Raw genomic sequence first — 72089 nt, forward strand, 5'->3', positions numbered from 1 at the left:
AACAACTTGAAGAGATGAACAAATAGAGAAGCAGTATCTATGCTCTTCCTCATGAAAAAAAGACAGTCCTATCGGAACTGCAGAAAGGTGTCATGAAAAGTTGGTTGTACCTAAGATGTACAGCCAACTTTATACAGCTTTGGCTGCCCGCTTGAAGAGATAGAAGCCTGTTCTCCACCAAACCAGATCACAGATCAGCCGAAAATAGCAAAACCTAAGAGGCTAGCAGGCAGGGCATACATTACACTCAATAACCAAGTGGCTGATAGAGTATTGAGAAACATCAAAGAACGGGCTGTCCCATGGTAACGGTGGAAAATACCTCCCGAAGTAGTTGAGAAGGACAGAATGGTAAGGGCTAAGATAACACATTTTAGCCCTGGAAAAGAAACCCGTTGTGACATCAACGGAACAGAGAGATTGAGAAATTGCAAGAGCTGAGAAGAGAAGGAAAAAACATGGATGGGGAGGGCAACAGTGATTTCAGTGGTAATTGGAACACTTGGGGCTGCAGCCCCCAAAGTGGGAGAATGGCTTCAGAAGATTTAAAAAAAAACAAGAAAAACTGGGATATCTGAGGGTCCTTTCTAAGGACCTCAAGCTGGTTGATGATGATCCTACTTCAATTCTCTTAAGGTTAGTGTACACATGAATAACGTTTTGTACACCTGATGAGAAACCTGAAAGGGTTTGATTTCCTTGCATATAGTAAGTGTATCGTTAAGTGTTTGTAAGGCAAATGTAAGTTCCATGCCTATATGACACTTACGCCACACTAGTAAGGTGGGAGTACATGCGAGAATTCCAGGAACAGAGTTGACACTGATTAAAGGGACTATATCATGTAAAATCAGCTTTTTGAGCTTTTAAGTGTATTATAATGTTCATTCTTCAGCATAAACAACCCCAAAGCAGTGTTTTTGATCCGTTCACGCATGTCTGTTTTCGTGCGCGAGATACAGACATACTGTAGGGACCGGCTCTATGTCGATGTCATGAAATGGGCGGCAAGGAGCAAAACCGGTGCCTCAGAGATCCAGTCGTCTTACTTCCGGGTAGGAAAATAACTTGTTGAAATATCTAAGATTTAATAAAAAGTTCATTTTTTTTGTGTGCCAAATATTATCATATACATGGATATTGTTTATACGGAGCCCGTGCCTTGACATGGAAAAAAATTAATATCTTGTTCCCACAAATTGATATCTTGTTCCCACAAGTTAATATCTGGTTCCCATAAAATAATATTTCGTTCGCAAACTTAATTATTTTGTGGGAACGAGATAGTATATCGTTCCCACAAAATAATTTTCCCTTCCCATGAATTCATTAATTTGTGCGAACGTAATAATTATTTACTTCATAAGTCATTAATGAACACAGATTGCTGGTTCGCCTACCGGACTTAGTTCCTAGCTTTATGAACACAGATGTGAGCAATAGTCAGATTTACAATAGATACCTTTACATTTCTGCCTGTGTGTGTTCAAATCAATTAAATTTTGTCATCTCGATGGGCTTCGTATAGATAATTGAAAAAGTTAAACATAAAATCAAAAGGATCATGAATACAAAGAGTTCAATAGGAAAATACTAAAATGAACTAACAAAAAGACTAAGCTAAACTGGACACCCCTGCCCTTAGACCCCCCCTTCGCGGTAAGGAAAAACTCCTAAAAAAAACGGATTCTGGAAAAAACGAAGAAACCTCAGGGGTGCCCACATGAAGGAGGGATCCTCCCCCAGGACAGACAGGCGATTTACCATAACTCATAGAGAATAATTAACTTATCTAACTCTACAACTGCATATTTATAGTCCAGCAGACGAGCTTCATCCAGCCGGAGTTGGGGGGACAGTTGGGGGCGCGAGTCGAGCCGGAGACAGGATCCACAGCCAGGTGTAGGACCAGGAGCAGAGACGAGGTACACGGTCAGGTACAAGAGTACGGATGAGTCAACTGCAATCTGGAAGCACTCCCACGAGGGGAGTGGGAAAGAGGGACAGTACATGAATCGCACTGCACCAAACGGAGAACTAAATGATAAATAATGATCAAGAATAGAGTGTGTCTCATTACATTGCATGAAAGACATGGAGGATGTTTAGAGATTTATTTGTTTAAAAAAAGCTCTACAAAAGCATCATACTTGTTAGTAGTCACTTTACATCCGTAGGCTAGTAGGCTACATGCTACGTATCCCATCATGCATCACACATACCACATAATGCATCTCAACCAATCACCGTGCCCCTCTAACTGTAGTGAAACAACAGGGCAAACCATTGGCTAATGTAACTGATGGTGCAGTCACTGATGTAAAGTGACTGCTAAAGAGTATGTTAATAAAGACAAGTCCTGAATATTATTATTTCTATTCGACCCTAAACTACAATATTCCATGCTGCCCGAATGCCGGCATGACAAGGAAAAGAGCTCTGCGGCGGAGCTAGGAGCTATGTGCGGTTGGTGAAGCAGGAAGCTTGGGCATCCAAAATCTTTTTTTCTGATTTTCATTGAGACAATAATAGATCGATCATTCTTGTTTTTATTTTCCCCCTCTTGAACGAATGTGGGTCACAGAAACACGGAAGTAGCAACAGAAAGCAGCTTTTGCAGCAGGATGGACGGAGAGCGTACCGGGATGTGAATGAACCCAGATATAAAAATGTGATTACTGATGCTTTTGTGCTTTTTAAAATAAATAAATGTAACCTCTAAACCAGTGTTTTTCAACCTTTTCTGAGCCACGGCACACTTTAACCTTAAAAAAAATCCCGCGGCACACCAGGATCCAAAAATTTAATAAAAAAAATAAAAAAAACGGAGAAACCCATAGTCTGTATTGATCTACAGCCCCTCCACAATCTCACATGCATTTTTTAGATAATTGTTGCAGAAAAAGCTTGAAACTGCAGCTGTTTTTTTCTAAAAGATGCAATAAAAGTTAAGTTAGAAGATGTAAAAACAGTTTGATGTGTGCTCGTTGATTTCAAGACGTTTAACAACAGATCTCCTTGAGCGCTGTCACTCTCACAACCCAATGCATCATGGGAGATGTAGTGCATTAAACGGCCGGCGGAGATCGCGTCTCTGAGCTTCCTTGTTTTGTTCACTTGTTCCACGGTCTGAGATCGGATTCTGTGGAAAGCTGCACCGATAAAGACGAGCTTTAGCTGGTTTTTTTGTTAGAACTGAGCGACTTTACGAGCTAAATCGGGACAAGGAAGTGAAGACTTTAACCACTTCTGATTGGTCAGACTGATGACATGTGATTAAGCTCCCCAAGAATGATTGGTGGAGACAGTTAAAGGGGCGGGACTTTTCCAAAATACAGCCGGAGTTGCAGCTGAATCGCGGTACGTCATTCTTGTCAAAATGTCTTTAATAAAATAAAATAAAAGCAAAGAAAAAGTATTTTACGATCTTTTATATTCCTAACTCCTCAGTGTTTTATCAGGGCCTGTTTGGATGAACAGAGAGCTGAAATCCTGGAGATGGGAAATGTTTAATTTTTCAGTTAATGAGGGCAATTTCCCACGGCACACTTGACCATCTCCCACGGCACACTAGTGTGCCGCGGCACACTGGTTGAAAAACACTGCTCTAAACATCATCCGTGTCTTCCGTGCAATGTGATGAGACACACACAGACGTGAAGGTATCTGCTGTAAATCCAAATATTGCTCACATCCGTGTTTATGAATGCCTTTATGAATGCCTAACGAGTATGTTAATAAAAGACAAGTCCTGAATATTATCATTCCTATTCGACCTTTAACTACAATATACCATAACGCAGCTGGCTGTCCGTCTACCGGCCAGCCAGCTGCCCGAATGCCGGCATGACAGGCAAAAAAGTTCTGCGGCGGAACTAGGAGCTATGTTTGGTGAATCGCTGCGGTATGGCACAGCACAAAGCTTGAGCATTTTCTTTTTCATTTCTTGAATGAATGTGGGTCACAGAGACACGGAAGTTACCGCTGAAAGGGGCTTTTGCGGCAGGACAGAGAGCATTTCCGTGTTTATGAATGACTTATGACATGAATAATTATTTCGTTTGCACAAATTAATTATTTCGAGGGAACAAAATTGTATTTCGTGGGAACGGAATATTAATTTGTGGGAACCGAGATTTATTTTATTTTTTTCATGTCAGGACACGGGCTCCATATATTTACAATAAAAGGCTTAAGAATAGCATTGTATGGGCCATTTAAAGTCTAAAGTGAAGTTTCCAAATTCAACAAATTCAAGTGCCAAGTGTTTTTTGAAGTCCTCAATATATACAGCTGTTTTTTTTTTATTTATAAATTTGAGACCACTTCATGCTACTTCTGCTGACAAGCTGTATGGAGATACTTATTATTTTATGTTCCAGCAGGACTTGCCACCTCCCCATATTGCCACAAGGACCAAGAGCTGGTTTAATGATCATGTTGTCCCTGTGCTTAAATAGAAAATCTAAGGGATGTTGTCAAGAAGATGTGCAACCCAAGACCCATTAACGACATAAAGGCAGCATGGGCTGATTTCCACCATGTCAAAGTGCATTGACAGAGTAAGTCACAGAAAAGGAGGCTCAACCGAGCATTGATGTAGACGAAGTACTAAGTAATATTGGCCATAGTTATCCGAAGCCTGATGTTTAAACCGAGCAGGTTTTTTTGTTTTGTTTTTTAGGTCCCATGAAGCCCATTGATCTCAATATTGTTGTAATATTGGGCTATATAAATAAAATTAAATTTAATATCATATGCTAGTTTTATGAGATACCAAGATTTTGGTTTTCATTAGTTACTGGCTATAATCATTAAAACCACAGCATAAAAAAGGCATAAAATATGTCAGTCGATATGTACTGATTCTGCACAACAACCCAAATTCCCTTTTTGATATGACAAATACTATTGGAACCTTCTCACAAAATTCAACATTTCTAAAAGTTATAGCATACTTTGTCTGCATTTGCTGATTTACTAGTATATTTTTTTATACTTGTAAGAAATATTTCTTAAATAACCGCAAACTTTATAGGGACCAATAAACTTCTGAAGACTAATGGGAAAGAATTAGTTTTATACTAAATAAACAGATGGTTAAAAAGACATGACTCATTGGTTTAGTGAGCCAATTAAAGCTAAATTTTTCAGCTTTAAGGTTCTTACAATCAGAACCAGGGTTGTGTCTGAATTTCCACCCTAACCCTGAATTACTAAAAAAAACTATATAGTGCGACACTATGTAGTGCCGTGAATTTTAACCCTTGTGCTATCTTAGATGACCCCACCCTTACATTGACGTGTTCTCCCTACCATGACAAAGGTGGATAAAGGTGAAAAGATTTCATGTAATCCATGGACACCAGTGAAGATCACAAATCATTGAAGAAAAAAGGTTCAGAGCACTGTCTAGTGGGTCTAGATGACCCAACTCCCAATGTTAAAGTGCCTAGGATAGCACAAGGGTTACAAGCAATTCTGACACCATACTCACTACTTTCTTTTTTTTTAATGGTGGATATGACGTCATAGTTTTCACGAAGTTAAAATTAAATTAAAATGAGCGTTTTCTGACGATTATTTATGAGTCGACGGTCTTCGGAAGATTAAAATGTTAATGGTTTATCAAAATAATAAATTGAAATACATTTTTTACCAAAAAATGTTCCAACGCATTGCATTGTGATCTATATTCGCCGATCGAGTAAGCATCGATGCACACTGGTTTTTCACAGAGATTTCTGGGAAATTTCCAGGGCACTGGATTTGGAAATTGTAGATTTGGACAGGACTACAAAATCTACATCCCCCCAGATCTATTATTCCTGGCCTTTGGCCTTTTCCAAAAAAAAGAACGTTGACAGGACGAACAGGCTGCTCCAAAGCTGACAGTTTGACATACCTGTCAATTAAAAAACTATTTGACAGCATTTCTAATCTTTAACATACAAAAATATGATACGATTGAAATAAAATCCCTCTGAGAATATTTTTGCTGGACATAAAATTTAATCCCAGATATAGAAGAAATTGTATTTAAAAACAGAAGTGTAGTTTTATTTTATGTCAGTTGTCCATGACGACAACTTGAAGTGGAGTCATGGTATCTGGACTTCCTGTCTTCTCCTCCTGAAAGATTTTGCCACTCATCCAAATAGCTTCATCAGTATTTGTTTCATCTGTCTGATTTCTCACACCAAGAAAAGGACACAGGAAGGGTGCCAATACAGAAACAAGAATGCTGTTATTCCGTTTGATGCATATTTCTAAAAAACTAAAGAGGACTTGAAGCCCACAAGCCCATTTCACACCCACCAGCACTCTGAGGGAGATGCTGGTTCACCCCAAAGATTCTACACCTTTCTTTTCTTTTATTTCAGAGGTGTCTGGGCTTTTTCTTTTTTTACATTGTTGTAAATTGTTTCTGACATGCACCGAGTCACCTTAAGGCTGATTTACACTGGTCCATCTGCAGTCTGTCTTTGTTGCGTTGACCCAAAAAGTAGAACATTCATTAATAAGTCGGAATGTTTACATCGCCTCTGTCATGTCTACGTCCCTCCATAAAGCAAGCTATACACAGGAGTTCTATTTCCAATCCGTTGACGTGTCAATGTTGTGGCAAAAAGTCAGAGAAACAAGAAACAGGTCCAGGTTTTGATAAGAAAGACTTCTTTTGTATCTTTAGAATAATAATTATTAAAGTGACATGCCCACGCGATAACACCACCGTCCAATTTCATTATGGACAACAAAAGCTTAATTTTCAGTCATATATGGCATAAAATGCCTTTTACAAGGTCTCAGGAAGGGAAGGGCACGGGGCCTAGTTAATTTCGTTAACTATTCTCAGGTAGGTTTCAAAGTCCACTCCCCCTTGTCTTATTTCCGTGATATTGAGAGAGGCATGTAAAAAAAAAAGGTACACTAGGAAAACATGATTGTTAAAAAAAAAAAAAATTAAAGGAAAAGAAATGTGAATGCTTTTTATCTTAAAATTGCTCTCTGCTTCTAGGCCACTAAATCACAAACAATTTGCACTTTCTTGTCATTTAGCAGGAAACAAAAGCTGCATAATTAGTGCCATTTTTAGGATTTCAAGAGTTTTCAACAACGCAGCTGCAGCTAAATGTCAGGAAAAGAATAGGAAAAACAAAACAGAGCCACAAAGCTCAGCAGCAACATCTGTGTCTGTTTGTCCCAACAGAGAGCCCGGCAACATCAATTCAAATTATCTCCAGGGCTACCACTTACTTCCAACCGGAGAGGAGATAGCTGCTTATCTGCTAGTTAATATGATAATAATAAAGACATATAGCAGATTTAAAAAAAAAAAAAAGTGTTCCTATCGAGATGGGAAGAAGAGGGAGGTGGGGGAGAAAAGGCTGACAGCGAGCAGAGGGACAGTTTCATTTCGTAAAAAGGGCAAGCACAGGGAGACCTCCTGCTGTAATACGTCGGCCGAGCTGAAATGAAAGCCGGCTGCTCTCTTCTCCGGGGCTAAACAGAGCCCTTAATAAAAAAACACAATCACACCCCCAACCTTAAAGTTTAATGCACATTTCGCCCATATTTCTCTTTGCACCTGTTTGGTGGAAGCTCCCTGTCTATTCCCGGCTCCCAGGCTCCGTCGCGTGCCGCAGGAAGCGGGCCTTGATTCAGCCCTAATAAAGCCCAACCGAATATCAAGCACACCATCAAGTCACTATGTTGCCTTAATGAAATCGCCTGCCCCCCCCCCCCCCCCCCCCAACTTTAGTTTTAATTAACTCGCATATTTACAATGCCGAAGCGAGTCGGGGACGCCAGCAAATGACTGCAGGGTTTTCTCCCATCAGATTTCAGAAGAGAAAAGCTCTAAATTAGGAGGGATTCTTTATTTATTTCCAGAGAGAAACTACAAAGAAACAGATGTGCTGATGCACTCGTGTCATTTCTCCTCGTCAGTCAGCGTTCTCTCTATACTTTGATATGAAGCGACTGCGGGGGGGGGGGTGTCACTTTTGAAGATTTCTTAACTTTTAAATTTAACATTCTAAGGCCTTAAATGCTGTCTGATAGTAATAATTTCCCAGCATCACCTGAAAGAGGTACAACATTGCCTGATAAAGGGACATTCATCACTTCAAGGGATGGAAGATAACACAGAGGCACTCAAAGGATACGCATTTCTGTTCTTTTTTTTTTTTTGTTCAAACACATTTCCCTTTATTGGCATGGTGAGGCTGATGACAATTGCACATAAAAAATAAAGTTCACAAAAAAGTCGTACAATAGGTAGAACCACAAAGGCATTGGTAAGGACTTGGCAGAAGGCAACGTGGAGAGGACACAAACAGGTAACAACCCAAAGCGACAACCCCCACCCCCACACATCCAGAAACGCACACATACCAACCAAAACACACACACACACACACACATATATTATTTGCCAATAAACATTTTGTCCTTCCAAAAGGAAACAAGATTACCCAACAAACGTTTAAGCAGTGGCAAAGTACTCAATGGGTCATATTATTAAAAAGTCTGCCACAGCTGAAATTGGAACCAGGAGGTGTTATAATATATTGCTACTCTATGCAATTTACAAAGCTTTTTTTTTTTCTTCGTTTATTACAATGATTAAAGCCACATCTATCAAATGGGACACGACACCATTACCCAAACGCTATACAGACAGCAAAACAAAGGAGAGAGAGGATAAAAAAAAGAATAAAAAAGTAAAACAATGTCTAATACATAGGTAAAAGGTTTTTTTTTTGTTCTGATTATTCCCTGAACCAATTCCTACCTCTTTGCATCATAAAAATTAGCATTTTCTTGTCTCCTTAGTCAAACTCCATGAAAGGAAGTCTGTGATCAGCAAAGCTTTTACACAAAAGACTTTTTCTTCCTGTGATGGAAGCTGGTTCTCTCATTACTTGGCCTGAGCTAGAAACGGGATATTAATTGAACCAGAAACCGCAAGGTTACCTTTTATGTCACGTTGACGGCGCTGTGATATCTGGAGTGTGAGCACTGTGTGTGTGTGTGTGTGTGTGTAGTGGAAGGAGTGGGGTGCGGCATGCGATACATTGTTGAGTAATTTTTTTTTTTTCCGTCTTCTAGGCTAATAGAAAGTCATTTAAGCTCTGCCAGCTCAGATGGCTGAGAGGCAGATATCCAGAACGGTTTAGGCTGTACTGACTGCTGTCCCGTAAAAGCCATGCACTACACAACAAACAGTTTCAACTCGACACATTTTTACACACAGGGTGGAGTAAAGAGTCAGTCACGTTTGCACAGATGTCACAAGGTAATGCGTGCATAACAATCACATGGACTCAGCTACTGTACATCTTAAAGGGGAGAGCGGGGAGGGGGAGTGGGGACATTCAAGTGTTCACCGCACATGACGTGGGGGGGGGAAACCGCCGACATATTGGAATGGAGGAATCCTAACTACCAGCGACTGGGTAATGGGTCAAGTCCAAAACTCACACAATAGGAGCTAAAATGCAACTCTTAAAAATAATTTATTGCTTTTTATATCCTTATTTTTCTGATTTATTTTATGAGCGCCATTATCAATAATCCTTTGTAATTGTGAATAATAATAATGATTTATATATATATATATATATATATTTATATATTTATAAGTATTGTACATCAAATACAAGATCTTTAAAAAATTCTGGAAAAAGAAATTGTAAACATTTGTTTGGCATTCACGTAATCAAGCATGAGCGGAGTGATGGCAACATGTTTACACGACGCAGCAACAAAATTCCTGCAAAAATAATTTTATTGCTTTGTGTCCTGTGTCTATATGTACGGAAGAAAACCCAGTTAGGTGCTGATGATCGGACTGATAGTGGAGACAAACTGCCAACAGGATAAAGAGTCCAAGGGCCAAACTGATTAGCTGAATGTTTTCACTGTTTCGAAAGGCATAGAAAGTAATACTATCCCAACCAAATCATTTACTGTACACCCTGTCTAGTGATTGCAAGTTAAATAACAAATCAAGACATATAACATAAATAACAAAAAAAACAACAACAACTGAATAAAATCTCATGAGGTACACCATAAAAATGGGGACCATAAATATTTAGATTTGAAATAAATACATAAATATGTTTGTACTGATTGAAAATACTTGACAGCAAAATTGTCTTTTACAGGCAATAAATCAAAAAATCCATAGACTAAATCAAACTATATATATATATATATATATATATATTACTGCATATATTCTGATTGTTTGAGTAGAGAACTTAATTACAAGTGTGGGGAAAGATGGAGTAACCTTTGTTTTTTTTTTACAATCATGAAAAACATGTTAAAAATGCATTTTACATTTTTTTTTATGCAAAAACATAACACAAACACTGATTAACAAACTTTAAAAATGGTTGAATTTTCTTTTCTCCAAGAAAATAACGTAAAAAAGACACTTGTTCATATGCTCCCCCAAAACTGAGCAATCAGACATGACGTTTTTTTTTCTTTTCCCCATTTCTACAATCATAGCATGTCTTCTAAACATCATGTAGGTGTACAATATGTTTTACAGTATTGTAACTACTACAGATCAACATTCTGAATTAAGAAATTTTCTCTTCATTTTAAAAAAGGCTGTGTTTTACAGTGCATAGCTGTAACAAATAAAGAACTTTCATATGTACATAAAATAAAAATATTCTTTTTTTTATTATTTGTAAATACACGGCTACATTTCTCCTTAAATGTAGAGAACAATTTTACCTTGAGAATTTTTCCTCCAATGAACAACTCTTCATACTCTTTGCTTGTAATGTAACAACCAGATTCCAAGATTCCAAACAGCGGATTCCAAAGGAATATATATATATATATATATATATATATATATATATATATATATATATATATATATATATATATATATATATATATATAAATTAACAGCAAAGAAAAATAATCTGGCTAAACAAGCTGCTTGTCTTCCCCCACAAAAAAGATTGTGGGTACTGTAGTGCTTGGAAAAAAACAAATAAAAAGTCCTTTTTTTTCTTCTTTCACTGGTGGTTCTACAGCAGTAGAGTGCATCAAACCCCGTGCACCATGTTTTCAGGTTCCACTGGCTCTCCCAGAATGAGATGTCCCTTTGCAGCTCTTGAGCAGCTATGTTCATGTAAACTTCATTTTCAATATATTCATTTATAATGATATAGGTCTATAGACTTATTCTTACATACTCTATGACAGAGCGTAGAACTTCTGGTAGTCTCGTCTCATCATCAAAGGAGCGAGAAACAAGAGTGAGGTATACAGAGTCCCTCTTTGCGACAGACAGCAGACGCCACTCGACTGGTTACTACCTTCGCAGGCTGCACTGAGCCTCCCTCAGCAAACTGTCAAAATCCATGGAGTCATACTTGCTTTTCGTGGAGGCTGGATCAAAGTCATCCGTATGGGAGTCTGGAAAGGACAAGCAGGGTGGTTAGTGTTAAGCAGAACGGTGTTTCCCTGAAAGGGCAGAAAAGCATACGGTTCACCCTGGAATTCCGAGTGAACCGAGTTCACGGAATATCCTGCCCTTGCTATCAGTGCCCGGTCATGTGTAGCTCCGGTGTTAATCGGACAGTTTCTATGCTGTTATTAAGCCACGGCGTTCTCCTGACACACAAAAGTATTTGTCTTTGACTCTACAGTACGTGCAGCAGTATCAAACTTCCCCAAAATCATTAACAGGAAATTGAAAAGTTGACAGAAATTGCAGGTTAATGCACAAGCCGGTATAGCTGTCAGACTTAAAGGGTTAGCCGTTATGCGTGAGTTGGTGTCATGTGAACCAATAACGACATGCTAAAAAAATATGTCAATAAATAACTGCATGCCTGAGCAGCAACCTCTGGAAAACAAAGCAGGCTTTTTGAACCTGTTCTAGAAGATAAAGTTCTATTTTAATGCTTCACTCTATTACTATTACTATTTGTTTTTACATGTATGTAATTACCATAATGGAAAATAAAAACAAAACAATTCACAAACAAGTTTATCCCAAAAGCCTTGGTTAGGGTTTAAAATGTCAAAATTCATGAAATAACCATTTCAAGTAGTTTGCAATAAAACAAGCAAAGGAAGCTTGACATTTGAGGGGCAGCGGCGGGGGCTAGAACATTTTTAACTAGTATAAAGCAGTAGCAAAAAAAAAAAAATTTATAGAAATTCCTAAAAGATAATGCTAACGATGATAATTCTTGAGAGAAATATGCACTTCTAATATGGAGTTCAAAGAACTATAATTAATGATTTGTTAATCTTTGTTGTTTATTTTACTAATATTGACTCAAAAGTTGGGGGCAAGTGGGGAGGAGGTAATCTTTTTGCTGCGTCTTTGCCCCTGTTGAGAGGCCTTCCAGGCTAGCACATCTTGGATATAAAAAAAGAACAGTTGAGTCTCCATGACTCCCCAATTGATCTTGATTTTTTTTTTCTAGTTCACAAACTCTGAGATATTTAGGGGAAACATAGCAAAACTGAAACCCATGCAGCAAAGTTGCATGAATATAATTTGCTGCATGCCAACTTTCCAAATTCAAACCCCATCAGTTTTCTCCACTCTTGATGTCCATCTCGCAAACGCTTCCTGGTCCATCGAGCTTTTGGGCCACCATTTTAACTGTGGGCTTCCATTAAAAAAAATAACTGAACTAACTGACTAAATTCCCTGACTGGTGAGGGATGTTTGAGAGGGACTGACATCCGTCTCTCTTCTTCCTTCTTCTTTTCTGCCCGGTCCAACAAAAAACGGATACAAATACAATCAATATAAAAAATAAAGTTTAGCCTAAATTACAAAAGGGGTTTATCAAAATATACACCTTGTGTGTCAGAAGACTCATAACCGCCTGTTGTAACAGTAAAATGTGTCCAACACAAGAGGCCTTTTCTTTTTTTCTTGGAGTTACCGATATTGTTAATACTAAAAACATGGTTTACCCTTCTAATGATGCTAACGTGTAGTGTGTGGCAAACAACTTCTACAACTATCGTGAATAAAGTTAATGTAGTCTCCCTTACGTACGAACTTATCTCTGATTCTTTTGTCTCGCTTAATGAGCCTCATATTCTTTGTGTTCAAAAATAAACTATTCATTGGCAGTGCACCTCATAATCCAATGCGCCATATAGTGTGGAAAACATGGTAACCCACTAACCATTAATAATATAAAATGAGATTTTAGGCTATGTCCTTAATGCTTAGCCCTTTATGTATAAAGCAACAAGACAATGGCCCTCAAAACACTGTTAAAACTGAATAATACTTGAAAAATGAGGAAGTAATGGCTCGGCTCAGATGTCAACTTGACTATAATGAGCCAAGGTTGTATACATCTCAGCACCATCCTTAAATGACAGTCGAAAAGCCAAACTCTGATTCTTGTTTGCCAGCCTTCCCTGTCCTTCTTGCTTGTTGATTCCTTGAATCACATGTGTTCAGTCAATCAGAACCTTAAATACCCTGAATCAGCTAATCAGCAGCCAGTAAGGCTGGGGTAGCTGAAAAACAAGCAGGGTGGGTGATCGCAAAGAGTAGTCCTGACAGCTGGGAAGTCTCCGTTGTAGCAGCCTAGATGTGCCTGTAGCTTAAAAAAATCCTTTAACTCTCAATGTATAAAATGTATTTACTCAGAACAAAACATGCATATATATTATAGAGGCAATATAAACGTATGAAGTAAAGGGTAAGGAATTCCAGATGCAGTGTTGGTGTAAAAAGAAGTGGTGTGAAACTGCGTTGCAGAGTCTGTCCGTCTTTCATGTGTCCCGTTTTTCTTGATCAACGTGATAATGCATAAAGAGTGTCTTATCTGAGCCAACAGACAGCTTCACAAATGGGGCCCCTACAGGGCCCAGCAGCACACTCCACAACCTTTGAGAAATGGGAATGACCATGGCAGCCAGGAGACGCCAGTTGTGATCTAATGCAATGGCCGAGGGCTGGATTGTGTCTCGTCGCACACCTTGAGGGATGAAAAATACCCAGGTGCTCTGCTTAAAAGTAATGGACAGTGTCTCAGAAAAAAAAGAAAGGATAAAAAGAGGTTTGGACACCACGCTGTTCAAAAACGCTCCTCTCAATCTTTTTATCGTATGCTATCAGTATAGTGGCGACTGAGATAGCCTGTTTCTGACAAAGAGGCAGCTGAAAGACGCCTTACTATTTCATGAGATGGATTAGTCAGTCCGAGTATAATGTCTGTCCTCAAGGCTTTAGGATTAGCAACAGTTTCTCTGTGTCACATACTCTTTAAAAAGGCTAACGGTTTTAAGCACGTACTTAAAAAACGTGTTGCTACAGCTTCATTTATTGGAAAAAAGTGCACTTTGTCTTGCAAGATAACCATTGACCTTCACCAAACTGTACATTTTAAATGTCTGACCTCACATACTACTGATGAAATGCCAACATCAGAGCCTATATTAAGAGCCATCATCCATTATTTGGAGAAGATGATCTTTTGTGGCTGCACAAATACCTGAAATAATGGGGCATTTTATATCGGCTTTAATAATTGCGAAAAAGACAAATGGGAAGAGAATACTTGGTGTCATCTTTATGTCAAATGTGAGCATCACGCCAGAAGAAAAAGCCTTTATGTCACTGATTTGCTTGCATTATTTATCAAATCTATCACTTCCTCCAACCTACCGTATTTTCCGGACTATAAGTCGCTCCGGAGTATAAGTCGCACCAGCCCAAAAATGCATTATTAAGTAGAAAAAAACACAGATAAGTCGCACTGGACTATAAGTCGCATTTTGACTGGAAATTTATTTGACAAAATCTGAGACCAAGAACTAATAACTTGCACAACCTCACATGGCACAATCATAGCAGACTGTTTATCTCATAATTTCACAGTAATTCTCTCTCATACTTATTTATTTATTCCTTTCAAGGAAGCATCATTGGCCAACTAATACTCTGTTTTCATCCTGTATTTGTAGAAACAGTTGTCATTTTTATTGCATTTCTGAATCTATGAAATCATTGGAAAATAGAATATTATGTTTTTAGCCTTCAAGATCTTACTGTAAAAAAAGGTTTGCTGATTCTCTGAGTCACTTAACATACTCTTGACACCTAACTTACCTCATACATCAAATTGACCCAGGAACATCATCTCTGTTCCTCACAAATGAACATAACAGGAGGGTTAACAATGTATTTATTTCAATTTAGTTCTAATATAAGACGCTGCGGAGTATAAGTCACACCCCTTGCCAAACTATGAAAAAAAGGGAGACTTATAGTCCGGAAAATACGGGTAGTTGGATTTTACTTCAGAGTTGTACATGTCTGGCCAATTCAGTAACTAAGAAGTAATAGTCTACTGTAAATCTGCCATAAGGGTCCTTCTATATCTGAATCCTCTGGAAGATTTCCATTAGACTGGTGGAAACACATCAGTGTCAAGTCTGAATAAACCTCATGAGAAAATCCTCTTTACTTGGAGACGTGCCTACCAAGAGGACAAAATGAAAATAAATGGATTTGTATCGTGTGCTTAAATACTCCTTTGCGACAGTGAATACAATTTAAAACATGTCTGTCTTCACTCCAGTGATTTATTACATAGTTTGCATTTGATCACTTTAGACAAACAATACAGTTTAAAAACTGAAAAGGATGAAAGACCTCTGGTGCAATGGAAATGGCTAAAGGTAAATGTTAAAACATGACAAGAAGGCGGGGCATCCTTGCATGTGGTAAGTGTGTCGTCTAGTATTTGTAAGGATAATGTAAGTTGCACGCACTTATAACATACGAGTAATGCTGTCGTTACACCAAACTGTAGTCCGGTAAAGTGTGTATACTGGTGCAAATGCTGCATGCACAAGTAGTCCAGGTGATATGTAATTACCCGAGGGATCCCTGTAGGATGTCCATACGAACTACTCTCTCAGGCCGCACGTAAGGAGTACGCACTTGTACAGTACACAGGGTTTAGAAGGGTGGAAAAAAAACAAAACTGTCCAACACACCTGCGTCTTATCTAATTCACTTTACGTGTTGTTTAAGTGTTCACTACGCCCAGAGACATGCATGCAGCATGCTCATATAAAAATTGTGCATGAACAATATTACTTTACAGGCTATATCCACCATATGGACAGTTGTGACTAAGGGCTTATTGAATAGGCGTTCTAAAAAAATAAAATAAGCTGAGATAAACAGAATTTTAGGATCAAATAAAAACTAATTTTTATCTTCAGGGGTTTGATCTCATTTGAAATTCTGTCTCTTAGGATCATCAATTCTAGTGGAGACTGCCTGGTTGTCAAGTGAATACTTTGGTTGTTGTGGCTTTGTCCTGAGCAAAATGGGTTCAGATAAAGTGGACTTCCTCAAAGGTAAAGTAGACTCACGTTTGATGAATATCTTAGTTGGCCAAATAAACCTTCATTTTTATCATTAAGACTAGAGAAATTTTTGGCTTTTATGTCCTTTTATTTATAACTACTGAGAATTTAGCAAACTAGTAAATCAGTCAGTACTACAAAGTAAAATTTCATCAGAAGGCACAAATACCACCAATCTCTTGTGGATTATGATTTCCACCACTACATCTCAAAGATTCCTGGTGGAACAGTAATGCACATTATCCGCGTTGCAACATCTAAAGATGTTCTGTCCCCATAACTCGATTAATCTTATGTAGCAAAGTGTTAAATATAAATTCCCAACGGTAAATGGCATCTATAAGTACATACAGTGGTGCTAATGCTTTGAAGAGCAGCCTTCCTTCTGGCATCCTACTCTTAATGTAGAAATCATTCATCTGAAGCACAAAACAGAGTCATCTATATTTCTTTTTATCACAAAGTATCATCTCTAACTTTCATTTTTTCCCAACAACAGGCCTCAAGAGAAACCAACACACAGAACAGACGTTCGCAGGAAGCTGGCGGAAAGACCAGCCGGCGCCACACCTACCCAAGTCTGTGTAATGTGATTTGCAGAACTGCTTTTGTCCACCGAAGCACAGCTCGAACTGAGGATCGTTTGGCCTGCGTAAGGTGTGTCCGTTCTCAAGGGCGGCAAAGGCGTCACAAGTATAGCGGTAGGTGATGAAGCCAAAATTGTCCCTGGTCCAGGAGAGAAGAATTAGATTGTCAGCGTAGCTGCGGGACGGCAGTGACTCAACAGAAGGGCTCGTCTTTGACGAAGATCATGCTATTTATATGCAAAAGAGAATCAATGAAAGCGTGTCTTTGGGCGCAGGAGATGCTCCTTGCCCGAAAGTTTTGTTGTTACAGCAGACAGTTTTGCTCCAGTGCAATCTAGACATTAAGAATACCTGATCCCCGCCCCCCCGCCCTATAAATTATCATGCAAAACCACACGCATGCAAAGTCCTCGGGCCTTACCCATCATCCCTCAAGTTCACTGCACATTCTTCAATTTCTCCGAAGACTTCAAAGCGGCGCTTCAACTCGGTCCGGGTGCAGTCGGACCTCAGTCGCCCCACATACACCACCCTCCTCTCCTCCTGTTTATGAGAAGTGACAACAGACCAGAAGCAAAGGTTTTTTTCTTCTCATCACATCTGTGAAACTGATGCTGATTTTAAGGAACTATTTCACTGCCTGTCTGTCTTTTAACTAGGCCGACTTTTTCTTAAATGTCTATTTTTATCTGTTTTTTACTTATTCGCGCATTTATTTATTTGTGAGCTATTTTTGAAAGAAAAAATGTCTGTTTTACGAAAGTGTCCAGTGGCCCTGAAGGGCAAAACACATCAACAGATCACTCAAGGCAAAAACATACCACAAAATTAAAAAGGAAAACATATAATATTGCATTATAGAAATCAAAACAAAAATCCTGAAAATATAACGTAAAAAAAACCCAAAAAATGAAATTCCAAAATATGAATCAAAATATAAAAAAAACATTTCAGGAAACCAAAGCAATTTCCAGAAATCAAAATGAAATGTTAAAAAAGAAAACAAACTGAGAAATTGGAAGAGGTCGGAATTATGGGACATCACTGACTGGATGATGATGTTTATTTGGTATAGAACTATCATCCAACAGAAGATATTTCTTTAAGCTTCTGGCCACACCCACTGTGAAAGTTTGGTGCTCAACTCTTTACCACAGTTCAGGTAAAACATCCTTCTGCTTTACCTCTTCTTCATCTAATCAGTGATGTCCCATAATACGTACCTGTTTTGATTTCAGGAAAGTACCTTTTTTCCTGATTTTTGTTTGTTTTTTTGTTTCAGGAATTGTATTTTAATTATTAAAATGCAATGTTCCTTGTTTGTATTATTCATTTTCCTCTTATAATTGTCATTGTGATCTTTATTATGTTTTTGCATTAAGTGATTTGATGATGTGATTTGCACTTCAGGGCCACCTTCGTTTGTTTTCAAAACATGGTTTTTGAAATCCTTGAATGAAAATAGAATTGTTCTGTAATTGTTGAGCTCTTTTTGAAAAAATAAAAAAATAGCAAAAAAATAAAAAGTCTGTTTTTACTGGAACAGTTTCTGAATACGAACGCCCCGTCACTCTACATTCATAGTGGTTTTCTTCTGTCTCTGTTCAGCTCACCAAGCAGAAGCAGAACCTTTGATCAAATAATGCCCCCTGTAAAGTTTGGAGCTCCTTTTTGAAGAATCCTCCTTATGTGAGTCTTAAAAAAGCAGGATGGGGACTCAGTTTAAAGCCAGAAAACCTTTTCATTTTTACAGGCCCACAACATAGAAACTGCTCTGATGGTTTGTTAAGGACCCACTCTGAAATAAAATTGTGTTTTTTGTGTTTTTAACATGTTCTTTTGGCATTTCTTCTGATAATAGAGGGCATATGTTAATTACTGAGTATTTCTTTATCATTGGGAATCAGAAAAAGGCAAAAATACTGTTGGAAAAAGCTTGTTGTGACGTAGAAGCTACAGACGGCGGGCCACAAGCTCCCTGCTCTGCTGCATTCTGATGCATCCACTTGTAGACGCAGACTGGAGAGAGTGCAAACAGATGGATGACGGGAAGTGGAGGTGGAGGTGGGCTTACTTTTTGAACCAACAACTCAGAGGTGAATTTCTAACAAACTCTTGCCGCTCTGCAGAAACTGTATCCTAAAAAAAACGTTGCAAGTTTTTGGATTTTGGCTAAAAAGTGCAGAATCATATTTAAAACACCGCTGGGAACATTTTACAAGAAGATTCAAAAGATGATTGGAGTAGGACATCATTATGAGTAGAAAAAAACCCAGATTTCCATGAACCGACCTGAGAGTCATGTTAGAATAATTTAGAAGCCACCTGCACCGGGCTGCAGTTATTGCTTTTGAGCATTTTAATTGCATTGGCTAATCATATAATATAGTTGAGTCCTGGGGCCATCGTCTACCTCTACTATTGTTTATTTATTCATTCATTTACTTGCCATTACTAGGGCAAGTCCACTGAGGCCTGTAGCAGCTTTGAATGCTGCTTTGAGAATAGCAGGAGCATGTATGTAAATGAGTTGCCTTGTGTTAAACTCAAAGTTCACCTTTGCTCATTCGGCTTATATTGTAGCTGAGAACAATACAATTTAACTCCGGATTACCGTTGTGCTTTTTCCATTCGCTGTGTTTGTTTGTTTTTTTTGTACTGCTTGAGACTAAATAAATGCATTTGCTGAATAAGAGGTTTTGTTGCTGACAAGTGATAAATAGGTGGTCTTTTCTTGACGGCACCCTGAGGGCTGCTTTTGTGCAAAGAGGGAAGCTATGGACGGGGAGGGGCAGAGCCAGAGGCTTTCATATCCGTGGCCTCCCAAACCTCGTCTGACAGCTCGACTGCTCATAAATGTTTGACTCCTTGGAAGACGCGTGCGTGCCGAGCCACGTTTGCATTGCTGCATCATTTAATGTGGGCTTTATCAACACGTTGTCGCAGCCTCGCCCCGCTGGAAGTCCTCAGAGACAAAGAGAGCGGCGATAAGGGAGAAACGCGATAGTCTGGATTTTGGAATGCACACAGAAGAAGGGGAAGGATCTCAACACAATCAATGGCCATTTCCTTTTTTCTTTTTTAGCTTATCTTCCTCTTGCTCTGCTAGTTTTCTATTTCCCACTATTTTAACGCTTTACCCCGTGGCGTGATTAATAGGAGTCGACAGTGTTTCCAGTCGACAGATATGTTAAAAATACCCAACCCAGAGATAAAGAGGAAGGGCCTGTAGCCTGAATCATTCAGGAACTCACTTTGTGCGTTTCAGCTGAGAGATGCTCTGGCACATTGAAGGGGGCTGCAGGCTGTCTCGTCCTAAATAATCTGTGTGCGTCTGTGGGAGGTTTCTGTGGGTTGTGCCATGGCAGTGATCAAATGTGGTCTTTTATCAGTGTTTGTGCGGGAAGATGAAGTCAAGCATCAAAGAGAAAAAGAAAAAAAAACTAACAGTGATGGTGGTGGGGTGTGACTCACTATGGCTTTTTGCCGTTGCTTTTCTCTCTGCTCAGCCCTTTCAAACTCCCGCTTCTCGTAATCCAGGCGGTACTCCTCCCTCTTCAGCCTCTCATGCTGGTACTCCTCATAGCTGTCATACCTGTGGAGGAGAAGATAAATATCTGGCATCAATCAACGTCCTCCTTTCCCCCCCCTTCCGTCCCTTAAATGCAACACTTCTGTCCGCGCTTATGAAGAACAATTGCTAGTATCCACCAAGGACTTGTTCCCCGATAGCTGAGAAGTTTGTTGCAAAAGCAAAGGAGATGGACGTGTTAATAAGATGTCTTTCCGCCGGTGCTATGATTACGGAGCCTGCAGGAGAGGCCCGCGGGAGCGCCGGCGAACGGGAAGAGCCAGGCAGCTGCATCTGTCAGCACAACTTCACATGTCATTACTTTCTGCTTAGTTAGGGATTCATCAAGAAGGAAAAGTGCTACTTTCTTTCCCCCCCTCACCACCACCGCTCCGGACCAGCACAAGACGTGTCCGTTAAGTTTTCTACTGATGTGCGACTCTCTGGCTTGTCGGGTGTCATTAGGCACGTGGGTGCCAAATCAGCTCGGAGCGCCGAGGCGCTGTCAGTACTTCTCTGCATACCAAATCGTCCCTTCAAACAGTGACTCGTGGAAAAACTACAGACAGTTGAAGATGCCTCACGACGAAGCCAAAGCATCAATTTAGTACGCAGTTTGAATAAGAAGCTGCAGGATTTTGATCCCTCTGTCACTAGTTCCTATAAAACATGATCAATTAAACATGTTTCCTTTGAATGCTTTGCTACAGTCCCCGTGCTGGTGCAGTTGTCTGAGAGGAAACTTCTTTTTTCCGGTTTTTGCTGGTGACAGGGGAAACTTTCTTTCTTTCATCGACTCTCTTTTTGTTTGACTTCACTTCCTACCATCAGAAATCTGGAGAAATTTGCAGGATATTTTACATTGGTTTCATATCTGAAAAGCAAATTTTAACCACATGTATTGAGGAGGATACTAAAGTCTCAATTTGATCATCATTTTGATCTATTTTAAAAGCATTCTCAGTGGTCTTTTATTTACGATTATGCCATTTTTAGCCAAAAAAAAAACCTGTGCTGTTTTCTAGGACATAGTTTCTGCAGAGCTGCATTTATTCATTATAAATTCCCCTCTGAGTTGTGGGCGGGACAGTTGGTACAGAGCCCACATTCACTTCCCATTATCCATTTAAAAAACAACGATGTGTGTGGACCAGCTAGTCTATAAGTGGAATTTGAATAAAAAAAATACTCAAAAACACAGTTTTAATCCCAATTTTCTTTCGCTTTGTCTTCCATCATCAGGAAAATGCTACAAGAACATGTTAAAAACACATTTTTCATCAGAGTGGGTCTTAAATATTTCACTTAAGTCTACTCACCTTGGCCTGCGGCTGAGAGGAGAGCGTGACTGGGGGCGGGGACTCTTGTGGGTTCTGGAGCGAGAAACATTCAAATCTGTGCTGTGACGCGACCTGACAAGAAATAAAATAAAAAAACGGTATTATTTTTTGGATTTGTTTTTTTCTCAAAAACATGTTTAATCTTTATTTTAGAACTAAACTAACATTTTGACACGGTAGGCTTTTACAAAGCAGCTTAATTCCACATCCTAAACAACTATCTGTGTTGCATAAAGAAGTGGTCAATAGTTTAAATCCTCGTGGCCTGGCTGTAGAGGTTGTACAGCTTGTACTCCTTGAGCCTCTGATGCTCAATTATTGAAGTGCTGCTGAAGAAGGAAGACCTGAATAATGGAATGACAGAAGTTTGAGTGAAGCAAAGGAATGCCAGTTCAAAAAAATAAAAAAAAAGGACAGAAAACTGTAGGGTATAAACACAGAATGGTGCCGTTGGAGAAATATTCAGTTAATATTATTTTTTTATTTATTTTCTGCTTCTTGCAAACTGAAAAAGTCCATGTGGTATTTTGAAAAGCTTGTAGATTTCTGCGTTCGATTCAAGGGCTTCAGGCTATTACAGCATCATTTGCTATCAAGTTGCTGCAAAGTAAAGAAAGAGGTTCTGAATAGAGTGATTCTATCAGCTCGCTGGAGTATCGTGACCTTTCAGTAATCATGTAAACACAGTGAATCACTGCAGTGGAGTCCTACACAGTGAGGCACTCAAAGAACCACTACTGACAATTTATTCACATCATGCTCTGCAAATAGTGTTTGTTCTTTTACCAAAACCTCCCCCGAACCCCTCGACAACAGAACTTTCCAGGGCCTCCATCAAAATCAAAGGGGAGCATGGGAAATGTAGTTTTTTTAGTGTTGTGACTAGGTTCCCAAAGCCTTGTGCTCTCAACTGGGAATAAAAAAAGGAGGTGGGTTTGCCGTGTAGAAAAAAAACAAAACAACTGCAGCTTAAAATAATCATCTGACAAAAAATGTGTGAAAATTAGTGATTTTATGCTTCTCTTTGCCAAATGTAATATACATTATGTTGAAATGTTGAAATGAAGAAAATGAAGTTTAACCCTGTAAAGCCCAATACATCCAAGATTTGACAGATATTTTAACATTTTAGGACCAAAGATGTTTTTTTTACCCTTAATTATAATAATTCTCTAGATGAAATATAAATCCTATCAATTATGATATATTAAGTGATTTGGTCATTTTTTTGCTCACAAACACAACATGGGTGTTCAGGAAGAAGGCACCATATTTAGCCATTCTCTCAAAGTCAATCACATATTTTTAACGCATTTTAACTGTATTATAAAGAATTATTTATCAACAAATGTTGCGTTCTTTTGATGCAAAAAATAATAATAATGAAAAGATGAGTTATTCTCACCATAAACTTGAAAATTTGCTACAACTGCCCCTAGTGGGATGAAGGTGAACTACAGGGAAGAAAACATGGTCCAACTTAATATTTTTAAGGAATGTGTGTCAAATATGAAATTAATGGTTATATAGGATTAAGTTTTAGACATGTATAAGCTTTAAAGTCCCATTTAAATCATCTTTTGATCTATTTATAAAGAGTTCTTAGTGGTCTTTTTTTAATTATGATTTTGCTGTGTTTAGCCTAAATCGAAAAACTTGTGTCGTTTTCTAGGACATAGTTTCTTAGTTCATGTGAAAATTGCCTCTGACATGTGGGCAGGACCGATGGTGCAAAACAACCCCACCCCCTCTTCCCCTCCCCGTTCCTAACAGCTCAGAGCAGGGAGCTTGTAACCTGCCCAGCATTTGTTCTTTTTCAAAAATAAAGTTTTATTTGAATTGGAGATTTCATTTATCTGCTCTTGATTCACAACAATTTGAATCAACACAAATTTTAAGCTTAATTTTCTTTATCATGAGATAAAAATGCCGGTAGAAGATGTTAAAAGCAACAAAAACATGATTTTCATCGGAGTACGTCTTTAGGGAACTTAAAATTCCATTGCGTTTGAACTGCATGTTTATAAAGTAGCTTAAGTGTGTGTGGTCTTGTGCTTTGTTTGTCATCTGAAAGTCAGGAGTCCACTGTATTTGAGTTATCCATCAGCTTAATCACATTCTAAGTGCTGTTTACCTGTGATTAAAGACATGTAAACATCACTCTGTGGGTTTAGTTTTAGAATAAGCCTAATGCTAGGAAAACTGAATTTGACATGTCAGTGGACGGTTCTCACAAACACAACAGCTTAAAAATGCAACACAAACACACAAAGGCAGACAGAGAGAGAATTTACCAGGAGGGGGGGCGTCTATCAGGGGAGCTGGACAGGGAGCGCCGGCGATACCGTGATGACGAGCTGCGGGAGCCGGAGTGGGAACGGGAGCGGGAGCGGGATCCGCTGGTGGTCCAGCAGAAAGGTCTATTGGGTGACAGGAGAAGGGAGGAAGGCGGGGAGAGGGAGCCTCGGGAGGGGGAGCAGCTGGATGGTGGGGAACAGGAGGGAGAGCTGGGAGAGCAGTCAAAGAGTAGGTCCAGAGGGGTTCCCTCCCAAGGGTAGACAAAGCGACTGTCACGGCCCTCGCCCAGCTCTATCTCATCATGGAAAGGCAGAAACCCTGTGTGCAGGTAGCTGGAGCCAAGCAGCTTCTGGGAGTAATAGTCATTTTCTCCCGCCACAGCAGGCTGAGGGGCTGTAGCCTTGTTCCGTTTGCAGTTCGCCTCTTTTTCCTGGCCACCCTGGCTGTGGACGGCTTGTGGGTGGTGGCCAAAGTGCTTGTTGAGCTCTGCTCTGATTTCCTGGTCGCACAGGGGCTTCCGGCTCGTGGCACAGAGTTGTGGTTGGTCCCTCATGGAGGCGGCCCCGAATGCGGGGATAGGACTGGCTTGTGTGAGGGTTTGCTCCCCCGAGCCCCTGCAATGACCTGCTTCTGCTTCCAGAGACACTGGAGTCTGCTCCTTAGTCAAAGGGCCAGGTGAAGCTGAAGATGGAGAAAAAGATGGTGGTGAAAAGGGTGCTGGCATGGCCGAGTCCTTACATTCCAGACGCCCGTTCTCTACTTTGCCAGAACTGGGCATTGAGGCATCAGAAGCACGTGGGGTAAATGTCATTTCCACTGTGGTCACAGTGGCTGTGCCCCCTGCCGCCTTGGAACGAGCTGATGCCTGGCAATAATCATGGTCACTGTGGCCGCGGGGACAGGCCCGCTTGTTGTTGCCAGGGCTGCGGTGCTCCTCAAGGCCGCCCCCTACTGCATATGGAGCAATAGTGTAAGGGAGGGCGGTGGACGCTTTGCTCAGCTGCGCGTAAAGCTCAGTCTGTTCGGGACCCTTCCTGGCGGGGCCCCCAGCTGAGGCACCCGGGGCCAGGGCCACAACGCAGGCGCCTAACTCACTCAACCTGCTTCTTTTGCATGTCAAGGCCGAGGAGGAACATGAGGACAACTTGGTTTTGAGAGATGCTTTGAAAGGATTCTCTTGACTGGCTTTGTGTGGGGGCGTGGTTGGTGGTGTCAGACCTGCACGGGGGAGGGAGAGGCAGAGGTTGTGTGGAAGCAATAAAATGAAAATAGAATCATAATGCAACCTTCCCCCTTGTATTCTCCATCTCCCATCTAGCCTTATTCATCTATAACCTCCCAGGTCAGTTTATGGACAGTGGACACAGATTCATGCATGATTAAAATATTCCCTTTTCGCTGGGCCTAATCCTATTTTATTGCAATCTTGACAGATTAATGTAATGCTTGGTGTAACTTAATACAGCAGTTCTTTAATACAGATGGCTTGCCATTCCCCTATTCTCTGACCTTGAAAAGATCAATTTTGAGAAGAAAAAAACAACAACAACACACAAGGATGGAAAAGGAAAAAAAAAGAAGTCAAGGTAATGTATCAGATGGAAAAAGGAAAATTAAGTGAATGTACTGTCTGCTTCTGTCTGGGACACAACCTCGTTATGGAGAGTTTTTCATAATTGAAAGAACAATTCTGAACCAAACACAGTTTTTCCAGAAGCTTCTGTAATGTTAATTGCATCTGAAAGTCCCACTCTGATCATGTTTTTTTTAAAAGCATCCTCAGTGCTATTTTAATCGTCATTATAATGATTTGATCCAAAAAAATCAATGTCGTTTTCTACGACATAGTTTCTGCAGATCAGCAGGAGTTCATTCGAAATTCACCTCTGATTTGTGGAAATGTTGGTACAGAGTGAGCCTGCCCTCATTTCGCCACATCCCTTTGTTTACACTGTCTCCCGCTAGCCCAAGAATCAGGCAACTCCAAACCTTGAGGGCCGCATCATACCCTGCTCTGGCATGTTCTAACTGACTGGACACACCTGAACCAGGTAGTCAGTCATGACTGGGGCTTGGATGTCTGGAAATCTTGCAGAAACACCAGCCCCCGAGGCCTGGAGTCGCCCATCCCTGAGCTAACCCTCTCACATCGCCAAGCTAACATTAGAGGTGCAACAAAAATGGTAAGCAATATCTGAGCTATCCAGCCTTACAGTTTGGAGCCAAATGCCAGCTTGGACGAGGACAACTAAGTTGCACATGGATCCTCAAGTGGATTCATCAAAATGGAGTGGAGCAGGGAGCTTGTGGCTTGATGACTGTAGCTTCTATGTCACTGCTACAGGCGTTTTTTCAATGATTTGAATAAAGAAATGCACTTTGAAGTGTAATTTTCTTCGAGGTGCATCTTGAAGGACGCCATGGTTTATGTTCAGTTTTGCAGACCTGGTGAGGCTACCATAGCAGGACGGATGCTGTGCAGGCAGGGAGAGGATTTGTTGTCGGTTTGACATTCTCGTCAGATGGCATCCCTACTGCTTTTGCCCTACATCCCTCCATCTCTTCCCCAGATTCCTACAGATTTATAACCAGACAGATGGCAGTTATATGGGAAGTCCTGAGATGAGCCCATTTTATAGCATTGTTAACGCGCTCACACAAACAGCCGCCGCCATTACTCTCATTCCCCCTTCCCCTCCCTCTTTTTGGGTCTCATTTTTTAGTTGAGTCTAGAGTTCTTGCCTTCCCCCCCCTCTCTTCCTTTTGTCTGCTGTCTTCCCCCGGATCAATCTCCATTTCCCTCTTTCTGTCACTCTTCATCTTTCCCCGTTTCCTTGCCTTACACAGAACAAATGTGCCCACACAAAGAGGCACACTTGTCACTAACAGTCTCTCACTGGAGTCAAACTCAGGCACTTTGAAACACCTACGCTTTCCCATCTTCTTTGCCATCCTTATAAAGCACATCACTCTTCCCTTGCCAGTGAATTGCACCAAATGACAGCTATTAGTATCAAATCCAGTGTTAGAATATGCTCTGGAGAGACGACTTGGCAAAGAGAGTGCAAGAGCCTGGCACATAAATTGTGTAACTTTCTGAAATGACTTGCTGTGTTTGGGATGCACGAGCCAATGGGTTATCATCATATTATCTATTATAGATGTGTAAGTAGGACTTCAAGCCCCCTTTTTTCCTCTGTCTCATTGCTCTCAGAGCTCGCGTCGTATAAAACATTCTGTCAAGTTGGGGAAAAAAAAGAGACAGGAGAAAGGGACAGCGGATGGGAGACAATGCCGGGAAAAAAAACTTCTGTTTCAGCAATGAAACGCCATCTGTCCAAAACAATTTGCGTGTGGGATCATAAACTAGCAGCCATTAGCAATAAGGGTGAAATAAATCAGAGTTGGATAAATATGTGCCTCTCAGTTGCAGGTGATGGATGTTGTGCTCACACAAACACCAATCATGGGAGAAAACAATGGAATACCAAAGTGAAAGAGAAGGGTTTTAAAGCTGTTCTTTTTTTTTTTCTCATGCAGCTACGTTGCTGGGACACCATGGAGCGAATAACAAGTCTTGGCTTAAAGAGTTGATCCGGCGGTAAGCTATGCAAATAGCAACACTCAGACCACCTCAGTGTCATGAGATACAGTAATTAAAGACAACACAGCAGCGCAGGATAAATCTATTAGTTTGGCAGAGATTAGGCCTGAACAGATACAGTACAGCCCATGGGGTTGTCGGTGCCATCTGAAGAGGATATTTCTTTATAGAAACTAGGGTGTCAAAATGCTCATAGACAAAGGTGTGCACACTTGGAAAAAAACTGAAAAAGAAAATATGAACACATTTTGTTATGTCTGTTTTAGATACGACTTTAAGTTACTGTCAAAAAAATACATCACAGGGTCATGAAACATCGATTCAACACAGTTCACGTGTGTACTGACTACCACTAAAGGGAATGTCACTGATGCATGTTTTATGAATAACCTTAGTAGGGGAAAGCGAGGTAAGTAGTGCCAATTTCTACTTAAAACGCCTCTAAAGTGAGGGAACTACTATACAGCCCCCAGGTAAATTTTGTGTATATAGTTTAGGATCTTGTGGATCCCTGGAGATAATCACTTTAAATCTCAAATAAACTTTAGGAGAAATATAGCTCTAGCAAAAGAAATAATAGTGTTTTGCCCCTGGCATGGGGCAATACACTGGAAATACACTGTGTGAAATTGTGCCATAGATGTTTAAGAGATCTTCTATATCTCACAAGGGATAATGCTGAAAATGTATTTAATCAATTGCTTTCTTGTTTATTTAGAGTTTCAAAAACATCACAGACCACATTTTTTGGTAATGCTGTATGAAAATATGAACTTTTGTTCCCCTATGATTGTATAAGTAAGTGTGGTGGGTGGTTTAAATAAAGATAGTTTACAACATTAAAGGCCAAAGTACTTCAACAATGGCAGGGCCATGTGAACATGTACTTAGAACAAAATAAAACATTTGCAATTCATCTGGATCGGAATCTCTTCACAGATTGCTGCAAGGGAAAGTCAGCTTATAGCTGCTAGCTGTACCACCAAGTTTGTGAGGTATAGGTAGCTTTTTGAGCACATCCTCTAGGCATGACTCCATTATTTTTCTCAAAATGTGAAAATGGGCTTTCCATTAACAGACCTCTTGAAGGTTTTCTTCAACATTCTCCAGTTGTGCCAGTGGGACCAACTCACCTCAACCCCACCATTTTGAAAAAAATGCCCCCCCCCCCCCCCCCACTGTTTTAACCTAGCATCATGCTCACTGCATAAACTTGTGATGTGGCTTACTAAACCACTAAGTTTTTATAATTGTTTAAACATAGCAATGAAAAAACCTCGGCCATAGAATTCTTACTGTTTAAATGTTTTTTGTGCTTTCCTCTCAAACCATCTGTCTCCCTTTCCTTGGTGGAAGAGTGAAATAGGTGCCTCTTCAAGTCACATTCTATGTCTGTGTTTTTTTTTTAACCCTTGTGATATCCTATGGGGTCCAAATGACCCGATCCTTACATTGACATGCTATCCACATCCTTGTGGATATGCCTATCTATTATCCAAAAAGGTGGATAAATGTGAAGAGGATTTCATGTAATCCATGGACACCAGTGAAGATCACAAATCATTGAAGAAAAAAGGTTCTAGTGGGTCTAGATGACCCAACTCCTAATGTTAAAGTGCCTAGGTAAGCTTAAGGGTTAAATAAGAGGGGTGGCACTAATTGCTCCACACTTTCTTATCTTTATTTTTTGGCATTACTTTATTAATTTCTTGTGGGGATCCATATTTTTGGAAGAGATTTCATAATTCTTTTATCATCAACCTTTTTTGACAAATAGGGACCTTTTCTTTTTTAACACCTAATGAGTGTGGTGGCATGTTTGCTACTCCTGTTTGCAAGAGGACAGACATGCCTGCAGACATCAATGTCCAGAACCAGAAATCCTCACCTGGAACCAGAAGCCCACCAATTTCACTCAAATCTTTTTTTAAAGCATACATTATTTAAGAAATGCATACAAACATAGATAAAAATAAAGTTTAGCCTTAAATTAAAAAAAGGGATTTATAAAAATATATATCTGTCAAAAAAATCATAACCCCCTGTTGTAACAGTAAAATCTTAAAACCTGTTTAGCAGTTGGACAGGACAAGTTAAAAACAAGTAAATAAAGAAGAAATTTTATTTTAACTGGTAACCCTCACACTTACGGTTTTAATAAAAGCTTTTTCAACAACTTAACACTTTGGGGTTAAGTTTAGGGTAAGTTGTATAAATTCCACTTCTGGCTGATGATGTCAGACACCATCTTGGTGTCTCAGCCAGGTCTCTCTCACTTTTTGGACTTTTTTCCACTACTCTTGGGTCTGAATTGATGTGCGAGTGCATTGTTTACACCAGGAGCGGAGGTAGAACAATTTATATGGAGTGGCAAGAGGGGGCAAAAGGGTGGAGCAGAGTGAATAGCCATAACAAATGAAAAGATCAAAAATATGAATTTTATTACAGTTTAATTATTATTAATGTTTTTATTTCATTTAGAAATGTTGCTATTGTTATTTTTGTAATGTGTAAAGAAGCTCGTATTGAAAACTTCTTAAACTTTGTCAATAATGGTACTAACATTGACTCAAAAGTAGGGGGGCAAGTGTGGGGCAAAGCTGTTTGTTGGGGGCACCAGCCCCACCCTCCTTTCCCCCTGTAGCTTCGCCCCTGGTTTACACCATCAGCTGTTGTCACTTGGCAACAACAACTTGACACTGTGGAATCGATGGAAAAAAATAGTTTTTATTTTCTATTTTTTATTTGTAAAAACAAATTATTTCCCTGCTGTGGCATCCAAAAAGTGGAATTCTATTCTATTTTAGCTTTTTAAAAATGAGCCTCAGTATGCATGCGCACTTATTGAATCAAGGTTTCGTGACAGTATATACGCCTGTAACCACATGATGTAGTTTTGACAGTTAACAGGGGAAATTCTGGATTCATAACAAAGACAAATCAGAATCACAAAGGACATATTTAACGTAAAACTAAATGTTGTTTTCAAACTTTTTGCAAAGTTGTGTCCAAAGTATTAATTTGAGCAAAACTTTGCAAAAGTTTCCTTTTGACAGCTATCTTACCCCCTAAACGTTTTTCTTTTTTTTTTTTTTATCTACCCTACATATTTGTGCAGGACATGTTGTGCAAGTCTCTACAACTACTACTACAACCCACCATAAAAGAATAAACTCATTTGCCTGGCAGCACTTGGCAAAAAAAAAACCATCACCGGGTTGTCAAGACACACCAACTGAACTATGTCCCCTAATAACTTTCTTCTGATTATTAATACTGACATTGTTATCTTTATTTGCATTTATTTTACCTGCGCTGACTGGGATTCATCTGTCAAATATGGCCTGAGCCTTAAAAGCTAATCTTTAACTACGATCAGGGCTCAACACCCCAAAGCGTCCAGACTAATGACTTTTCTGCAAATATTCAGTGGTAGATTTGCCCAGGATTGAGTCGTCAGGTGGACGGCTTTATTGGACCGTGCTTGTAAAACGGACCCGGTGGAAAAGAACGAAAACGCGGATTTGGCTATAGGTCAGCAGACTCGCTCGCGTGCAGCAAAACAGGAGGAAATATTAACCGTGCCTGATTGCCCCCGAGCATAACGAGTCCTGCTCTTTCTCTCCTGTGACCCTGAAAGCTTATCTACACAAAAGGGTTAAAAAAAACACTTCAAACAAAGTCAAAAGGACAGACGGATACCTGTTGGGGTTGTTTTTTTTTTTCTCCCAAGAAGTAGAAAGTGCAAAGGACAAACATGAGGTTAATACAAGAATCATTTCGCCTGCTGGTAAATGAATACCCAAAAGTCCCAAATGACTAAAGGGCATTTGCTTTACTTTTACCAACCTTTTTCTTTCTTTTTTCTTAGCAATTTTCAAATATGTAAGTCTTTTTGTTGGCTTTTTCCAATCTGCCACTCAAAAATAGCAGTATGTAATATTTAAAATTAATTTAATTTTTTCCCTCCTTACACTGTCTATGTTGAATCATTTAGCTGCTGATTCCGATTCCTTGTCACGTGTCAGCTGAGTAACCTGCTGGTCGGAACCCATTAAGATCTGATGAAAAGAAGGCATTTTAACTCTCCAGTATCCTAAGAACAGGGAACAATGGGGGCCTTTGCCAACAAATCACGAGGGGATCAGAAAGCCTAATCGATACTCAGGCACATAAAAGACATCTCGTTGTTCTTCACCTTGAACTCTGAACTCTACCAAATCTATCAAGATGCTGGAAATATAAGCATTAACCCATAAAGTGCAATTCATAATTAGTGGCATCAGAGGTTTAGGAAATTAACCCTTTAGCTTCAGCTCTAGTCTTGACATTCTTTGGACTACCTTCACTCTTCAGCCGTGTGAAAAACGCAATTCTAGCAGATTTGGTGTCTTTATGCAACGCTTTGCAATGATAACGTTTTGCCTATTGGGGCAAAGCTGATATGAAAATCTGTTTTTCTCCGCGTCAGAATCAGCTGATTTCCGTTGATCGCATAAACAGCTGAGGTTGAAGAACGTGTTATTTGGGGGTCGCCGGCGACATCTTCAGTGTCAAGGGGTTAAACTGTTGGCATGGAGTAAGCCTTCGCGCACTACCTGTCATCCATTGATTTAATGCATCCCCGCTAGCTCACAGTTCCTAATAACCTTAAACTAAGATTACTGCTGCAACGAACATGGCGAGCAATAATCCGAGCTATCCAGCCAAACAGTTTTCGTCAGATGCCATCTCAAACGTGGAAAACAAAGACATACATGGATCTATTTTTCCACAAGTGGATGAATCAAATGGACCAGAGCAGGGAGCTTGTGCCCTGCCGAATGTAGCACATACGTCACACTTACAAGTTTTTTTCAAACTGCATTTTTTCGTCTCCTGATTCACCACGATTTAAATAAAGACGTACTCAGAAATGTCATTTTGAGCTTAATTTTTTTTTATAGGTGTCCTCCATCAGGATAACAATGCCACAAAAACACGTTAAAAACACCATTCTCATCAGAGTGGGTCTTTAAAGATAGTGAAAAAAAAGGCGGTCTCACCTGGGGTTCCAGCAATCTCCACACTTAATGTGCGTTCAATGGTTTTGTTCTCAAAAGGTGATCCCTTGTAGTCACTGGAAGACAAAAAGAATTAAAACAATTTATTTTTGACTTTTTTGGTAGAAGACTGGTGAGTTTTTGTGATCAAATAAAATGGAAATGAGTTACAAGAATGCCTCCACTGAGAACATAATTTTTTTTAATAGTTTCTGCTAATATAAGTTTTTTTTTTGCTGTGGTTTGGTATTACGTCTTTGCCTAGAAGAACGTGGAAAAACTTCTCAAACTTACTTTGGAGACTCTGGGGTCAAAGGAAGTGGCAAGGTGGTTGGTTTGGCTGCAGAACACAAAGGAGCATGGGTAATTATTAATCTAAGAATGACACTCATGGCAGAAGAGAAAAGGTCCACATTCTGCAACAAGTCAATCTCAAATTGGCTCAACAAATGCATATATTTCTACAAAGACACCAATTTTTAACTGGACACTGTTAACCATTACATTTTTTTTAATTGACCCCATTTAACAGTTTACTCTCTGTTTACTCTGTGAGGCAGGATGGAGTGATGGTTTAAAACGACTCTACACACAGACAGAATGCGCTTGAGACACACACTGTAATGGAGTAAAAAAAAAAAAAACATTGCCACAAACAAGACATATGAAAGTGGGTGAGCCCTTCCCTAGACAATAAAGTCATAATTGCATGCACCAACAGCAGAGGAGGGGGGGAAAAAAAAGAAGGAAGGAAAGGAGAGTCAAGGAAGCTTGTGCAGTTGCCCGAGGCTTTGGCCGACTTGTGCTCCAGCTAAGCGAATGTGGCTTTGGTAGCACGATGGATGCACCCGGGCTCTGAGTCTAAATGTACATAATCAGCACACTCAGCTCAATATGCCAGATGGCTCAGGAATAAACTTAGTGAATACAAGATGTATAGCAGCAAGACAAGGCTCACCCCTTTTCCCACACCCTCCTTTTGGTTCTCAATAACACTGTCTTAGAATCTGACGGTAGCCTCTAGGACTAGCAAAAAAGCATTGGCGAGCAGGCTGTTTGCAGTCATTGGTGTTTATGTTCTCAGAATGACTGTTAGATTTAGGGGTTAGTTGCGGAATCAAACTTGGAAGTGGTTAAAGCAGGAAAAGGAGAAGAGAGAGCACAGATAAGGCCAGTGGGGGGGGGATGCAGTCATGATTACCTAACAACGGGAGGCCCTGGTCATCGGGGTGCTGGTTGAGTGCCTGCCTGTGTGGGTGCCCTTGCCCTTGTATGTTGCAGGGAAGGTTGGGCTCTGCAATGCTAGTATCTGGAATGAGCGGGCTCGGTGGGCCCTGTGAGAGCACCGCTCCAGGGCTGCCCGTGACATGGTCATCATCATCATCAACAACAACACCGTCATCATTCTGGTCAACATCGTCCCCATAGCCTCCCTGGTTTGTCCATCCCAGGTCCAGTCCAAAGCCCATGTCTAGGCCTGAATCTAGCTGACTGACCCAGCTCTCTAGGTCTACCATAAGAGGTGACAACGTTAGCCCCGAGTCGGGCTCTTTGGAAACATTTAATCTATGGTTTCCATGACCAGAGGTCCTTTTGGGCTCCTCGTTTTTCACTTGGGAAAAAGCCTGCCCTTGGCTCGCAGAAGTCTTACCTGCCAAAATGCTCTTATTTTTACGTAAAGGGGTAAATGTGGGTGGAGGGACGTAGGCCCGAAACTGAGAAGGTCTATTTTTGGAGGTGAGCAACTGGCTAAGCAAAGGGTGTCCCAACTTTTCCTCCCTTTTTTTAATTGTCACAGTGACGTGTTGTTTTGGTGCACGGCTGGCGTCGCTACTGTTACTGCGGCCTTGCCTGCCAAAGCCCTCACTAGCCTGAGTGGCACATGCAGCCTCTCGGCAACGCTCACAGCTGTGACTCGCCTCTCGGGGAGGGAGGGAATAAGAATGCATATACCTAATAAACCTAGCAGCTGCCAGCCGGCCCACATCGCCCGGCGGCCTTCCTTCTTCACTGGGAGGCCCGTGCTCCAGTTTGGGGCGGGCATGGCTGCAGGTGTAGGTTCTGTGGCCAACATGGGTGGAAGCACTCTCCAAATCCTCAACCTCGTCATCGTGACTGCAATGCTGCCACTTCCCAGCCCCAACACCAGCCATACTACAGTCACCTGCAGCCCGGCTCTCACCTCGCTGGTGATGCTGCTGCAGTGGCTGCTGAGATGGCAGAGCTGACTTCTTCTTTGTGGTGGTGGTGGAGGAGGAGGAGGAGGATATAGACGACAGGGAGGAGAACGAGGAGGTGGAGGATGAAGATGGCGATGAGGAGGACGAAGAGGCACCAAGACCCAATCCGCTCTTGTCTTTGCTACTAGCACCTCCCCAGGCGCTCTTAGGTTCACTGCCTTTGGTGTGGAGTAGGATGTCATCAGTGGCTGTTAGGTATTTTAGCAGCTCAGTGCAAGGCCGCCTCACCGGGCGGTTCTGTTGGCTGGAGCCCCCTCTTGCCTTGCCATTCCAGGGGCTCTCCGTCTGTAACAACAACAAAAAGACTTTAGAGACTTTTTAAACCGAAAGTTTCAGTTTATAACCAACAACAGAGCTAATTTAGGAAAAAGTAAAATAAAACTAGACAAAGACGGAGGCTAAACGAGTGGCTCAAACAGCCTTAAGCAAAGTAGTAGACTTGGGATGCAATGGTGGGAGTGCCGTCCGCCCATCATCCTAATTGCATGCCCCCCCCCCAGCAGCATCGCGCCACTCTGTACGTGCACCGTGTCCTCTGGGAGTCCTTATTCACTCTGCTCCAGAAATGGATGATTCAAAGACTCGATATGAAAATAGACTGTGAGGAAGGTTGACACACTGTATGTGCAAACATGGCAAGTAGAGGACACACAAATCTGTCTGCGCCAGGTTTTTTACCTCACACAAAAGCAAATTCGGATGCTTTTCATATTTAGAAGATTTTAGGTATTTAGTAAAGCATAACAAATGGAGATTAGGGACATTTTTGCCAAGCGAGAGAAAACAAGAGCTATATCTCTTATGTGGTGGTGACTGCATGATGTGGATTACTGAAATATGTTGGGTAAATGGGCAAAATAAACATGTAGTAATGGCCATAGTACAGGGGTAGAGTGGTCAACCCTTGATTGCAGGACCGCAGGCTCGGTTCCCGCATTGGATAAACAAAACAGACGATGAACAGATTGTTTGAGCTAAGCACAAGAAACGTGCAAGAACCAAAATCGAGGCACAGGTCGACGCTGGTGTGTGCACGCATACCTTGACGACGGCAGGTGGTGGTCTGATCCGATGGTTGCTGCTGGCTGCATGGTTCTGTGCCTTGCCACCTGTGTATTGATTATAGCTGAGCTGGGAGTTTGCAGGTGCCAGAAGGAGCTTCTTCAGCTGCAAATGGACCCAAACAGAACAAGAGAGGTGGAAGGGGGGAGGAGGGAGAGTGTGGGTTATGCAAATGACCATTTACTTTCAATTAGCCTGCGCCTTGTAAGAGTAAAATCTGTAAACTGAACCTGCAGTTGTGGGGAAAAAAAGAGAAAAAAATCAATTACACATTTAAAAGATGCGACAGCTGGAAGGAGTTTATAGTATGCATTAGAAAAAGTATTTTCTTCTTTATTGAACAGGTGTTTGTGTGTACACACAGCTACTCTTCTGTAATGTGATTGAATAAACAATCTCGTGCGTTTTACTAAAGGTCGTTTAGAAGAAACCAGCATGAAATAAATGAGCTATAACGTAAAAAAACACAACTTTTTAGGTCAAAGCCTTAGAAGTGCAGAAGTGCCCACATTTTGGGGTTGCGAGTGCAAACAAAAGCTCAAATAGTGCTGAACTGACACTTGTTTCCCTTTTTTGGCATTAAGATGACTTACACATGGGGGGGTTTAGTGGAAAACCACTAGGAGAGGCAGAGAAAAGACCAATTTTTGTATGTGCGTACACTACAGTATGGCAAAAAAAGATTTAGTCAGCCACCAATTGCGCAAGTTTTCCCACTTAAAAAGATAAGAGAGACCTTTAATTTTCATCAAAGGTATACCTCAACTATAAGAGACAAAAAGCAGAAAATCACATTCTTTGATTGTGTCAACCCTATTTAGCTTTGACATCAAAAGTTTTTAGCCTCATCACTACATGAAGGCATTGACTTTATCTCATTTACATTAGCTTAAGAGACACAGATGACATTAAGAGATCAGGTTTAAGCTTAATTTAGGTTAGGAACGTGCGAAAAAATGAAACAGGATCAACATTGACCAATCAGGGACTTGGCTTTGGTAGTGACGTCCTTTTCAAAACCAGAAGTGCCAAAATGCAAATTGATCACGAAGAAGAAATTAATAACAGCAGTTTGTGCCCAGCTGGAATTCTGTGACACAACGTCTTTCATGTACCGGAATAGACTGGGGCAAGATTTCCACCGCTTGGACATTTTGCACCAAGTCTCTTCCAACTGTAGATGGTGGGTGTGTGCTAGTATCAGGTAGCAACAGTTCAGTGTGAACACCGTATGCTAAAAAAGGAAGTTCAAAAACCTGCGTTTAGCGGGTTCTTGAACGTATCACACATGCTCGATGTGTGCACAGCATGAATGACAGCCGCTTTCTGTCTTTTCTGTTTCTCCGTGATCCAGATTGATGACTTTCTGTCTCGCATTAGTCCAAGGAGGAAAAAAAAATAGAAATAAAATCAGTGGACCGTTTTATTATTGTTTTTTTATGGAAAAAAAGGAAATATCATAAAATTCAAGAGGGGAATGATCCGATTCTCCTCTGTGATGGTTTTGGACTCCACCCGCTGATCGGGTTATCAACATGTCACAGGCCAAAGCTGAATCACTGATTCGGTCTTCACCAAAACTCAGATTTTTGGTCTCCAGAGGCGCCACAACACGAAACAGGCCGCAGCCGATGCCTGAAATGCGCTGCATGACCTGTGATCGCATCTGTACGTTGACTTTACATTAAAACTGGACGCTCCAGATGCACAAATCACGTTGGGTGTGAACGCAGCTTTAGAAAGAAACACAATTATCAGTCGTTTACCTTTATGTCAGCTTTTGCACACTGTGTGAAATAGAAAAATGTAAGAAAAGCCAAACCGATAAAAACGTCCATGTTTGATGGTAATCTGTCATCAAGCTGCAGCAATAACCAGGTAGAGTACATGTGGAAAAGACTGTTTGGATAAGAGTGCGGTGGATGTTACCAAGGAAGGCTCCTCGGGCTCCGGGGTGCGTGGCGAGCCGTCGGGAGAGGAGGGACAGCTCCGATCACTGGCATTGGTCACGTCCCCATCTGCCAGGGCCTCAAATGAAGGCAATCCGTCCTCATCCACCGGGATGCTGTCCAGGGTCTCTGTGAGCACTGCCAGCAAGTTGGCCTCATTTTCTTCATCTATCTTCTTAAGAAGGAGGCAAGAAAGAAGAAACAGGCATAATGAATAAAAATAAATAAATATGGCCAAATAAAATAGGGCATTTAAGTCAGGAGGGAAAGGTGCTAACATGGAGGGAAGGTGGTAGCTGCATGCAAAAGCTTTCATTACTAATTTGTTAGGAAGACTTTTTGCTCTTATTCTTTTGAGTCGAGAAGTCGGACAGTCTTCAGAGGAACCATATTCTGCTCATTCCGTGAGTCAAGCATGTCTCTTACATTTTAGGCACGCAGCTTACTGGGCCAAAATAATATCTCTAGCAAGAAACCCATTACGAGGACTGACAAGTAGCAAAGAAGACAGAATGGGTTGGGGTGGGGTGGCCTTTGTTGTTGTTTAGGGGGAGAAGACGGAGAAACCCAAAAAAAAAAAAAAGAGAAAAAAGTGGAACCTGTCACTCCTCTTCCTGTCATTGCTGGATGAGTGGACTGCCAAGGAGATATTTGCAAGCAATTCTCAGATAAGGAGAATTACGGCCCGCTAATGCTAAATAAACGCCCCATGTTTGAAAACGACGGCTTGACAGCTGATCTTCCGGGCAGGAAATTGCCATCAACATCTCGTGAAAAATAAAGCTTGTTCCTGTCACTAAGCCTCTGACAGAAGTTGCAGCTGTCTGTTTTTATGGATAAAATTACAACTCTGAGTGAGACAAAAAGCAATAAATGTATAGAGGGATTTTCAGGGGAAGCTGTGTGTTGAGTGTTATATGCAGGATAATCGCCGTCCGTTTAGATATAAGGGACAGAAATACATGAAAAATGCTGTCATAGTCCCACACGATCATCTTTTTTAAAAGTGCTCCCGGCGGTCATTTATTTAGGATTATGCCAGTTTTAGCCAAAATTAAGAAAAACTGTGTTGTTTTCTGGGACATAGTTTCTGCAGAGCGGCAGGAGTTGATCAAAAATTTGTCTTGAAGTTGTGGGCAGAACTGTTGCTCTAAATTGTGAGCGGGAACAATTGTAAGCCTGCGCCATTTCCCATCATCCATCTATTTACACCTTCTCCCGCTTGCTTACAGTCCCTAACAACTCCATCCTATCTTTACTGGTGCAACAAAAATGGCGAACCATTTAGCTGTACAGTTTTGTGCCAAATCCTAGCTCGGACGAGTAAAATGAAGACGTACGAGGATCTATTGGTCTACAAGTGGATGCACCAAAATGAATCATCTACATCGACTGTACCATCTACGTCACGGCTACGAACGACATATTTTTGCTCCGGATTCACAGTGCTTTGAGTAAAGAAATGTTTAGAAATGTAATTTCAATCTCAATTTTCTTGAAAAATGTGTCCCCTTCATGAGAAAAATGCTACAAGAACATGTTAAAAACACCCCAAACAGGCATTTTCATCCAAGTGGGTCTATAGGAGTTCGATGAGGGAGCGCCTCACTTGACCGCTCTAGCTTTCATGCACTGACAGCTAACAACAGGGAGGCACGCTTTCGAGCCATAAAAGAACAGTGGACTTCAAGGCAGCACAAAGATAAACTGTGTTTGCACCGCGGGATGTTCTGTGGTCAGTCCAACGAGAACAAATCCCTCTATGCACACGAGAGGATTATCATCACTCAGTGACGGTGTGCCTATCATTATGTCACCGGGGGTAAAACTAGTCAGAAACTTTAAACACAGACAATTGCCAATTCTGCAGGCACGCCCTTTTTGGCCCTGGATACCCTGCTGGATATCAATGCCTTTTTAGAAAAACTGTATTGCTATTTTAATACTTGTTTCATCCAAAAAAACAAACAAAAAAAAACAGGATTAGCTGCCTATCAGTAAAAATGATGTAAATCTGGGGCTAACTGAGCACATTTTCTCATCACATCGTAAGCATTCAGTCATTATTGAAAAAAATAATGATAAAAGATACATATTTCAAAGAGATAACACGATGCCGACTGGGGCCATGCTGCATTGGAAAGCAAATGCCTTGCAGGAAATTGCTCTGTAAGAGGCGGCATGCTGTTTAATTACTTGCAAGAAGCTTCCAAATCTACTGCGCTGCAACCCAGTGCCATAGCAATGCTCACCATTCTCTATCTTCCCAAATCATTACCTGAGCACTAAGCGGGTTGGTATTAACTGCAGATAAAGCCGGAGCCTTGGCTTAGCAAAAGCACATATCCTTTGTGAGAAATTGAAATTTAGGATCATTTTAGATGATCACAAATGAGTCTTTAATGAGCCAGCCATCTGTCTAGGTCCATACTCATCAACTATCCAATCAACAGTGTATTTAGCTGCAGCTTTATCCACCTCTCACATCCTTCTTAGACCTATAAATCTAAATTCAGTAGAAATTGCGGTCTGTGAGAGCCACAAAACGGGGAAAAAATGTGCAAGCTTCATTGTTGTGCCTTGGAAAGGGCTAAGGAAGCTCAACTGTAGCAATGTCAGTTTAAAAAACAAAACAAAAAAAAGTGCCAAAGCTCCCTAAAGAACACCATTCGCAAAGAAATCCCAGAGGGGACTCTAATATTCTGAGAGACACATGTAAAACCTTTAGTTGTCGAGTAGCAACTGCTGCCGTGGCTCTAGTAGAGGCACTCAGGGCCAAGTGGGGATTTGGGAAACTGGGGTAAGAAGCAAACGTCAGTGATGGTTACTACCCAGGAGAGGAAATGATCTAACACTTTTGTCCACCAGGACAAACCTTTCCATGTCAGCCTAGGAGCCCGTGCGACAAAAATCAATCTGCTGCCAATAGCTCGCCCTTTCTATGTAAATTTCTCAACAAGATCCCGCCAACAACAAAAGCCACGGTTCCGAAGGGGCAGGAGAAGCTGCTGATGGCCCGTTTATTATTGATTACAGTAGCTGCTGAAATCAAATAAATAAATGAGGGAAAAGAGGAAAAATTATCTCAGAGGAAGCCACTTTACTCGGCCATCCCACTTAATGGACCTCACAGAATTCAAGAGATCTTAACAGTCCTGGGCTAATTGTGAGATCACTATATATTAACCCCACTCCCATTCTAAAGGGTGACATTTTGCATCGGTTCTACTCCGAATGCTTCAATTAGCTATAAAGCGCGCTGGCAGTGCTTCCATCTACCAAGCTGCAGAAAAGAAAGCAAAGCCCTGTTGTTCATTATTAGGTGAGGCCCCTTTGTTATCAGCCTGGCAGCTTTTGAGAATGTCCTTGCCTTTTACCCCTTTTATTGGGTTCTCCAGGACACCATTGTACTCAAGGAGATACTGTTCACAGAGCTGATAACGGAAGGTGAAGGTGATGGTTTAAGCAAACACTCAGTCCTGCACACTGAGGAAAATAACCAAATTAGATCTACTAATTGCTTCTTAAGGATTTTAATCTCCAGAGCAATTGGTGGTTCTTCTAAGTAGTTATTTATTTATTTATATGGGAGTGAAGGATCAAAGTTTTCTTGAATGTGACTGAATGACAGACCTGATTACTGATTATGGTGAAGCTTTAACTAACTCTAACAACCGATTGCTATTTTTAGGTGAGATACTGCAAGCAACACACCTTTATAGGGGGTGTAACGATTAATCGATTCATATTCTTACTATCCAATCAATCTGGAAAACTGTCCAGTAGCCAGGTTTTTATCTCCGAGTCACACTGGATGAATTTTTGGCTAAAGATGTCCTGGATCTATTTTAGGTCATTGAATCCGGATTATTCAAAATGAACCAATATCGTCTATAAATCGTATCATCAACCGAAATTCATGATATGAATCGAATTGTTGTTAAAATGGATTGTTATAACCCTATTTAAACAATTTTGCCCCGATGAGGTCAAACCTTTCCACATGTCCTTCTGATTCTGTGGGTGGGGGTGGGATGGGGGTGGTGGGGGGTTGAGGTAGGGGCTCTGTGCGCTGTGAGGGTGCTGGTATCAAGTCATCACATCTTGCCAAGAAACGCTGGCCTTGGATTTGATAAACAAATAATGTCATTCTGCGTTATTACCCCCAGCCCCTAGATTTCTAAAGAAATAAATCAAAGTCAGCCTCGCCGTTAAGGCGTTAGTCAGGCCTGACACGTTGGCCGGTCACACAGGCACAACATATGGTGGCGGGAAAGGAGGGAGGAGATGGAGGCGAGGGGAGGGGAGGTACGGCACGATGCGCGGCGGGGAGACAAATCACGGCAGCCGCCTGAGACGTCTGGTCATTTAGCATAAGCTTACTGAGATGGAGAGAGGGTGATTATGGCTTATACAGTGTGATGAAACCATACATAATGCTGTTAAGATCCTCCATGTGATTGTGTGTGTGTGTGTGCACACGAGGCAGCGGGCGCACATCTCTTAGTGTTTCACATCATGAAACTGAACACGCAACCTTCACTCTGGTCAGGATGTAAACTAAACCCACCGATTATTTTCCATGTGGGTACAGAATCAATAAGGCGGTATTCTTAAATAATGTCTTGTGAAAACAGTCCCATGGACTCGCTTTTTATGTTCTTGAAAAAACTGGCCCACAGACTGGCAGTCTAGGATCAATTTTCTGCATTTTGAAGGTTCAAAGATTTATTTTCCACAGTCTAGACCAGTGCGGGTGGGCAAACTATGGCCCAGGAGCCATATGCTGCCTGATAAACTGTTTAATCTGGTCAGCCAAACTGGAATAAATTATATTGATTATAATTATGCTTCCTGTAATTCCGGTGTGTCTCCATAGGTGCCACTCTACAAATAAATGTACCCTTGTCTTGATGCAGTAAAGTTATTTACTTTATGTTCAGGTGGCGTTGGAAGATTTGTTGTTTTTTGTATTTTTCCGAGCCGGTCATTCCGACACTACACGAACGCAGCATCTCTCTAAGTTTTTATTTTTCACTAATGGTAAAAACATACATAACAAAAGCCACCATTTTTAAATAAAAACTCCAAAATGTTCTGTTTTAAGTTATTTTCAATCCAAGGTAGAGCATGTTTTCATCCAAATTCCAAGTTATTGCTTTCTCTTATGAGGTGAAATACCAGAAGTATCTACTTTTGTCAAATTAGAACCCTATGTGACCCACGGGTCAAATGGTTTGCCCGGCCCTGCGCGTGATTAACGTTTAATGCTTGACACGATTATAAAATCAGGATTTTTAGAGACCTTATTTTCAGCTTGTTTATCCGGCTGCAGCACAACTTTGTGCAACAGGATCAGCACTTTGTACCTCACGTTAACCAAAATTGGCAGATCTGAGGAGCTCTTAGAAGTAGCCTCATTAAAAGCAAGCCTCAAAATCTCAGTTTAGAAGAATCTGTGAGTCAGAAGTCAGTGTGGAAGCGGTTCGGCTCGTCACTGAGGACCGGGATGTGTGGGTGGGAGCAGATATCTCTCGAGAGCCATTTGAGGATGTTACAGCGCTATAATAGCAGTTGAGGGTGGGGGTAGAGGGTGGAGAAATGAGGTTAGACTGAACCAAACAGAGAAAGAAAAGTGTTGTTACTCTTGCTGACACAGGGTAGATACGATCGAGACACCTACTCAAGAGATGTCTAGCTTTCAATGGAAGTTAAAAGCTTTATACCTATAACCCTGCGCCAAAACCAACCAAATAATACCAACCGAGGTCAAAAATATTTTTCTCTTAACTTTTGCGCTATAATTTTTGGACAGCTATTAAACTAACTGATCGCATTGGAGGAGGCTCCGTTGTGTCCTGGTGGAGCCTCCCCATCCTCGGTCCTGCTCCAAGCTCCTGTTGTTTTGCTCCTCCAGCCGTTAAACAGATGGTCTGAGCAACCATTTGCTAACACCACCAAATCACACGCCACCGTAATGACTGGACACTCACTCTTTTGTTTTGGCAGCTTCTTCCCAATCTGCTCGGCATGAGGAAACACTGATTGCTGTGATTGCTCCGACTGTGTTTTGCTCCGACGGTCACAGCAGGAGGGGGAAAAAAAACAGAGGTAGGGAGGCTCGGATAAGGAATATTCAGCTAGATGCAGAGATGGGATGAGGAATGGTGCTTCCCTCTGCTTTTTTTTCTCCTCCTAATGGAATGCAAATAGCTATTTGCTTAAGTCGGCAGCTCTGAATGTGCACTACTAAGCAAGAGGCCTTTGAACCTACTGTTAGACTGCTGATAATGTGCTGGTGGAACGCGGGGACAGATTGAGCTCAGAAAAAAAAAGAGGGCTTTTTCCGTAACATTTGCTGGATGAAACACAGGGACGACTTCAGAAAGCAGCTTTTCATTTAAAAAATACACACAGAGAAAAGCTGATCACTTTGATTCTGACATTTACATAGATCTGCGACACCAGTCGAATGGACCAAAATTTCTTGTTATTATCTGCCGCTGACATTGCCTCGACACACACTTTCGTCCGTACGCGCACCTGCACAATGGAGCTCCTGACCTTTTAGGCCGAGCCAAGCCCATTGAGGGTTTGTGGTGTTTCATTTGTCAAAGTAATGTCTTCCTCGGAACAATGCCAAAGCAAGGAGAGCCGGGACAGGATCTACTGGACTACAGTGTTTCCAACAAAAGACACATAAAGCTGTCTTTCTGGAACACTGTCTTATTAAAGTTTCAGTTCTTACAATGATACGAGACGAGGAAACCAATTTCTGGAAAGTGAACAGTTTGTGGGGGATAGGAAGTCAATTCGTAACCAAAAAAATTACCTTTTTCAAATTCTACTTATTATGCAGGCTTCCTGGAACAAGTGAGTGTGACCTCATCCATAGATAATGACTGGCTTCTGGTTCCAATGAAATGAAGTCAATTCAGTCACCATATTTTCACCCGAGTCGGTCTGAGACAACGTTTCTATGGCAACCACTCTCACCAATCAAGAGAGAGTGTATTAGAAGGCCACACCCCTTCGACTGAAAGCGGGGCTAGGGGGAATCTGTCAAACGTTTTGAACAATCGACAAGACCCCCAGCTTTTACTGAGCCATCTGATTGGTCAGTATATAACTTGAATAAGATGATCTACAGAAAAAGTATCATAAAATTTTTAGAATTAGCAAGAATGTGTTGTAAAAAAAAAAAGACAGACTGGTGACCTGTCTAGCGTGTACCCCGCCTGTGACCCCGAAAAGAATACAGCGGGTTAAGGAAATGGATGGATGTTAAAAAAAAAGGTATCAAGGCTGTGTCACACAGCCACTTCATACATTTTCCGCATATGATACAGATAACATTTTGAGCTTTCGTGATACATGCTAGATTTTCATGAGTGTTTCTTGAGTTCTTAAAAATGTATGGGCCGTTGAGAATTACACAGTTTACATGTATTTCAAGATTTATATTTATAAGCAATTATTACGTAAATCTTACTCAACTGTGCCCTGATTCTGCGAGATTCATACGCACATTTGTGGCTTTCCATGACCGTACCACATTTCTTTAACAAACTTTTCATGCATATACTACCAATTTACAACGTTTATCTCGCGTATACGGCGCACGTAACACTAATGAATTGCATAGAAACACCACAATAATCCCACACAGTTCTACATTGATTTACGTGTTCTTTGCGTGGTTTATTCATAGTTCTTCTGTGATTTTAGAACCACGACTTTTCTTACTATTTCCATGTATATTCACTTATAACCAATTTTCATCTGTGCAATATGCACAAAATGTTCGTAGTGGCTGTGTGACACGGTTTATGGGATTTTGGCTTTTTGGGACTTCCAGTTTGGAACGCCAGGAGGGAGGAGATACTCAGTCCAGTTCTCATATACAGTCAATGGATGCAACATTGGCCCTGTCGTGGCACCGACCATTTGCACGAAGACAGTTTGGTGATTAGAGAGTAACCCGTTACTTCTGTGTGTGTGAGAAAAAGCTGCTTCTAGATTAAGGCAGAAGTCAGTCACTGGAGTGTGTGTGTGCTTCTCCTTCGTGTCCTGACTCTCAACATTTTTGTCTCAGCTTTGTATTGTTTATCTTTTAGCACACCTTGAGAAGTAATATATGTTCGTGGGAGGCTGAATGCGGAGGACTTCTCAGGTGTGTTGTGCAAGCGTTACCAAACGTTAGGATGCATACATCTTTAAAAAATGAAAAGCACATCAAAGGAAGTGTACACATAAGTCAATACAATTCCTGCTGGTGGGCATAAGGCTGGGATACAGTGAGAAAGGTGAGGTGGGGAGGTGGATATGAAAGCTCTCCAAGCTTTGCTTTGTAGCACTGTGCTTTGAATCTTGAGCTGTACTTCACTGTAATCTGGGATCTGCTGTCTCCAGAATACTGATATAGGCTTGCTTTTTACAGCTTACCCCCATTTGTGCACTTCCACCTCACCTAAACGCAAAACTGCCAAGCCTGCCAAAACAAACATTTTATAAATTTGCTGTTGATCACTTGAAATTATGGATCGACTGATGTTATATCCAACCATTCAGAGCCTTACAATATTTTACAGGGAAGAAATCTGGATTACAAAAGGAAGTTCTGTGAGCCTGAAAAATGTATTTTTGAAGAAGAAAAAAAACGAAGTTACAGTGCGTACACACCGGACGTGATCCATCCTCATGAATGGGCTTTTAGCAAACAGTGTTCACAATGGGTTTGTTGCTATGCAATACTAGCACATGTACCTACAACTTGATAGAAAATTTAAAACTCTCACTTAAAATCTCGTGAAGCTATATGAAACGATACATGAAAAACTTGGTGTAATATAATTCCAGCCGGACACAGACTGCACTTAAGTTACTCCAGTTAATACTTTCTCCTAGATGATGTTGGTACTTCGATTTTTTAAAAAGGTTGCTGCCCGTACGTCACCACCAAATCAGAGTCATTGATTGGTCAAAGTTAAACTGGTTTAACTTTAAATGCACGTTCAATGGATGCACGTTTTGCATGCTGAGCACGAAAACTGACTTAAAAACATAAATGGCGCCATGTGAACACGGGAGAAGCCCCCACAGAAAACACAGAAGCCCAAAATGAACTCAGACAGTTGTGGAGCTGCTGACATTTCCCCTTTAAGTACGGTAGTCATAAGCTTCAATACTGAAGCTAACGCTCCAGTGTTGAAGCTTTCGACTACCGTACTTTCCAACCGCTTACACAATTGACATATATCAGCTAATTCTGTCGCAAAGAAAAGCGGCTTTGTGCTGTTATCAGTGCAAAACTGATATGAAAAATCCCTTATTTCCCGCGTCAAAATCTGCTGATTCACGTTGATCGTGTAAACGATAGAAGAGTTACGGTCGGTCAAAGACGTTGTTATTTAGGTGTCACCTGTGACGTCGTCTGTGTTAAAAGGTTAACAGAATAAAGGGTTCCCCATTATTTTGAAAGGAAATTCAAATTTATAATCATTGAGTCCAAACCTATCCGCTATTTAGAAGTTGCATTTCCACCTTCTTTTCACATCAAACCAAAAGTTTTTAAGCAATTTTCGTGTTTATGTAAATGCAAAACTTTTTTTTCTATTCAACAAAATCCTAGCAAAGGATTTCACTTTAGACTCTAGAGCTAATGATTGGGCAGCAGGTGACTCATCCAAGCATGAAGTCCCTCATGCAGCAGCCCAGCCTAGGAGAGCCTCTTGAACTATTTGAAGCCTGTGCAGACTTAAATGCTTCGGGGGGTGGGGGTGGAGGGGGGGCGAGCTGAAGCTATAGGCATGGATGATAACACTCGAACTAAGTCTAAACCAGAGGATGCACATGCCCGGACTGCAATATGCACAGCCAAAAGCAATGATCTCAATTACAAAAGTTTGAAAAATTAAGACAAAAACAGATGACAAAACCTTTTGAGGTCCTTACAGCTAGAAATATAGCATGTCGTTGCCCAATTATATACAATAAAAGGCAAACAAAGATATTTTGAGCAAATGTGGATTCATCATCGCTATTAGCAGCGTCACATACCAATATAAAAAAAAATATGTGTTAGTGACATGAAGAAAGGAATCTTCAAAGAAGTAGTTGGATGGTGGTTCAGAAATCAGTTAAAATGAACTCTGCAGGAACAAGATGTGCCAACGATATTCAAGTTCAAAGTCTAAATCCTCCTGAATTGTATGCCATTAGTGTACAACAAGGAGCGTAGAGCAACTTATCAATTAACACAGATAAGATCCACTGTAACACCCCCATGAAGCATTTTCCTGTTAAAATGGCTTTGAGCCAGCGAAAGAATTAACTTCTATGGCGTAGAAAGGTTTTCTAAGGAAACCAGATAAACCAATATATTTGCAGAAGAAAAAACATCTATAGACATCGAGGCAAAAGCCTCTGTCTACAGCCTTAGTCACATGCACCTGTATGGGGGTTGACTTATACAGGTACTGCAGGTTTTTGGGTTGTCGAGGCCCATGGAGGTCGTAGAAAGTAGTAGGGGCATCTGATTCTACATTCACCTTGCCCTCGGTAACACGCATTCAAGCCGCCATTTTCATTGAAAAGTCTATGAAAATGCGTAAATGCATGTGGCAGGCTCACGTTTTAAAAATTCTCACATTCAAGCGGAGCTACGTAAGTTCGTTTTCGGGCTCTACGTACAAAACATGTCCATTTTTGAATGTACATACCCGGTATGTACATAGTAATAAAGGGATTACAGGTGTGTCTTGCAGTTGATTTGAGGCTCTTACAGCCACCTCAAGAGACGTCATGAGAATGGAATTGTCCCTCATGTGGTGAGTGTATCATGAACTATTTGTGTGAGGATAATAGAAGCTGCATGGACTTGTGATTTTTTTGGTTTGTTTTTTATCAGCCAGCGTTTTCTGTTCTCTTTTTACCTTTCCGTGTTTCTCTTTTATGTGTACATTTCATTCATTCAATTGTAGCGCCGGGCATTTCCTTCATCTTTTCCCTTGCATTAGAAAAGGCAGAATCAAAGTGTTCTAGCAATATTGTGTTTGTTCCAGAGCCACCGGTGTGTGGCTTTGGTGGGATGAGAGAGATGGCCATCCACTGGGAGCATGGGATCAGCTGGGGCAGCAGCACCAAACCATGCCTCAATCAGCAGCAGAGGCCCACTGGGACCATGCTTTGAGTGTGCACGCGACTGAGACAGACAGGCAGCCAAGCAGCCACCACCAGACCAAAAGATGTTCCTTTGCTCTTTTTCCAAAAACTCCCCTGAGCGCCCCCCCCCCCCCCCTCCTCTTTTTTTTCTTCTTTTTTTGGCCACATCACCCCTCTACTTACTACCCTTTTATTTTCTCCCTTCAAATTCTCTCTGCTTCCTTGCAGGCGTTTATTCCAGAAGCGACTGCTGTTGGCCAAAAATATATTTGTTTAGCCGCTGCTGCTTCAACTTCCGATCATCCAAGAACACGTGCTTCGCCTTGGGAACGGGAGGACAGAGAGAAGGGAGGCGGGGGGTGGTGGTGGTGGTGAAGAGAGCCCACAGCAGGTTGAGAGCTCTTGTAGCCGAGTGGATCTGACAGACGCTCCAAGATGACACAAGCTTGGACAGCCTGTATCTGCATCTCTCAACCATGCATCTGCGCCTATTTGTCTACACTCCCCCTCCGTTTTTTTGTACCTTGACACAGCATACTGTTGCTGTGTAAAAGCGCCTCGTGAAAGTAATTGAGGATTTTCTTTCTACCAGAGAATGCAAACAATACATCAGTGCGATAAAAGTGAAGGGGACTTGAGATGGGAGAAAGCACGCGGTGTCTTCTAATAAGACTCACTTGTGGAAATCATATTATACAGCCGAGTATGATAATTCATACACCCTTTGCTGGAACAGTGAACTGGTGCGGGTGGTGTACTCTCAAATGTCAGCATAAATTTGCAAAATAAATGCAACCGACATTCAGCAGTGAGTGGGAGCCGGGACAATAAGGGTTTGGGCTGTTTGTGTGTGTCTTTGTGTGTGTGAGGGCATGACGACGCCTCTAAGAGGGTGTGTGACTTTCCACTCATTTGTATTTTGACTCTCAGGAACAACAGCCTTGTGTAAACATCTATACTCACTACCATAAGCTCAGGTGCGTTTCAAAGAAAACTTAACCCAAACTATCTACTGTATTTTCCACATTAAAGGGCGGAAAACTGATGCCATATATAAGAAGCACCGAACGATAACGCTACATGCACACTGGGTATGTAATGCGCAATCAAGAACGTGCTTAATGGGCATTTTTGGATGCGCCTTTGGCCTAAGGTATTAACACTTGACCATCTCTATCCCATACTAGTGCATGCACCTACAGCACAGTGCTTAACTTGAACCAACACAAATAGTTGGTCTTGTTTTGAAAAGGATGCTAACTATATGTCACTACCCAGTCCGAGTCCTTGATAGGTCCAAGTTCAACTGGTCTAACTTCCAACACACATTCAGTGGCTGCAAGTTTGGTAGGTAAAGCCCAAAAGCAGAAAAACTTGTGTAACGAAGCACAAACACAAGAGTTTTGAATGCAGAGCCATATACCCACGTTTACATGGACTTTTCATCTGAGGTGGTCGCTTGAACACGTATTTCCAAGCCCGTAGTGCAAGCCGTAGTGAATGTAGCATAATGTATCATGAGGTACATTAAGAGTGAGAGATAAGTCGGTCTGCCATTCTACAACTTGTTTGTGACACTGCTACACGTTAGCCATGTTAGAAATGTTAGTATATTCTCAATACCTGTTGCTCCTACTTTTGTTTGCAAGACCTAAAACAAGATACGGCTAAAATAAACATTACTGTGACTACGCTAACTCTCAACCTTGTTATTAACAGACAAAAAAAAATAATTAAATTTCGGCACTGCTGCTCGTTGGTTTTGTTAGCCACGTTAGTGTTTTCACAATACACGTAACTCGCAACTTAGTTTACAATACGTAAAAACACAGACTGATACCGGTAAACCAAACATTGCTGGGACTACTCCAACATCCAACCTTGTTAATAACATGTAAAATAACATGGCCTGACATCGCTACCCTTTCGCTGTGCTAGCGGTCTCACAATAACACCCAACCTTGTTTGCAACAACACAACCAAAATTAATCCATATTTAAGGTGTTTAGATTTTAAGGCACATTGTAATTTTAGCCAAATATAATAAAAGCTTTTAAGTGTGCCCAGATATTGAGGAAAATACAGTAATCTTGTTTTACTCGACAACAGGCGCTACAGCATATGTCCAATAACACACAAAATAAGTAAATCTAAGCGGTGTACTGGCCTTTAAAGACTGAAAACATTGCATCCTGTTTGAGCATAGCTGATATAAATCAAGAACTGCATATGTGTACTCACATGCATGCAGTCTATGTTGAATATCAGCAATGCTTTAAGCCTTGGCATCTTTTTTTACTGCCTACTAAGCCTACAACCTTTTACTTCCAATCCATGGGCTTTGGTTTAGGCTGGCTTCAGTCCAAGCTTCTCCTCGTCTATTTGATGGTCTGTTTCACTACCCATCTGTCCCCCATGCTTCTCCGTCGGTCTTACTTGTCATTTGTTGGCCTTTTCTGTCCATGCGCCTCCCTTTCACTCGTTCTCCTCTATCTGCTCTTGTCCATGTGGTCCACCTGTCCATCTATCATCGGTGTATCTCGCCAAAGGACAGCCACAGCAGCAGCATGTCAAAAGGTACACGAGTGCCAGTTTTCTCTCAGAATCATGCAGACTGACACACAGCCTGCAACAGCTGTAAATTCCTTCATCTGCATATGTGCAATGTGGCCATGACACATAATTGTGCGACCGCCATCAGGGCCGCCACAGAAGAATCTGTATCAGCCAAAACTGAAGAGTCGCTCTTCCATCGTTCAAATATTTGCAACTCAACATGAAATCTGAAAAGAAACCTGTGGTCAAAAAGACATTGGGTCACACTTGTTTGCTATTATCTTTGGCTGAACACTGGGAACTTATTGGACTTACCACCCCTTAACAACTGTAGCCTTAAATAGATCATGGTCTTTCTGGGTTGGCCTGTTTTGAAGAGGTGTCAAAAACGCCAGGCAAGGGGCAATGGCTTCAATGCATTGGTGAGCACGAGTGTGTGTGGGATGTCAGCTATAATACAAAACCGCAGTGCGGTGTGTCCTTCAAATTTGTGCCGGGGACAGTTTAGAGCAGTTAGAGGCCTCAGAAGAAGCTAAAGGCCAGTCAGAGGACAGTGTGGTGATCTTGCAGAAGGGAATGCACATAGATCAAAAAATCCTCCTACAAGCATTTATACGCACTTTCACTGCCTAGGCATAGTGTCAATTTGCAGTATTACCTTGGTGATCAGCTAAGGACGCTTTTACACTAGGATAATTAGCAGACTTGGTTTGACTGCACAGGGAACACCAACATTTTTCACACCTTGCTTTGGTGTTGCTTTCTGAACTGCACTCTGGAAAGCAGGCCAAAGTGCCTGGAAAAGCCATGCAGTTACAAAAACTGGATGTTGGGGGACGTATCACCTGAAAGTAGCTCTGACCAAAAAAAACAACAAAAAAACCAAAAGGAGCATACTAAGCCTCGATTGTCCCTACAACGTGTGTTCATAGCACTAGTTCCAATGAAAAGTCTATGTAAAAAAAGCCTAAGTGTTGAGGTCTTCTGCATTTACAACTGACGTGTTCACATGTCGCTCTGTATCTAGAGCCCGAAAATGGGCTCTAGATACAGAGAGTTAAACCAGGTCACACTTTGACCAAACAGGGACTCAGATTTGGTAGTGACGCATGGATGGCATCATTTTTACTTGAGGAAGTGCCAATCATTTCAAAATTGATGATGAAGGAAACATTAATAATGGCGATTTATGGAATATATCGGAATAGAGCTTTGAAAGAAAAAGTCTGGAGCAAGATTCCCGAAATTTGCACCGCTTTGACATTTCGCACCTCCAACTGTAGGTGACGCACATGCACTAGTATTGGGTGGCAACAGTCCAGTGTGAACACCATATACTAAAAGCGTGTTCAAGAACCCCGGATTAATGGTCTTGACACATGCCCAGTGTGAACGTGGCATAACACTTGCCAAAAGAGAAGTTCTAACGTTTTCGAGATTTTTGTTCATTTGCTCTGTGGACTATTTTTTTTATTATTATTAATAAACAGTAAAAAAAAAATATATAGAAAAGAAACATCAGGTGTCTGACCGTCAAGTCAACTTTAGAGGTTCCCGATATTTTAGAGGACCCAACGACTCAAGCAGGGACATTTAGAAATCAATGATCGGGATTCGTGCTGATCAAAACGGACATAATTTTCTGCTAAATCGCTCAGAACAGGTATATGCAAGACAGGCACAGAAACAAATGCAAAATAAAGGACACACTTTCTTTAAAAGCTGTAAAAGTTGGCTAGTTATTAGCGTTTTCTCTAATCTTCAACTTCTGAACGGATGCCTCTCTGTTATGAGCTGAGGCCAGTTGTGGGGGCTGATGAAGTACAGCTGCAGAGTTAGACCTCTGATCCCTGCCAAGCAGCAAACTTTCCTGTCAGATTAGGCAGGATTAGCCGAGTTCTGCTGTATGATGAACTGAGAACTTCATGTGGTGACTGGTTGGTTTCCAAAAAAGGGAAAGAAAAAAATATGTATTACTTGCTTTGAAACCCCGATTTTGACTGTTTAATTGGAAGCCTTTCCGTACCCTTGACATTATACGATAGCTGCTGGCTTACTGAGTGTGTGAAAACATCAGCCGCTTACTGCAACACACAGAATTCGTGTGGGGGGCAGACACGTGCTGTGGTGTGGCGAAGCATGTGCGCATGCAGACGCAGTCACACACACAGATCTGCAGTGGGTGCTAAGTTCCATTGTGTTTTAAAATGAAACACAAGCACATGCATACATTCTCATTGGTATTTTTATCCATCCCCAGAGCCAATTGGTGGCTGCAAGCCATATCGCTCTTAGACAACAGAGGAGCCACCAGCTAGTACTTAAGGTTCTTTTTTCTTTCTGTGTGTGTGTTGGATGCATGATGATATACGGAGACTCTGGAAAAGGTGGTGGTAGGGAGGGGGTCCAAACATGGAAAGAATGTAGCATCTTATCAACTGTTGCCTGCATGACCACTGAGGGGACAAACACACACACAAAACAGAGAAATATGTGGCTAAACGACAGGGCCAAAGGCATGCACTGCCTCCTTGGACAGGATCTTTTCTCCTGAGGCACAAGCTAAAGCATCCAATCTCAGTCTTTCTTGTCTATCTCTGGCCCTGATAATGGCTTATAATGAACTGGGGACTGGAATTCAGTCCCAAGACCGATGGCTTTATGGCCCTGGCCAGATCATCACCCTCTGTGGACCTGGTTTGCCACCCAGTGAGAACAGAAAGATGAAAACGGAAGAAGCAAAAAAGGGATGGGAGGGCAAAGATTAAAGATCCACACTCCAACCTTTGAGAAGAATTTTGCAATACAGCCTCCACGTCCAGAGTTTACTAAGGCTCATTGTCTCAGATCTGTGCCGCGTTACTGTCTTCAGGCTGCTCAGAGTTTTGATAAGGTAGCCTTCCATCACGGCTAGGAGTAAAACCAGGGGACAAAGGTCCTCATGGCCTTATCAGCCTTCGCCTTATCTCCTCTTTTATACTTTGCGGCGATGTATAGTGCTGTTTGTAAACTGGTTGTACAGTTTGTTTGGGTCGTCAACAAGGATGTGATAAGATGTGGTGTTTGCTCGAAGGATGTTTTTATTTCTTGCTCACCCCTGCGAGTAATGATACCACCGAAGCACATTCCACACAAGCAGCCACTTCCCAAAAGAAAAGCATTGAATGAACTCAAAAGAGCTACTTACCTCAAAAAGATTCGATGCTTCATTCCCATACTGAGTGGAAACGATCTCTGATTGGTCACTGTACCATTTGAGGCCGCCCAGGAAGCTGTCTGCATCTAAATCACTGACGTCCAGCTCTGAGAGGTCAAGTTCAGGGAGGTCCGGGCAGAGGGGCTGATCTTCACCAACCAAGGCAGCACACTGGACAACAATAGAACAAGGGTGATCAGAGGGGTCATGTGCAAATGTAAAACTCAAACTTCCATTTATTTTTAGTCTCCACCGTAATCCACTTCTTATCTCACAATCTTATTGATAAATCTGAACATAAATGAAGCTTTTACGTGACGAGCGCATCATCAAACAGTAACATATAACTTATCTTAATAATTGATTATCAACTGATAACGTTTGGCAAGCTGCAGCTCAGCTGGTTTTGAGGAACAACTTGCAAATGTGCAACCTGTTTCCACTTAGCTTCTGCTCGACCTCCAGTTGGCCACCCTGTGCAAACTGTGATTGGTGACGGCCTCCCGGCTACTAAATATTGCCTTCTGACATTTTGTTATTCACCCAGCCAATGTGTACTGTTTGTAGCAGCTGTTCCTGCTTCCTCCAAACACAAATCATCATCTCCAGTTTGGCTGCGAGGCAGAGGTGTGGACTGGGTTTACAGCCATCAGCCCTGCTCTGTCGTTTTCAGCATCCAACCACACTCTGCAAAAGATTTTTTTGAGAACTTCAAGAGCAAGGGATCAATAAAAGACACCACAGAGTGGAGGCATGTCTGTGCACTCATGCACAAATGTGAATCCAAGCCTGATAAAACGGCTTTATTGCTGCTGTCTGAGATAATGCACGCTCGTAATTTAGTTGACAGCGGATGCAAGCGCCACAGGGAGGCCTTGAGAAAGACATAAGATGGATATCCTCGGGCGAAGCTGAGGGGTATTTGTCCCGCAGACTGAGCAGGCTTGAGAGTCGCTTTCGGCTCAGCTGAGAGAAGGATGCTGTGCCAAGCGGGGTGGGGGTGGGTGGCGCACCCAGACACAGGTGTCATGGTTCATCTGTTCTAAGAATCTGCCAACTTGAATACAGGATGACTTAGACTTTGATGAGGCAAATCCGCAACAGGGTAGAGGGAACAGATTCACTGCGTCTTAGGCTTCCTCCTGAGATGATCCAGTCAGACAAGGCACGACGTAACAGGACAGCAACGCAGCTGTTCGGATATGCAACGGCTGGACTTCCAGTGCTCGATTATAACATTGCTCCCCCCTGGTAATCTAATGAAACAGCGCCGCCAGTCTGACAATCAGGATGCACCCCAGCGCTCCGGTGATTTACGCACGCGTCGCGCGCAGAAAAGCACCTGCTCGGATGGAATTAGAAGAACAGTGCTATGCCCCTGATTTCTGCTCCAGTGCGCGCAGACTTTCTTTCTTTCTTTTTCATATGTGTGAACATGCAAGCGTTGTGAGGATGCGGTTAAACGGAGAGCACCTGCACATGCGCCACCACTTGCAACTGGATCAAGTGGAACAGGGAACGTCCCCGACATTTTTAGAGAAAACAGGGTTCTTTCCCCCTCTTTTCATATGCGATCTGCAGAGCACGCGCGCATGAAAGACGGAATACATGTAGTTAGACCACATACACAGACTCAAACTGAGGAGCCGAGAAATGAGGAAAATGACACTTAAGTCAAGAGATGCGTCTTCGTGTCTGCAACCCAAATAACGAAAGAGAAATATAAAACGAAATAATGATAAGGAGAGCATTAAACGTGCAAACATTGACTAGTCTCCGCTCCAGCCTGCGCTCCTCCGGCCGGTGCCGTTAAGAGATTGTCCTGCGCAATGCCTTCTGTGTTTGGAAAAGCTCTGCTTCTGCCTCAACGCCGCACATCACAGGAGTCCTTATCTTCCGAGGGTTTAGGTGTCAGCCGAATACCTGACTCTGAGACATTTCAGTCGTCGTGAAAAGCCTCTTTGCCGCTGAGCGCACACAGTCCGCGCCTGGACAACTATTCCGACAGAGCAGATCCTCCGTGGGGAGCGCTGCTCCTGAGCCCCACGCACGCACACAACTACACCTTTTAACTCGGAGGAAAAGGAATAATCCGCTTGTCATATATCCCTGTGTTGTGGGTTAGATTCCTTGCATCCACAACCGTGCCCAAGGCGCGCGCAACGCCGGCGAGCCAGCGGACCGCACCGGCGGCAGAGCAGACAGCGGAGAGCGTGGACTCCTCCGACGTTCCGAGAAAAAGAATTGGGGAGGAAGGAAAAAAGTCCAGAGGGATAACAGGATCATGAAAAGAGTAGATTTTTTGTTTTGTTTTGTTTTAAGATGCGCTCACCTCTAATTCTGTCCACACCGAGTCTTGGTTACACCTGTCCCACGCCATCCAGACACTGAATGACGGTCCGAGGGGAAAAAAAGGAAAAAAAAAAGAAAAGAAAAAAAAAGAAGCAAATCAAGTAAAAAAGAAATCCACACACGCTTCCCACTCGCTCGCACACAGGCAACTGCTGCCCCTCGCCGAGAATGAACCGAGGGCACCTGTCTTACAACTGCTTTCCATCACATGACAAAGCTATTAAAAGTAGGCAGGGGAGTGACTCCGCGTCCACTCTACCCGCCAGTGACGCGCGCGGAGCAGGCGGGGTCTGGCTGCTCACATAGTAAAATCCTCTCCGCGCGCACTGCAAAAAAAAAAAACGCCGCTCCAAGCCAATTCTCCATGCGATACATTAAACAATCTTTTTGTCACACAAAAATACTTGAATTATTTTTTACTTTTATTGTAAAAAAAAGAAGAAAAAACATGTTTGCAAAGCTCAGATTGAACCCTTTGACGCTTGAATTCATTTATAAATATGAGAAATAATAATAAAAAAATCCTTATGTTTTTCCTTTATATACTAGATGATAATTTAAATACATTTTGCACTCCAAGTGGTTTAATGCATCAATGGGTGTCAAGGGGTTTTATGATTTCTTTCAGATGCTGGACTTTTAGCTCACCATGATTTTTTCCCCCTTTAAATTTCAGGAAAAAAATGCATCCAGATTTCTTGGAAATGATTTAAAAAAATAAAAGCGCTAAATTTAGGATTCATCTGCAGATGGAGAAAAGGAAAGCACAAAGCAAAACTGATTGAAAACTCCTCATCGACTTTAATTTACTACTGCAGACCGTTATATGATCTGTACCTCTGCTTTTCTGCTCATCAAGGCAACATTTTCAATCATCTGGTAATAACTCTTACCTAAAAATTCACATTTTCAGTGTGAAAAAAGGGTAATTCGGCTCATTTCTTTTTCTATTCAGAGACAATAAAAGGGCAGGTGGGAGTATCAAGCATGTGTACAGTGTCAACAGGATGTGTATAGGCAACAGCCCCTGAGTGAAATGACAACAGAAGCTCTGTGGACATTTTAAACAGAGTGGTTTGTCTGTTGGGGGGCCTGTCAGGTGAACCACATGAGTCACTTCATTACTATCTCTGTATAAGCCTCAGTTATTGTCATCGAGTGATTCATAACTATACGAAACTAGCAGAAAATAATGTCCTGCATGAACATTGTTTTCATAAAATAATCAAGTTAAATCCTGACAATACATTTGTGTAATGAGAAACCCGCTCCATGGAATATGCTAACCCCAATCCAATTTTTAGTCTTGTAAGCCCATTAAGTTCACCTGAGCATGCAAAGAGCAATTGTCTCCCCAAATTAGTCAACCACATACAGTAAGTCTCATTAAACACAAAATTGCATGGAAACCTATAAAAAGGTACTGGGACTGGAAATGTAAATTATGCCCACTGCGCGAGCAAGCCAGCGTGCCATCGTGATAATACATCATGCGAGTGTATGTTTTATGTTTATGGAGGACATTTGTACGGCTAGATCCATACATTTGGCTGATCACACAAAGATGCCACCCAGTGAAGCCAGAGCAGGTGGTGTGTGCAGTGACCTCACACAGCCCAGATGGACGGGCTCGGTGCGGTTAGTAAAATAAGGGCAAACGTAAGCATCATATGGAGCTCGATGGTTGGTGGCTTTGGGACTGTGGCACAGATGAAGCGCTACAGAGTCTTGCAATCAGACCTGGATTTATCCAGCCTCACTGGGACACAGGTAGAATATCAGCCCCTAAAATGTATTGAAAATGTATTAGAAAGCCATCATCATGTCAGTTCATCTCAGGAGCGGAGCTACAGGGGAAGCAATGGGGGGAAGCTGCCCTCTATAGCAAAAAGCCCCCCCTCCCCAATATGGAGTTCATGTTACTATCACTACTGACAAAAATTAGGAAATCACCAATACAAGCTTTTTTAAGTATTGCTAAAATGAAAAAAGGAAAATAACAATATATATTAATGACAATAATTTTCATAATAAAACAGTTTAAATCATTTAATCTCATTTCCACTCTGCTGTTCTCAATAGCCCCCCTTCCAAAGTTTTCTGCCCCCCTATAAAACATTCTAGCTCCACCATTGGGTCATCTATCCATACACCTTTGTCTTATAAATTTTATATTGAATGCTATTCCTGATGCTACCCTCTGCATTTACCGGGATTGGGACAGGCACAAGCGGAACACAGGTCTGTACCCTGTTGAGGCTGCATTTATCTGTTTTTTTCTTTGAATGTCTGTCCGACCATCGTAACGTTTATTTATGTATTTTATTTTATTTTATTTTTACAAGGCAAGACCCTTCACGCTACTGCCAAACTATGTAGCCACAAGAGGGCTCAAGTCGGGGATCCCCTGTGCTCGTCCCCAGCCTGGATAAAATACAGGGCTGTGTCAGGAAGAGCATCCAGCAAACCACCTGTGCAAATCAGTGAATGTGCTGAAAGGCTTACATTTACTTTTCTTTTTATGTTGTTGTTTTTTGTTTTGTTGTGAGGTTTTTTGTTGCAATTTTTACCTCTTTAGCCAATTGTGGATTTTTGCAGGCTGTCACATTATTGGGCATTTAGCCCCCCCATGCGCATGTCTGTACCCGGCCATGCTTGCAATCTCATTAAACTTGTACAACACTGCAGAAGAGACCGTAAATATTGGCATAAAAGGATAAAAAAAAAATCATAGGAGACATATGTATTTAGCTGCATGAAAGTCGAACCACTTATCAGATTGTGCAGTTCATGGTAATTAATACAAAAAAACTCAATGTTAGTTATTTTTTAATTCTTGTATTCTTTGATACTTTTTTCCTTGGAGGCTTTATCCTTATGTATGCAAAAGAGATTTGGAGATAAAACTACAGGTAATCTTTGAAACGCTATAGCTTTTGTTTAAGATGCACCAAGCTGATAATAGATTGCTAAATATGGTGCCACCGGACTGAATGAGAAATAGGTCATTTTTAGCCCAGCCGGCATCAGAGGATAGAGAGGCCAAAGCACTGCAAGCTACAGGACCAACATCACTGAGTGTTCGATCATTCTGCTCTCATAAATGGCCTGGAGTCTTGCTTTCACACCGGCGTTACATTTAGCCCCTTATATAGATATCACCTCTCAAGGGGGCCGAATCTATGGGATGGAGTGTGAAAACTTGTTCGCACTCATTTTTAACATGGCATGCTGTCAAAATGCAGGATGGATTTACCTTTCCCAATCCCTGCTGGGGTTTGAAACATCACAAATACAGTTCAAGAGGAACCAACCAAACTCGACATTTCTGTAACTCAGTATCTTCAAATTAAAAGAATAAATCCACTGTTTGGTTTGGCACAAAGTCTAATGTTTAGGGTTAGACTTTCAACCCAGCAGACGAAAAAATGTAATTTGAAAAAGAGCTTATTTGTGACGTAGAAAATATGCTAGTCGGTTCACAAAGATCCCTGCTCTGAGCTCTCTGCAAAGTGGAGGGGAAAGGGGGCGGGCTTACTCTTCACCAACAGTCCCGCCCACAACTCAGAGGTGATTTTCGAATGATTTACCACTGCTCTGAAAAAACGATGTCTTAGAAAATGAGACAAATTTTTTACATTTTTACTAAAAATGGCACATTCATATTAATAGAACACTGGAAAGCTTTTAAAGTAGATCAAAAGATGATTGAAGTGGGACTTTAAAGGGTAGCAAGGCTGGATAAAAGCATGGGCAATGGGGCGTAATGTCCCCACAAATGTGATGGCCCCCCAAAAAAGGAAAATTAAATGAGGAAATCTTAAAACATAAAAACCAAATAAATCCCAAAATAAACAGGCAAACCAAAAAAATAAATACAACAACTAAATAAAAAAAAGTACAAAAAAGCAAGGATGGACGGACGAGCAAATAGAGACATAGAAAGAAAAAAAAGATACATACAGACTCAACAGGGTTCAAACCAGTGTCCTGCTTGTCCCAAGCCCGGTAAATACAGAAAGTAGTGTCATGAAGTGCATCCAGCGAAAAAAATGTTTTAGAACATATCAAAGGAGAAGTTATATAGACAGATGAACAGCTTTGATGGTTTTCTAAGCATTTTGGGGGCTTGGAGGGATATGACACTCCAACCTCTCAGCAAATCCCCCCCCATGGAGGGGCTGGCTAAATCCAGACCTGAAGGGTAGACTCTCTAGTGATGCCGCAGTATAAAGAGAATATGTAATAGTTAAAAAAAAAAGGTTTATATTTTTATTCTTTCAATAAATGGTGCCGCCCGGCCCTTGTGGAGCATGTGTGTGTGAGCGGAGTGTGATTCATATCACTTGCTTGCATGTCATTGCTCCCAACAGAATCCATCCTAGCATCTGGGCATTTTAATACATGGTGGCTGAATTCATGAAAATTAATTGAGGGCAGAGGTAAAACAGAGAGATCCATCTATTCATGTCTCTTTCAGGACTATAATAAGACAGCTTCTGCTTCATTGTCTGGGTTGTCATTTAATGTGCGTTCATATCTTTGGCGGACAGGTCATTCTTTGCTTTCGCCTGGGACAGCATATAGTCATCGCTGTTGGGAGGCGTGTAACACTAGAAGCGGATATTCAGCTGCTCCTTTCCCACTATATGTTTACATTGCCCTGCACGGTTCTGATTTCCCGCCTCCCTAAGTTTCTACATACCCTCTCTTTGTAGTGCCCTTTAAAGAACCCGTCGCTTTGTCACCCTGCGTGTAAGCGTGTAATCCTTTTCATCAATGAACTCAACTGTGCCATTTAGCTGCTCCCAGGATGGCGGCCACTCATCCCGCAGAGAGTCCGGCCCACATTATTAAGGCAAATGGCATGAAGAGGCTATAGGGCCAGTTAGCCACGGCTGGGACTAGGAATGGAAAATAGCATCAGCCCCATGCAGCGACGGGTAAACACAAAAAGTAGCCTTGGGGGGACGCAACGCTGGAACCCCCTCTTTGCTTCCCTTTTCTTGTTCCAGCTTTGCTTTGAGATTGGTGAGAGTACCTTCACTTATATATTCGAATATACTACACGGCAAAGTGGACGTGGTTTCTCTGTGGAGCCATGAGTTGGATGACTGTTTGGGAAAACCAGCCAGTCATGGAAAATGCATGTAGAGAGTGGCAGAGGAGATCGAGGGAGGGTCTGTGTGTGTGTGTGTGTGTGTGGGGGGGGCAGGCAGAGAAAGCAAGCCTGGTGCGTAACGCATCTCAGTAGCGCTTAACTGGTGCTCCGGGCAGAGACTCTATACGAGGCACTTTCTGCTTTGCTTGGGTATAGCACTCACAAGGATTATTAAAATTCATGGACCAGGAGGGTTTGCACATGCATAAACAAGGCATTGCACACTCCCCATGCTTTGAAAAGCTGCAAACCTCAACTCCGAGACTGCCGTAACAGATGTCCCGGCACTGTAACCAGAGGACACGAGAGGCACTTGTGCACAGCAGTTAAAGCAGCTAAAAGGCCACACGAATGAATCTGTTCTGTTTCACGTTGGATATCCCATAAAGTATGTTTTTAGGTTAAAGACTAAAATTTTAACGCATGACTCACCCAATTAAAATGGTCTTTTTGTTTTGTTTTTTAACACGTTGTGGCAGTTTTCACACCATAGAGTACACATATAAAGAAAATTAAGACTAATATTCTGAGCATTTCATTGTTCATATCATTGTGAATCAGGAGTAGACAAAACAATGCAGTAGGTGTGACGTTGGTACTACGGTCGGCAGGCTATTTGCAGACAGACAGATCCATGCACATCTTCATTTTCCTCGTCAAAACTGTACTGCTGGATAGCTATGATATTGCTCAACATTTTTGTTGCACCGCTAAGGCCAGGTTGGGGTTGTGAGGGGCTATCAGCTAGCAGGATAGTGTGAACAAAAGGGTTGATGGGAAATGAGGGCAGACTTACGCCAACAGTACCGCCTACAACTCAGAGTTGAATTTCTAATTAACTACTGCCAAAAATTCAGAAAATATGTCCTAGAAAAGTTTATTGGTTTTTCTTGAAAAACAGCAAAGTCATAATGAAAAAATGAGTGGGAACGCTTTAAAAATTGATCAAAAGATGATCAGAGTGGGACTTTAATTAATATTTTTACAACATTATTGAAAATAAAATACACAGATAAAAATACTTTTTATTGCTTGGAGCATCAAATTAATAGCGCAAACTTTCATGTGGATATATTTTTTAATAATAAAAAAAAAATCAAATTTTAGTTAAATTCAAAAAAAAAAACTACTGAGATCTCATCACTTGCTGCAGGCGGAAATAGCTGCACCTCTCTCCAAACTGCAAAAATCTCTAGCGAGTCACGAGGACGGCCCAGAGCACAGCAGATGTTGCTTGATTTCTAAAATAATATCGAGGCAGGGCTGAATACCTTGACAACACAGTCCTTGTGTACTCTTAGCACTGGAAGAGTGCCAGGGAAGAATTAGGTCAGCTAAAGTGCATTGTGCCTGGTGGAACTCCATGTTAAAACAGCATCAGGGGAAGGAGAAGGGGATGGGAATGGGAGGGGGGGGTGTTTGGTGACACACAGGTAGAAATTTCTGGAGCAGCACAACCTGCTCCTTTCATCTTTTATTGTTGTATCATGGAAACGTGAGCAGAAACGTTACACCCCTGAGTTCAGACTGCAGCCTAATTATTTTCAGCAATGAAAAAAAAAGGACAAAATAGGGAATGAGGGAGGAAAAATGCATGCGAATTGCAATTCTTTCATACGGCCTGCATATGGGGTGTATAACCACAAGCCTGAAAAAAATCCTTACAGCACAATAAAACTGATTGTATCATCACCTTTTTCCCCTTACAGGCTGCATTTCTACTACTCGTCACATCACCTCCTAAAAGAAGCATGTACTGCTAAAGTACAATAAGAAGGGAGGATAAGAGAAAAAAAAAAGCAGGTCAAGAATGAGAATGCACAGTCGATACCTATTTTGTCCGAGACATCCTAGAGAAAAAACAGCAAAGAGACAAAAGGAGCAGATGGATGGAGATGGGGCAAACGCTGAAAGAGAGTCTGACAGCGACTAACAAAAGCAAGAGAGAGCTGGTGTGAATGATAGAAAGAGTTGGACAAAGATGGAGCATAAATTAGTGGCAGATATGGCAGGAAGGGAGGGAAGATGGAAGCTAAGTACAGGAAGGAGTGATTAGGGACAGGAAGTGGCAGGTTTAACAAAGGGGATGGAGATTGGGGGGCCAGTTACCAACTGAAGATAAACCGCCTCTACCTCAACAAAAAAAAAAAAAAAAAAAAAAAAAACGGAAAAAAAAGCTGGCCCAACCACAACCAGCATGTCAGATTTCATGCCACTGTATCCACCTTCCCCTCTCCCGTACAGCTTAACATCTTTCTGCTTATGACTGGAATCTGCGTCACATGTACTGTGTTTTCATTCACACACGGCCCCTCCCAGTGAACTCGTTGCCCCCTCGTAACTCGCATTTTGGATGCAACATTGAGCGGTAATTGCACTGTCCTGATAACGATTACAACTGCAAGAGATAATGAGATGTTGCAGGGACGATGACAGACGTGTGTGAGGACGACGTTTGAACTGGACATGATCTTTACATGACCTGGCAGCCGTCCACCAACTCGTGAGCGCGTGTAAGCATAATTCAGATTGTGCTGAGCAACAATGCTGGCTTTTCCTTGTGAGTGGACAACCTTATTGTTTTTGGCAGCTGCACTTTTTTTTCCACTTTTAAAAACCCACTCTGATGATACGGAGGCCCCAGAGGGACATGAAAAATTGTACTGGTCCACACGGAAAGGTCCCCCAGCCAGGACTTGAACCAGGGCCTTACTGTGGGGCAAGAGTGCTAACCATTGCTCCACCAGTGGTTAGCTGAAAATGACATTACGTGAGAAAACGTCCATCATAAAACACTGACCAAATTGATTGAAGGAGAACAGTTTATATGCAAGTTATCTCACAGTCTTTAAAGCAATCCTGGATTGAGTCTGAGGCTCAATGAGCATGATGAGGCCCTTGTCCATTTCAATGGACCAAAGGCTCAAATAGGGGGCCATCGCGACCCCAACCCTCAGCAGATTCGTCCTGTTTGTTTTTCTTGCTCTGCGCAGAGGTCATTCTTGGTTCACCGTCCCCTGGCCCTGTCTGGGGCATCAGCTGATCGCATGTGCCCACCTTCCCAGTTATGCGCTTTGTTTATGATGCTTCCCCCGGATTGTCCTTCGTAGGGCTGGCGGTAGGTTGCACGGGTGTGCACCAAAGTTGGAAAAAGATCATATTAGCCCTTGTGCTATAGATGACCCCACCCTTACTTTGATGTCTTCTCCCTACCATGACAAAGGTGGATAAAGGTGGAAAGATTTCATGTAATCCATGGACACCAGTGAAGATCACAAATTATTGAAGAAAAAAGGTTCAGAGCACTGTCTAGTGGGTCTAAATGACCCAACTCCCTACGTTAAAGTGCCTAGGATTGCACAAGTGTTACTGACGTTGAAAATGCGCTGGGCAGCCCACAAGTTCTCTGCTCGGTTCTGTTTGATGCATCCCCTTGTAGACGAATAGATCCATGTACGTCGTTGTTCTGGCTCAAGACTCTACAGCTGGATTGCTCCAATATAGTGAGGGGCTTTAACCTATGGGGTGTAAACAGAGAGCTCTCAGATACGAGGGGAAGGGGGGCAGGGTTGCCACCCACCAGTGCAAGGGGAATTTCTGATGAACTCCTGCTGCTCTGCAGAAATTAAGTCCTAGAAAACGACATAAGCTTTTATATTTTGTCTAAAAAAAGGCCTTTAAAATAACTCAGAAGATGACCAGAGTTGGTCTTCAACAATTTTCCTGACGCTTGGAAAGAGATTGCTTTCTAAAACTTTATTTTGTTAACGTCTGGTCATCAGGGGCTAAAATCAAGAGTAAGTTTGACTGTCAGGTAATCACTTGAAGCCTGATCCTTTCTGGACCAGTCCCCAGATTCTCTTCACAATCCCTTGTTGTGTGTTTTGTTTGTGCTGCGCGTCCACTGGGACAGTCATCACTGCCACAATAAACAGGATTAATCAGCTCTGGCATTGGGCACTTTGGTCCAGATGACGCGTGTAATTAAGGAGTAATTGGCATGTCATCTGTACATGAGGAAATATGACATGTGCGAGCCAGATGCACACGCTTGTGCAGCCCTACAACAAGCGCCACACCAACAACCGCATCCTCAAAGGCTTTCAGAGAAGAGATAACTTTCATCACACTGCTGACACTCTCACTTTTCTTAACGTCTTTATTCACCGTGCAAACACTCCTTTGCATTGTAATTCCCTTGCCTATTCATTTATTTACATGCTAACACACTTAAACACTAATTTGCTAACTTATTCATTTATTTACATGCTAACCCACTTACTGCAGCTCGTATTCTAAAACTTATTCATTTATCTACATCCAGGATGACACAGTGGCTTCCTTGAGTATTCATTTATGCACGTGGGAAGTCACTTTAACGCTCCCTTGCTTAATTAGGAGGCTCTGTCCTTTCACTTTACACAAAAGAACGGCTTCTTGTTGCAGCATATACATGGTGCATTTGCACCATGGTAGATGGCTAAGATGACTTTTCATGTTTGGTGTCAGCCAGGATGCGGCAATAGATGCGATACGCCCTTATCTCGGCATGTAAACTGCAAGCTACGAGACGCGGAGAACTGAGTTTCACGGCTCACATAGACAATTCTGGGACAAAAATAGAGAGAGGATTTAGATTTTTATTGTTTTTTGGGTGTTTTTTTTAGGGAGCTATGGATTTAAGGCAATTTAATCATAAATGTTTACATGTTTTACTTTTCATCCTATTGTCTTTTCTCCTTTCTATACAATAATGTTTTAGATGCAAACCACTTAATGTATTTTCTGCACTAGAAGGCACACAGAAAGCCTTTATTGTTTTCAAAACATGACAGTGGATGTCTTATAATACGGAGCGCCTTATATATGGAATATTTCTGCTGCAAACAAGATTGGGTGTTATTGTAAAATATGCTAACACGGCTAGCATCCAGTGGTGTTAGACTGTGTTTTTTTTACGTTACTAACAAGGTTAGGAGTAAGTGTACTCGCTTCTTTTTTTTTTTTTTTTTAGAGGTATCACTGTTTTTTTGTATGTTTGCAAATAAGGTTGGGAGAAATTTGACTCTTAATTGTGGGCAGGACTGGACTGTTGGAGCAGCGTAAGCCCGCCCCCTTCCCATCACCCATCTGTTTATGTGGTCAACCCTAACCCCAACTATACATTACAGGTGTAAGAAATATGATGAGCAATGCCAGCTCAGAAGGGGAAAACAAAGACGTACATGGATGTATTCTGCTCCAGATTTCAAACAATTTGATATGGCGCATTTTTCAGATTATTCGTAGGGTTTTTAATTTTACATAGATTGGCCAGGGGTGTGACAAGCAACTGCTAGAGGGCATGTTATGCATTTTTTTTTTTTTGCCTCCAGTGTTTTATACTCTGGAGCGACTTATACACCAGAAAATACAGTACTTGGAAATAAGCTTAATTGTCTATATGGGTTCTCCATCATGAGAAAAATGCCACAAAAGCATGTCAAAAACACAGTTTTCATTAGAGTAGGTCTTTAATAAATCCATTTTTCTTTTATTTTTTTTAGTCTAAGTGCATTTCTGCTGTTTTTAGTCTGTGTAAATGTAGTTCAAGATTATATATACTGTATGTATCACTACTGTTTTGAATTTAATGAAATCCAGATTACCTAAACAAGTAGAGCGAATAAAGAGTGTATGACAGATTTTAAGTTGATAAACCAAAGCAAAAAGATGGAGCTGAAAAGTTTGGGTGTGGAGCGGGTTGCAGGACAAGTGCATCAGCAAAGGTATGACTGCAGCCACAGACACATGGCTGATAACCTCAGGTAGCTGCTGACTGATTTGCAGTTTGCTCTCAACGGTGACAAAAAGCCCAGAGCTTCGCTGAGGGGAGAGAGGGCGGCCATCATGGCAAAGCAAATGGCTCATGGAGCTATCTCGATTGTATTTCATCACGTCAATTTCACGCCTGCGTCGCCAGTTCTTCCGTAATGTGACAAGATAGAAAGCAAAAGGAGAAAGTCGGTGGGGGAAAAGAGATGAAGAAGATTGCCAAGATGAACAAAACAATGACAATAGAGACACATGAAACTGGCAATGATGATCTCAACCGTGGATCTGCTGTCACAGCGAGGAAACAAAAAGGAAAGAAAAATCCTAAAAAGCTTGTATCAAACTGACAGCGCTGCATACTTTGAAAATAGAGTTAATGTGTGTGATATTTTTGCAAATAACGGAATAATTTGATGCTTTTAGAGCTCCACTTTATAAACCTGGCGACGAACAGATTTGTGCCTTTTTATCTTTTACTCCCAACGAACAGTAAAAGAAATAAAAAAGTGGTTTGGAATATTGAAAAAAAAAAAAAAACGTTTCTGATGCACCTTTGTCAGAAATGTTACATCTGTTGGTCAGTGAAGCATTTTAGATCAATTTTATACTAGGAGTGTATGAAGTGATTTCTGTGCAACACTCACTGTTTTGAGCGTAAAACGTACAAAAATGTGTGTGCTCAAAAAATCATTTTGCTCTTGAAAACTTTAAAATACGAGCAGGGAACCTTGTTAGAAATGTGCCACAAAAAGCCAACCGATCACAGACATGGACATGATGGTTGACGCTAATTATTCAGAGATTCTTCCAATCAGGTTAGTGCGCCAGTAAAATAGTTTTGCCTGCATGAGCTTTAAGTGCACTTTTTTGTGTTTTAAGTGCAAACTAATTAAATAAATAAATAAGTTTTACACTCAAAACTGGGAGTGTTGCTTGGAATAATGACACAAAAATCACTCCATAGGGCTTCCAAATTGTCATGTTAATCGCGATTAACTATTTACTGACAAATTAGCGCTTTTTTTTTTAATCGCGTTAATCTCTATAACTATTATGCAAGGGAGAATTCTGGAAGAGGTGTTCGTTATCAAAAATTAAAGGACAAAGCGGAGTCCCGATTGCGTGGGACGGTTGGTTCAGTAAAGTTTATTCATTTCTGATAATGGACACCTCAAACGGCATTATCCCACCCATACCACGGTGACTTAAAAAAGAAATAAATAATACATCAATTATATATTATTTATCAAATATACATTATTTGATTAGTGAGGCAATGCGTTGTCATGGTAATGGCTACGGAGCCTGCAGCGACCTCAAAATAACCAAACAGCTGAAAGGACACTATAGAATCATTCATGTTTTTTTTTACTGTATTGCTGTTAGGATAAACTGTGGTTCATGGTCACTATTTTTTGGATTGCTCATTAAAGTCTTCCTACTGTTAATAGATGTGTTAAATTTGAGCACTCAGGTTTGAGTTTTTTCTTTTCTTTTGCTTAATTGTTTAAGATAAAAAAATACCCCTCGGTGGTACAAAAGTAAGGGTTGGTAGCAGTTAAAATACAAATATCTTGTATTTTGATCTTTAACTGCGCCACAATGTCACAAATTTAAATGAAAATGTCTCAGAATAAGGCATTTCACAGCACATATTAAGTTATATTTAAAAAAAAAATATTTAGATGAATAATTATAAGTCATAATTATTTATTTGAATCACATGACTCTACTTGCTTCTACTTTTTCAGTTTTAAAATGGAAAGTACCTTGCTCTAAAGAAAAAAAAAAAATCAAAATTTTCCCAAAGGTGTTGCAGCTTTTTATCTATTGTACACACAAGTCTGTTTATGTTAGCTGACATAGCAGATGTTTAACCTGAGAATTACTTTATGGCCTAAAGACAAACACATTTTACAGCAGTTTGCATAACTTCCGTCTTTCATCTGGATGTGTTTGAGACAAGCGGCGGATCGACGAAGCAGTAAGACATCAAGGCCTTTTCTGCAAGTAAAACTAGTAACAAAAAAAGTTGATGTATAAAATGAGTTATGTATAAAGACCTAACTTTGAATTCCACAGTCTTATTTTGTTTCTTGGTTGGTTTGAGACTAGACAACAAAGCTCCAACTCATTGGACAACCTTCCAAGCGATATAATTAATGGCAGGGCATTTTTAATTACCCCTATGCGGCACCAGGCACTACAGCTTTTGTTTATCGAGCCCCACTGATACCCATATTAACAAAGTTAGGTTAATGATAGAGGTATTTTACTTAATAGCATTTTTATTACTCCCACTAAGAATGAAGCAATTAATTAACAATGGGCGAATTAAGTTCCCCTTCCTGTAATGGCCTACCAACACAGGACATCATTACCAATCGTCAATATAATTCATAAAGCGATGGCTCAGGTGGCGGGACAGTTACGGGGGGGGGATGAATACCATACGTCTGATTTTTATTTTATTTTAGGAAGGAATAAATTATGGATACAAGCTGTCAGTGGACATGCTGGTGGTGCTGCATGCAGAGTGAACCGTAGGATCAAAGACGCCGAGTCACATAAGTGATTCTGTAAAAAAAAAAAAAAAAAATTAATAAAAATAAGGAAAATAGGAAAAAAGTCTTGGCGCAGGATATGAACAGGTTCCTCTCATTTGAACAGATAAAAGAGTGAATTAAAGATGCACAGAACAACTACAGAAGAGTTAGAGATGGGAAATTGGAGGAGAGCACTGATTGTTGAAGAAATAATGTTGAATAATGGACCTCAAAGACATAGATGAAAGCGCATAATCTTTTAAGCTTGCATTTGAAGGTAATCTCCCATTAAAGAACACTAGCTATTTCTTTGTGCAGGATAAGTGCAAAGACAGCAGAACTGATGTGGGACTATTGGTGTGACTTTGGAACAGAGGGAACCCTGAAGTGGCGCAAGGTGCAATTTCCCATGCGTTGGACTTGGATGTGAACTGCTTTCTTTTTTTTTGTTGTTTTTTTTTTTGAAAGAACTACTAAAAACAGTGACTGCGGAGAAATATAATCCCCCCCCTGCCACCAACCACCCACCACATAAACACACAGAGCCCAAGTACACATGCAACAAAGAGGCAGAGATTAAAGCATTAATTCAGTGAGAGGGAATGGGATCTTGGCATAAATTTAGAGTGAATGTTTTGGGGTTATCTTCTCTGCTGACTGCCGTTTTTACTCCATTGCACGCCACATGCTAATGTTAATCAGGGTCACACCCTGTTTCCTGCAACATATAAGGCTCGAAACTCTTGTTTTTCCCTCTGATAAGCTTCATATTTGCAGCAAAAATAGGTGCGCTTCCGTCGATGAACACGGAAAACTATCAAATGAGTCGTGTGCACGAGTGTATTTTTGTGAATACGGGCGTGTCTCTGAGTCTGGCTGTTTGCAGATCAGACAGTTTGTTTCGAGGAAGAAGCAGAAGAAGGGAGTGCGTCCGCCTGTCACTGCCGCTGGGTGGGGCGTACCTTATCGGGCGCTCTCTTGGCTTTGCGAAGGATACCAGCTGGCAGGCACCGGGGCGCCACAATGCGCCGTGCTAGCATCACAAACCAAGGGGAACGTGTGCTTCGTCGTATAGAAAGCTACACTGGCAGCCTCCAGTCCTCATTAAAAATGCACTAATGCTGAACGCTCCCATTAATTTAAGCATGCTGTATTTAGTGAGTGTAGCCTCGTGTACAGTCTATAAAACACAGCAATT

At 41.4% G+C, this 72089-nt stretch overlaps 1 protein-coding gene across 3 annotated transcripts; it reads right to left on the reverse strand.

Moving 5' to 3' along the window:
* Positions 1–11052: 11052 nt before the first annotated feature.
* Positions 11053–57586, reverse strand: ppargc1a (PPARG coactivator 1 alpha). Of its 3 annotated transcripts, none has more exons than XM_023965807.1 (13): positions 57351–57586; positions 55010–55189; positions 38084–38275; positions 36134–36259; positions 35035–35377; positions 33147–33192; positions 32856–32929; positions 24203–25424; positions 21888–21980; positions 20472–20592; positions 17419–17540; positions 16985–17136; positions 11053–11457 (listed from the first exon to the last, which is right to left on the reverse strand). In XM_023965807.1, the coding sequence occupies exons 1-13, from the start codon at positions 57396–57398 to the stop codon at positions 11354–11356; spliced, it is 2823 nt and encodes a 940-aa protein (XP_023821575.1). In that variant the 5' UTR covers positions 57399–57586; the 3' UTR covers positions 11053–11353. The 3 variants fall into 3 exon arrangements, with proteins under 3 accessions (XP_023821575.1, XP_023821574.1, XP_023821576.1); XM_023965806.1 differs by having other exon boundaries at positions 38084–38278; XM_023965808.1 differs by having other exon boundaries at positions 24203–24887; positions 38084–38278; positions 57351–57585.
* Positions 57587–72089: the final 14503 nt, after the last annotated feature.

Source organism: Oryzias latipes, chromosome 18 (genome assembly GCF_002234675.1).
Source record: "Oryzias latipes chromosome 18, ASM223467v1".
NCBI lineage: Eukaryota > Metazoa > Chordata > Actinopteri > Beloniformes > Adrianichthyidae > Oryzias > Oryzias latipes.

Coding starts and splice junctions, on each gene's coding strand:
- ppargc1a (XM_023965806.1), bottom strand. CDS start 57,398: ATGGCGTGGGACAGGTGTAACCAAGACTCGGTGTGGACAGAATTAGAG. Junction 17,137..17,418: donor GTGAACTTGAGGGATGATGG/GTAAGGCCCGAG, acceptor CTCCTGGACCAG/GGACAATTTTGGCTTCATCA. Junction 11,458..16,984: donor ATCACATTACACAGACTTGG/GTAGGTGTGGCG, acceptor TGTCCTTTCCAG/ACTCCCATACGGATGACTTT.